We start from the raw sequence: 72,089 nt of genomic DNA, 5'->3' as shown, positions 1-72,089 counted from the left end.
AAACACAATATTTTAAACCCCTCTGACCATTGACCGAACTTATGTGGCATTAATATTGGTGAGTTGGAAATATGCGTGATTACACGCGCTTAAAAGCGAGTTAAAACAATATTTTTCTTTTAAAAAAAAACAATTTAACAAAATTTAAAAAAAAATCATCTTCTTCAACCCTCCTTCACCCACACCCACCCTTTCTTCTTCTCCACCAGCCCTCTCTCCTCTACCCCTCACCACATCCCTCACCTTTCTTCTTTCTCCAGCCCATTCTTCTTTCTCCACCCCCACATTCACTCTTCTCCGCCTCCTCTTCTTCTTTTTTTTTTAATACAAATCAGTAGCCTTAACTTCTTCTAAAATTTTCGTTTTTTAGGTTTGAAAAATATTAGTATCATTCTTTTATTAGTTGGTTTCAATGAGGAGATGCAGATAATGTGAAGAATGATTGTGACTATTGAAAATTTTAAAACTCCATTGATAAGTTTGAAAAAGCTTAAAAAATAATAAATGGGTCTTGTGAATTTGTAAAATTACTTAAATTTTTTTATTGGGGTTCATTGAGTTTGTGTTGGTGAACTTGTAGTTGAATTTACAAGTTAAATCAAGAAGAATTTGATCTGATGGGTATGAATCTAGTGCTCAATTTGTGACCAAATATGAAGAAGATGACTATTTGAAAAGTTAAAGAAATTAAAAAATTGATTTATTTGATTTTAAAAAAAATTTTAGCACTTAATTTCACATGTGGCACTAAAAATGATGTGGAATTTCACGTGTAATCGCGTCCATTACACGCACTCTGACCGGAGGAGAAAAGGGTTTAAAATGTTGTTTTCTGATGGGTTTAAGGGTCTAGTTGGCAAAGTGATAAGTATGAGGGTTTAACTGATAAAATGAGCCAAGTACAAGGGTCTTTCAGGTCATTCCGCCTTAAATTAATCTATACCTAATTATCAATTTGGACTTTGTAGTAGAAAAGTGATTCAGAGCCCGCTTGGATTGGCTTAAAAGTTGGTCAATCCTACTTTTAAGTCAGTTTTTGACTTCTGAAAGTGTTTGACAAATATAAAAAATAACTTACAATAAGTTACAAAGTGTTTGACAAGGTAAAAAATGACTTAAAATAAGTCAGAAATCAAAAGTAGGTCTCCCCTTACTTTTTATTTTTTGACTTAGAAGTCATTTCAGTTTGACTTTTTATTTTTGACTTAAAAGCTACTTTTTTTAAGTCTATCCAAACGGGCACTCATGCTTTTGCTTTTTTTAATATACTGAGATTCTTTTCTCCAGTAACCCCAATCAACAAAAGAGTCTTTTTTAAAGCATTACTCTTTGTTTGGTATGGATATCCATATTATCAACACTTATTTTTCAAATCTGCTTATTATATTTTTCATGAGTTGTTTTTTCAAAGTATAATTTATTTATTTTTTACTTTTAGCTTGTGTTTTTACCGGATCATGGAAAATATGAATATCCATCGTATCCGTCTGTTAACCCATTTTTTTTATCAACGATAAATATGGAATGATCGGATATTTATCTGTTTTTATTTACCCATTTTGACTTGCCCATATTCAATTCTATCCGCCCATTTGTTACTCCAACACCCAACCAAACATCTCCCACAAAAAAAGGCATTAAACCCAATTTGTGTCATTACTCATTAGTTATATATTCTTCCGATCCATACATACTTTGTGTTTAGTTGGTTCCATAATTGATGATATAACAAATTAAAGCAAGGAGAGCATATTTTGTTTTATCAAGTAAAAAGGTTAGTTAACTCATCGATCTCTATTGAAAACAATGAAGAAAATATTCTCTCATCTTTGGTAGTAATTAAGTTCAATCTAGATCTTAAGTTGGATTTTGTTTTTCAGAAAGTAGAGAAATGAAGAGCTTTTAGGAGTTGAATAAATAATCTGACCTTGTGAAATTCGATATATATGCTGCCCAATCAGCATCATAGTGAGCTGAAACTTGTTCCTACGTAGAAATGCTAGTGGAAGAATTCAAGATAACAAATTTGTATTTTGGTAGTGGTATATATTGATTTAGCCTCGGTCAAAATCCTAATTGCTTCTCTGAACTCAGCATTAGAAATTTCCCCTTGATGTTGCACTCCAGGTGCATAAGGTAACTCTTGCTCCTCAACATAACGTCTAGGAAGATGCCCTCTGTCAACTTTTCGTGGAGGCATGATTATCTGAAAACACGCACAAGCACGAATTAGAAAGAAACTTTTTAGAGATAAACTCTAACGCACGAGATGAGTGTGAAAGAAATGAAAAGTCTTCCTAAGTGTCGTAGCCTCCCAATTATAGATGTGGCGCGCTTCACACCGATAACTAAGACTCTATAGACACGGCTTCATAGACTCCCTAGGACTCTTGAACTCTGTGCTCTGATACCAAGTTTGTCACGCCCCGAGCCTACACCCGGGGCGGGACCGGCACTTGGAAACCATTGTTGGCCCCAAGCGAACCCTTGGCCTGGCTTTCTTAACTCAGCGGAAACCTAACTCAGCAAAATAACTCAATGCAATGAAAGATCATAAAGCAACCTAACTGATAAAATCTGGCCAACAGGCAACTCGCGTCTCAAAATAGAATATTTATATATATACATTGCTAAGAGACTGAATACTAACTGACTGACTGTCTATGAAGCCTCTATAACACTGAGATGGATGTTGGGACAGACCTCGCAACATCCTAATAAAACAAAACTAGGAACACAAAATAATAGAGTCCTCCGGAAAGCAAGGAGGCTCACCACTGACTCTGGAGTGCTCAATTGGATCAACGACGTGCTGGATGTTGATTCTGGGTACGTGCGTCTGCATCATCATAAGATGCAGGTCAACTGGCATCAGTACATTGAATGTACGAGTATGCGAGTTGGATAGCTAAACCATAACTTAAGCTTGAAAAGAGTACAAGAGAACACTTACCTTGGCTCTGTTCGACTCATGAATACTGAACTCAACATAAAGCAATAAGACACATGCAATACATAAAGCTTGTAAAACATTGTAAACAACTTAGTTCTTTAAGGATAAAGCAATAACAAACTCAACTTTACTTATATAAAAGTAATATAACTTTAGTGGGAGATTCTTTAACCGACAACCACCACTATGAGCCCTAGTGATGATACAACGTTTTACCTCACGTTGCCCAAGGACCACCCTATACCTTGCCGTGATATAGGACCTTACTTTACTTAGTGGATCCACTAGCTTAACTTACGTGATTATCTAAAAAGAATGACCCGTCAAGTCCCATGTTGACTATGGTTCTTATGGAGAGTTGAATTAATATGAACTCGCGTCCCCAATTCGGTGCTCAATACTACTCCCAAAAATACTTTAGCTCATAAGTGTTTTAAACACATCTTTCTTTAGTTTGAGATAATTGCTCAAAGCTTAGCCCAAAGGCTCTCTTGGAAAAACATAATTTCTTGCTTACTCAAATGTAAAAACATTTATAAACTTCTTTGGGAATACTTAGTTCCCTAATAACCTTTGAGAAAAGAACTCAACTCTATACTCTTGGCTTAACTTGAAACTTGAGCCTTAAAATGAAGTTAAAACGTTCAATAAAGACTTTTGAATAACTTTAAAGCTTGCTTTGACTTGCTTCTTAACTTCTAAGCTTGACTCTAACTTCACTTGACTTTGATCCTATCTTTCCTCGAATTGGATTATGAATTCAAGGGTAATGATCTCATGTTTATGGATGAGTTCTTGATATTTAGATGTACCTTAGGGTGTTGAAAACAACTATAAAACATAGGTACATTACCAAGGAACATGCATGAAAAAGTGGGGAATGAATGGGAAGGGTTGGCGTCCTTGGCGCTCTGAGAGGCGCGGGGCGCCAGCCCTTAAAGTTCAGAGGGCCGGCTGGGGCGCGCTGGCTGGCGCGTCGCCCCAAGGAGGAAACTTCAGAACCCCTTTTGGTGCGCGCTGGCAGGCGCAACGCCCCACCCCTGTCCCCAGAAAACTGGACTTTTCTCCATCATTTTTCCAACTCTAAACCACCTTAACTTCAAAGGTTCCAGCCCCAAACACTTAAAATCATAAAACCCCTCAACATACAATAGATTCAACTTGAAAACACAACCGGAAACATGTCCCAAATCAACAAGAACTTCAACACAACCATAAGATTTCAACAAACACAACCAATCTTTTTCTTTGAAATTAAAACGAGTTTGGCGTGTGGGGGATTGAACCAACCCAACACTATGATCTCACATACCTTAATAGGGATCACCCCCGACAAAAACCACGACGATCTTTACGAACTTTGTTTCTTCTTCTCCTTTCTCCTCTTCTCTCCTTTTCTCTCAAGAACCCTAACTCTCACTTTTAAAAGGGAAAGCTGATTTAAAATCAGTCTAAACCCTTAATAAACAACCAAAAGAAAAGGTGAGGGAAAAGACCAAACTACCCTTAAAATTTCGGATGAACTTCCCTTACCAACAGCCCAACTTCAAAAGAGTATAACTCATTCATACGAACTCGGAATCGAGTAAACTCGGCGGCGTTGGAAAGATCATTCCAAGGGATTTCCAAACATAACTGGAAATACACCTAATTCATTCTGATCTAGGAGTTATGACTGTTCAAAGTTGACAAAAAAACTCACTTTTTCCCATACTTAACCAAATTTCCTGATTTTGAATTCTTTCCAAAAATGACTATTTCCAATTTCAAGCTTCTTCATAGTTATTTCAAATTGCAAGATGTCACACTTCAATTGACGTTATTACAAGTTATATGAACTTTTCTTCGTCTAAAATACATAAATATAAAGAAATAGTAAATATGAAAAACAAAAGGCAATGTTTATATAGTAATAACTATTTTGAATAAACTTCCTAACAATCTAAATCACATAAGTAGCACTGATAAATAAATTCATTCTTTTGTCTTGAGCATAAAAATAAATCATGACAATTTTCTAAATTTTAGAAAAAGATATTCAGAAGCATATATTGCAACATTACATACTAATGTATATATTAAGCAAAAAAAATAATTATTATATCAACAAAATTATTTTCCTCAAGTACTCGAGGTTATAGAATATACCCTCTTACGATAGAATGATTTACTTCATCAGAATAGTGGTACCTCATATTCTGCTAAACTTCAAACTCACTAAACGACAATAAATCACACAAATTTTTAAAATGCAAGAAGAAGAAGAAGAGTAGAAGATTAAAGTAATATATATATATATAATATATATATATATATAATTAATGTAATGAAAGAGAGAGCTGAGACAGAGAAAAATATTCTAAATCTTCAACTATATTCACTATATAAAAGAGAGTAATTATATGTTGAAGGAAGATGTTCTTTTTGTGGAGCTTTGGACTTTTCAACTAATCCGAAATTGTTTGAGTTGTACGACGTTGTTGGATTGTTGTATCTTGGAGGGCAGAGACGTATGCAGAGAGGGGTCACCGGGTTCACGTGAACCCATGCTCCCCTCTCAAGATCATACATAGTAGTGTCAAATACAACAAAACGGAGGAACTGATATAAAGTGAGCAGAGTATTGAAAGTTTGATTAATTTTCTTATATTTTTCCTTTGTGGCAGACAAGTGAGGAGGCCCCATTGTAATTGATTCGTGCTTTTGCTTTCTTATTTTTTGAAATAATACTATGCATCATTTTTGTCTTAATTATTCCTCTACACTCTCTGTTTATTTCCAGAATAACAAAGCAAGCAGAAGATATATAGTTTCATCAAGTAAAAAGGTTAATCAACTCATCTAATAGTTTGTTTAATATTTGCTACTCTCATCTCTATTGAAGTAAAATTATGGAATTGGGCTAAATTCTTACTCACACCAGCATGTTTACAACAAATCAATAGCTGCATGATCTTATCCTGTGCGGGTGAATTCTTACCTGATAAAGTTTTTATATACTTTTTATGCATCAGGTCTTGAGAACTTGAAAGGAAAATTACAATCATGGAAAACGAAAAGATAATGAAGAAGCAAACAACTCATTGGTATGTTATTTGATAGAGTAATTAAACTGTGAAGTATTGAATTGTAGATATGTGGCTTAGAATATTGATAAGACATTTCATCTTTTGGCAGGTGTTATTTTCTGCTCTTCGCAAGGACATTGCCGATCTTCGGGATTTCCTAGAGATATTAAAGAATGAGGAAAATAAAAAAGCCCTTGATGTGGATCTGCCATTTATTTGTACATATGTCCAGCTTTCTTATTTCGGTTTGGAGCAGTTTGAAGATGTAATGACTGCCAAAGGAAAAGAGGTTGAGAATCTGCTTCAATCAATTTTATATGATGTTGGCAACAACGGCCCGTGTAAATACGACATGCATCATGTCCTTGCTACCCTCAGGGATAATATCGATCATTGTAGCTCACATCATCGTTCTACATCAAGCGCCACCATGACTGAGGAGCACTTGAACTTCCTCCTCCTGAATCTCCATCATCTGTCCAAGCATCGTGCTGAAAAGATGTTTCCTGGAGTGACTCAATATGAGGTTCTTCAGAATGTATGTGACAACGTAAGAGATTTCGATGGGTTGATAGTGAATGATTGCATTATGCATGAGATGGTTGAGAATGTCTTACCTCAGTTTCGTCTCATGGCTGAGAGAGTAGGACACTTCCTTTGGGAGGATCAGACTGATGAAGACTCTCAACTCTCCGAGCTAGATGAGGATGATCAAACTGATGAAGACTCTCAACTCTCCGAGCTAGATGAGGATGATCAAATTGATGAAAACTCTCAAATCTCCGAGCTAGATGAGGATGATCAGACTGATGAAAATGCTCAACTCTCCGACCTAGATGAGGATGATCAGACTGATGAAAATGCTCAACTCTCCGAGCTAGATGAGGATGATCAAACTGATGAAGACTCTCGACTCTTCAAGCTAGCACGTCTACTCTTGAAGATTGTTCTAACTGAACTGGAGGTTATGCACATATGTTATACAAATTTGAAAGCTTCAGCTTCAGCAGAAGTTGGACGCTTCATTAAGAAGCTCCTGGAAACCTCTCCGGACATTCTCAGAGAATATTTGATTCATCTACAAGAGCATATGGTAACTGTTATTACCCCTAGCACTTCAGGGGCTCGAAACATTCATGTCATGATGGAATTCGTATTGATTAATCTTTCTGATATGCCCAAGGATTTTATTCATCATTACAAATTATTTGATCTTTTGGCACTTGTTGGAGCACTTATCAAGGAGGTATCAACTCTTGTTCGCGACATAGAAGAGAAATTAAGGAATAAAGAGAGTACCGACGAGACAAATTTGCTAGAAAATATTGATCTCCTCAAGGAAGATCTCAAACATGTTTATCTGAAAGTCCCGGATTCATCTCAATGTTGCTTCCCCATGAGTGATGGACCTCTCTTCATGTATCTGCTACAGAGACACTTAGAAGATTTGCTAGATTCCAATGCTTATTCAATTGCTTTGATAAAGGAAGAAATTGGGCTGGTGAAAGAAGACCTAGAATCAATAAGATCTTTTTTCGTGAATATTGAGCAAGGATTGAATAGAGATCTCTGGGCTCGTGTTTTAAATGTGGTATATGAGGTAAAAGATGTCATTGATTCAATTATTATTAGAGATAATGGTCTCTTACATATTATTTTCTCACTTCCCATTACCATAAAGAAGATGAAGCTTATCAAAGAAGAGGTCTCTGATTTACATGAGAAGATTCCCAAGAATAGAGGTCTCATCGTTGTGAACTCTCCCAAGAAACCAGTTGAGAGAAAGTCATTGACAACTGATAAAATAATTGTAGGTTTTGAGGAGGAGACAAACTTGATACGTAGAGAGCTCATCAATGGACCGGCAGATCTAGATGTCATTTCGATCATTGGTATGCCGGGTTCAGGTAAAACTACTCTGGCATACAAAGTATACAATCATAAATCAGTGTCTAGTCATTTTGACCTTCGTGCATGGTGCACAGTCGACCAAGAATATGACGAGAAGAAGTTGTTGAATAAATTTTTTAATCAAGTTAATGGCTCAGATTCAAAATTGAGTGAGAATATTGATGTTGTTGATAAGCTACGGAAACAACTGTATGGAAATAGGTATCTTATTGTCTTAGATTATGTGTGGGATACTACTACGTGGGATGAGTTAACAAGAACTTTTCCAGAGGTTGAGAAAGGAAGTAGAATTATTTTGACAACTCGAAAAAAGGAAGTGGCTTTGCATGGAAAGCTCTACACTGATCCTCTTAATCTTCGATTGCTAAGTCCAGAAGAAAGTTGGGAGTTATTAGAGAAAAGGGCATTTGGAAATGAGAGTTGCCCTAATGAACTATTGGATGTTGGAAAAAAAATAGCCGAAAATTGTGAAGGGCTTCCTTTGGTTGTGGATCTGATTGCTGGAGTCATTGCTGGGATGGAAAAGAAAAAGAGTGTATGGCGTGAAGTTGTAAATAATTTGCATTCCGTTATTTTGAAGAATGAAGTGGAAGTGATGAAAGTTATAGAAATAAGTTATGACCACTTACCTGATCACCTGAAGCCATGCTTGCTTTACTTTGCAAGTAAGCTGGAGGACTGTGCAGTCTCAATCTATGTGTTGAAAACTGTATGCGTTTCTGATGGGTTTGTGGAAAAGACAGAAATGAAGAGTATGGAAGAAGTGGTGAACATTTATTTGGATGATTTAATTTCCAGTAGCTTGGTAATTTGTTTCAATGAGATAGGTGATAACCCGACTTGCCAAATTCATGATCTTGTGCATGACTTTTGTTTGATAAAAGCAAGAGAGGAAAAGTTGTTTGATTTGATAAGTTCAAGTGCTCCATCATATTTGTTGCCACGTCAAATTACCATTGATGATGTTGATGATGATGATGAGGAGGAGGAGGAGCACTTTGGGGTTAATTTTGTCCTGTTCGGTTCAAATAAGAAAAGGCATTCTGGTAAACACCTCTATTCTTTGAGGATAAATGGAGCCGAGCTGGACGAATGTCTTTTTGATACATTTCACCTAAGACACTTGAGGCTTCTTAGAGCATTGAACCTGGATCCCTCTTTTATCATGGTGAATGATTCTTTGCTGAATGAAATATGCATGTTGACTCATTTGAGGTTCTTATTCATTGGGACACGAGTTAAATCTCTGCCTTTGTCTCTCTCAAACCTCTGGAATCTAGAAATCTTGTTGGTGGATAACAAAGAATCAACCGTGATACTATTACCGAGAATTTGGGATCTTGTAAAGTTGCGAGTGCTGGTCATGACTGCTTGTTCTTTCTTTGATATGGATGCAGATGAATCAGTACTGATAGCAGAGGACACAAAGTTATAGAACTTGACATTATTAGGGCAACTCGTGCTTTCCTATTCGAAAGATACAGAGGATATTTTCAAAAGGCTTCCCAATCTTCAAGTGCTTCAGTTTGAACTCAAGGAGTCATGGGATTATTCAACAGAGCAATATTGGTTCCCGAAATTGGATTTCCTATCTGAACTAGAAGACCTCACTGTAGCTTTTGTTAGATCAAATACAAATGACAGTGGGCGCTCTGTAGCGACAAATCGGCCATGGAATTTTCACTTCCCTTCGAGTTTGAAACGTTTGTGGCTGTTTAACTTTCCTCTGACATCCGATTCACTATCAACAATAGTGAGACTGCCCAACCTTGAAGAGTTGCTCCTTTTTCGTACAATCATCCAGGGAGAAGAATGGAACATGGGGGAGGAAGACACCTTTGAGAATCTCAAATGTTTGAAGTTACGTCAAGTGACTCTTTCCAAGTAGGTGGTTGGAGAGGAATCCTTTCCCGCACTTGAGAAATTAGAACTGGAGGGATGTTGTGATCTTGAGGAGATTCCGCCTAGTTTTGGGGATATTTGGTTACTCAAAATTATCAAACTTATAGAGAGCCCTCAACTTGAAGATTCCGCAATGAAGATTAAGGAATATGCTGAAGATATGAGGGGAGGAGACGAGCTTCAAGTCATTGGCCGGAAGAATATCCCGTTATTTAAGTAGCATTATGTGTGAACAGGTTCTTCTCCATTCTTTTGCTGTTCTGATTCTTGTTAAAATATGTCTACAATTTGTTTGATGAAAGTCTCGACTGAACTGTCTGTTTTTAAATACTAAGTAGAAATATTATTGCACCTCATGATTGTTATAAACAAGTTTGACTATATTTGAAACATTCAGGGGATTATATTATGTCTCGACAATATACATCTGCCCCTGACCTATATGGTTATAGGTTTTGTTTTCTTAATATTTCTGTTTTCTTCTTATCTTATAAACTACTATTCTTTTTTTTATGTGTGTAAATTAACATTGTGGGATAATGTTTTAAAAGCACCATTTGGTCAATGTCTCGAAAATAACTTTTTATATGTCTGACTATCTGCAGAATTGTTTCCTTCTATGACGTTGATAAAGTCTTAACCACATTTTATACATCAGACCCTTTGGTATTACTATTGAAAAGAACAATTACGGTAAGAGGGAAAGAAAATGAAGGAGAGAGATGAGGAGGAAGAAAACGGTACGTCAATATTCATATTAAAACTTAAGATACAAAATGTGATACATATGTTTAATGAACTGTCATTCAAAAGTTCATAATCTGAAGCATAACGTAATCAATAGGTTTGGGAACCTCTGTACCATATGCAAGTTATCCTGTATCTCAGTTTTTGTAAAATATTTCATGAAATACCATCATCACAAACATGTGAAAACTCATGATCTGCAGGTGATAAATTCCAATGCAGCAAGAAGTGGGATATTCGTGTGCAAAGAGTTTGAATTGTGATGCAGGGTAGTGGAATTCATGCGCGCCTAGAATCAACCATCGATAAGCTGTTGCTGTATATATCAACATTTGGCCTCACGGTGCAACAGTAAGTGTTGTGCCTATTAATACACTAGTTTCTGGGTACGTGTGTTGCGCGTGTAGCCAAGTGTATCCATTACTATAAACTTATAGTATATGACAATCGTGCTCCACATAAGTCCTTAAACATCTTATTATAATGTTTGACTTGTAAATGTTAAGTATTTATTGTTAGAGTAAGAGTGTTTGTTTGAAAATTAAAATAGTTATCTAATTTTATGTGGATCATTGATAATGAATTTTATACTTTTAGATCTATTTATTATTAATTAAAGAGGTAATACACTAATTCATGAGATAATGAACTAATTATAAATGCATGTATAGTCATTTAACATATCTTACCAACTATTTCATATTATTCATGTAAAACACAAATGATTTGCCCTACCACCAAGACCAGCAAGAGCACCGGATGACTGAACACTATCTCAATCTCTAGAAATAGTACCAGCGCTGACTCTTGCACTGCTGGAGCAACTTCTTCTCTCATCCTTCCTAAATGTTGCTCTTATACTTACTTAAGAATAAAAAGAATAGCGTATAATAGAATATTTAATCTTTCATTGAGATAATTTTTAATTTCATTTGGAAATAAGAAATATAATATTGTACATGTTCCACGCCAATAATTATATAAAGTCTAAATAAGTAATATCTATTTAATTAAAAGAACATTTATAACTAATACAAAAATCACTTACAAATGGTCATCACTATCAGCACTTGACATAAAATAGTACAAATAATTCATTATTTTGTTATAATTCATACAACATGATAAAAAAAGTATTATTTTGTTCCAAACATTCTTTACAATTAATCAATCAATCATAACGTCTTCGATCCAAAAACAACAATAATGTTATTGTCCTTAACAATTCTACAAAGATTGATGACAATTTTTCTTCTGCGGTCAATAACTATGACCAGAAAGGAAATAAAAAAAAAAGAAAAAAAGAAATGATATACCAAAGATGAGAAAATGAATCTTAATTTATAAGAGAGAATTGACATTAACATACTTTAGTAAGAAGATCAGATATGAGATTTGTAAGTTCATTTCCCTTGTTAGGTGGCTTTAAATAGGAAAACCTTAGGTGAGGGGAGATGAAAGGAAGAAAAAAAAAAAGAGGCCCAATAGTTTCCTACTTAATTATGTAACCTTTGGTCTTCACCTTTAATTCATTGAACAATATAATTAAGAGTCTTTTTGTCTTCTTGATAATAATTACTTATAAATATTAATTCACCATACAACATGAATAAATTGTAACCGAAAGAATTTGATAAATTTGATATTGGCTTAATGTGTAACTCTCCAATTTACTATTTAGTATTTAATTAACAATTTATTGGATGATTAATAGTAGTTGTATATGATATAGGGACAAAATGGTAATCTAATTTTTGTTTAACATTCTTCCAACTGTTAGTATAATATGAGATGATATATGATATATGATATATGATTATTAATTTCTTATTATATACATATAGATTATAGATGATAAGTATTATTAAATTAGATATTTTAATTAGGAATTAATCTAAGCAAGTGCAAAAGTCATTAACATGTTAATTAAAATGAAACAATTTAATATTTAAATTAAATAGTTAAAGGTTTTATAACATTTTAATTTATAGTAGGGGGGTAAAACCGTAATTCAACTTTTATTTATTTTTGTTCCCACTTATAGTAATGTATGTTATATGTATATGTATGTATACATGTATATGGTCAATGCAGGATATGCCATCCTATTTCCCTCGTGTTTCATTGATAGAATCTCTTGTACAAACTAAAAATGGCTATTTTAATTTCCAACTGGTAGCATTAACAATATCAACTTTCTTGAAGGTGAAAACATCCTAGTTACTCTAATTCTTTTCCAATTTTGGATAGACTCTCAATTTAATTGCTAGTATCTTCTAACCATGGCTTCTTTACTGTAGGTGGTATAGGATTGATGAGCTTAACAAAGAGACATTTGTTTAAAATTACACTTTGATCCAAGGTGATGACTTGGTAGAAAAACACGAATAGAACTTTACTTATGAGGTGAAGTTCTAGCAGTCACCACATAGTAGGTGACAAACACGATGACGATTGCAAACTCAAACTTGTGTTCAAAATGAAGAAATCACAATGGAGGATTTTTATTTTTGATCAAGACTCTGGTAATTCAAATCTCAACTGAAATAATATGAGTTTTTTTTCAGCCAAAATTATCACTTATGTATAGGGAAATTGTCCATTTTGACCCTTCAAATATAATATTTAGTCCCTTAAGTTTGCTAGTGTGGTCACTTTGGTCTAAATAATAAAATGAGAACAAAAATATCCTCAATTCCATTTTTGTTTAGAAATTAGATAAATATGCCTCTTTATAACTAATTTTGATTTCATTGTTAAGTGCTAACAGAAATTCAAAGCAAATGACCTTACTGTATTGATGTCTACTAATTTTTTTAAAATCATATCTTATTATGTTAGTAACAATATAATCATCTTATTTCACATGTTTATATATTTGCAGTGTTATATATGTTCATGTTAATTAGAAATCACCTTAGTACTCAACACTCAATTGATAGAATGAAAAATTGGGTGTGTCATCCCAATTAGAGAGGATAAATTAGCAAAGATAATATGTTGATTATTCATGTTTTAAAATTAATGATGTGGCCGAATAATAATGGTCATGCGTAAAAAATGATTTTGCTAAACTGGAATTAAAAAATAATAGCATGAATATGTCTTTTCTCAAACAACAATGATATAAATGAGTCAAGCTTTCATCGATGACATAAATGAACTTTTTCTCAAACATATTTAAGCCTTTTCCATTTATTTTATCTAAAATTAGTCTAAATTTTATCATACATAGCATGAAAAATAAGAAATTAATACTCCTTCCCTGAGCTCTCCAGTTCAGCAAGAAAAGGGTGATTTTTTTTTCTAATATCTATCCCTGTCTTTGATGGATAGAGTTATGTGTGGAATTAGTTGAGGCGTGCGAATTGAAAGTGGAAGGTATCTTGTGAAATTAATTGAAATGCGTGCAAGTTAATACCATCACCGTGATTATCAAATATCAAAAAGGAAAATTGTGGTGCGTAATTTAAGTGACAGCAGCAGCATTATAACAGGTTCTTCTCTATTCTTAAATGTAATGACCCTTCTGATCATTTCTGTGTTTTGCCTTCTGTGTGTCATTTAGAGAGTTCTTGTAGCGATCCCAAGTCATTTATGACTTGTTGGGACTGACAGTTCGGTCACCTGGTCGTTCATTTGGTTATTGTGCGAGTTATAGTGTTTTTGGAGCTTATGAACCTTGAACGATCATTTTCGATCAAAAGCTCAAGAAGATGACATCGGAATCCAATTATGATGATTCCATCAGCTCTGGAAGGGTCAATTTAGGCTAGTGGCATGGTCGGCATGACTCCCGAGATTTTCAGTGTGAGTCGGTGCGATTAGGCGTTTTAACTTTAAGTTTAAGCCTAAGTTTGACTTTAGTCAACATTCTAAGTAAACACGCTCGGATGAGCATTCCTTCAGCACGGTCAGCTCTGGAATGTCGAGTTTGGTCTAGATTGACCCTTCTTTTGTGTCCTGAGGTTTCCGATATTTTTCCGAGCCCTTTTGTGATTTTTGACTTAAAATGACATATGGGTGTGGGACCCACTTTTTGTCAAGATGACCTCGTATGAAAATTTTGACTGTGTCATTGAGTCCGGAATATCAAATTTGGTATGGCTGCATATCTTGTTTGCGTGCACGGGGTTCCGAATTCGGAGCATCCAGTCGAAGTTTTTAAGTTTTGGGGAAAATGCAGAAAAATCTGCACTTTTGGAAAACCTTAAAAACCTCATCTCTCAACCGAATTAGGCGATTCGAAGTGCAAGAGCTTCGTATTTTCGGTGGCTTCACTGTAGAGTGTTTGGAAGTTGTCGGGTGCATGTCGTTCGAGGTAAATTTGGTTATAAACCTGACTATTAGGCCCTTTTTCGTGCTTTTATTTTTGGCATTCTTGTTTTGGTCATATCTCACTCATTTTAGCTCAGTTTTGGGTGATTCAAAGACCCACGTGTTGGGAATTGTCGTGGCTACGTCGTAGAGTGTTCAAGGAGTGCTAGGCACCTTTTGATTCTAGTAAATTCCGAATTTAGGCTACTGCATGTTTTCTTTTAAGTTGATTAAAGTGTGGTTTTCTTGCATGTTGGATTTTGCTGCGTTTTGAGTCCCAAATTGTGTTCCATTTTGGAATACGATTTCGGGGTACTGCTTAGGGTCTCTTGACGGAGTCAAATTTGGACAGTCAGGTGCGGGTCCTACGATTCCCATTTTGACTCCAAAATTGACCCGTCTTCGTTTGTTGCAATTTTGGTGTCTAAATGACCGTACTAACGTTGTGATCCTATATTTGATAGAGTGACAGCGTTAAAGGGTCGTTCGGGAAGGAAAGGCTCCAGCAAAGTGATTTGGAGGCGCGTGGTCGGCCTTAAGGTAGGCTACGACTTCCTTTCTATTAGATTGAGCTTAATTGTGTAAAAGCATGTCGATTGGAGTGAATTGGGGGTGGGTACCAGTTTCCTACATTACTTTAATTAGATACCTCATGTAAGGATCGATTGGCCATATTTCGGGTATAGTATCATGTTAACTGGTTTAGTAGAGTTGCATACTTATGTGCTAAATACTATTGTATGCTATGTGTTGTATACTTGTTCATCCTTAACCGTAAGCATGATGTCCTTAGTCTAGGTTAGGCTAGCATTGCCTTAGACTTATGACTCGTGTGGGCTGGACAACCTTGACTTTCTACCGACGTCGTTTGGTTGACTTAGCTCCTTGTAGACTAGAGTAGCAGACTTGAGTTTGATAGTTTGAGCCTTAGACTAGACGCTATCATTGCCTGCTAACTTCTATATCTTCTCCCTCTCATTCTGCGGTTCCGACGCATTCTCGAAGGTTCGGTGCATCACTAGAGGCGTGGGATTGAAATAGTATAGGCTTGGAGCCTTTTCTAAGATTTCTTAGAGTGGACAGCGTTCCACGGTGGCTGTTGTTGGATTGGATCCTATTGGAGATATCATCACCCCCGAGGTCGTTCTTTCTAGCTGGGCTAGGAGCGTATCACTGGCTGGGTAGACTCGGTGATTTCGGCGATCCCCCCGAACCTCTCTTTCTAGCTAGGCTGGGAGTGTGTTGCTGGCTGGGTGTCCCCGGGTTGCTCTTTCTAGCTGGGCTGAGAGCTGACTGTATGGTAGGACGACTCGCGATATCTACCTCACTCACGGGTCCCTCTTTCTAGGGGTTGGGAGTGGACTGTTTGGTTGGGTTCCCCCTAGGGTCACTCTTTCTAGCTGGGCTGGGAGTGCACTGCTGGCTGGGTGGAGTCTGATAGATTATCTTGGTTACTTTGGGCTGGGAGCCCGGTCTTCTTCTTTCTCAATAGACTTAGCTATTATGTGTACTTGCCGGGCTTATGGGGATTCGTTCAGATTTTATTTGAACTTGCGCACGAGTGTACCTTCTGGGCTTATGGGGGTCCAGTTAGGTTTAGTTTAGTTGTACTTAGTTTATTTCTGGTACGCTCGTGTGCTTTCTTTTCATATCCTCTTTGACCTCTGTGTGTATAGATTCTATCTTTTCTTATTGTTTTTACCCTTTTTGCTCAGTCGGCCTTTGATGCCTACTGAGTACCTGTTGTTTGGTACTCATGCTACACTTTGCATCTATTTCGTGATACAGGTCCCAGTACTAGTTACCAGCGGTGATTAGTTCCAGCCTTCTTTTGCAGCTGTGACTCGGAGACGAGGGCGAGCACTTGGCGTTTTGGGTTTGTTTTGTCTCCTTCTTTTGTTTTAGCTAGTCTTGTTACTTTTGAGACACGCTTTGTTGTGGTCCACTTTTGGGACTTGTACTCTTTATTAGATAGCTCTGTACTAGTGACTTCCAGGTTCTGGGAGGGATTTCTGTATATATTTATTTTGGTTTGCTTCCCCCTTGTTTTCCTTGTTTAGATTATTGTTTTCGCTAGTTTCTGCTCTTTCGTTCATTGCTTGATGTTTTGGGTTACGGATTGGCTTACCTACTGGTAGGGTATAGTAGGTGCATCATGACTCAAGAAATCGGGACGTGACATTATAGTACCATTTTTGCTGCTTAAAAACCAAAAGTCTTGTAGTGGAAATCGCTAATGTAAAAGATGCCTATAATGTGTTTGATAAAAAGTCTCCACTGAATTTTTTGTGAATATTAAGTAGAAATGAGTAAAATCCCCTTTCACCTCATCAACCTTTAAGGTAATTACAGGAAAAATCTATCGTCATTGGGTTCAGGTGGATCCTAAAGTTATGATATATGCTCAAGTGTAGCTGTGACCATCTCATCCAAAAGCGTAATCATGTGTCAACAATATACATCTGTCCCTGACGTTGGTAACTCAAAAATAGAAGCATAGATAATTCAAAAGTCAATGAATTGTATTTTAGTATTATCAATGAACTAACTGTCAATATATTTGATTCTTCTTAATTTGTCCTTTCAAGTTCATTGTTAACCAATTACAACAAGTTGAATTAATAATCTCTTTTAGACATCTTCCCATGTGAAGACGTATATATATAATACCAACTTATAATAAGATGATAAATAATAGTAATAAAGTCAATGAGTTGTATCTTAAATAATCTTGGAATTATTGTACATCCAGATCTACCTATTTCAACTATACTTCATTTAGCAAACAACTCTCTTTGCCATTATTTCTCAAACAAGGGCTTCTAGTATTGCTAAACTTCAGAGGTAAGTTCATCTTCAAAACTCTCTTGTTTTCTTTATCTTTGATCTACCATGGATTTCATTTTTCATTACGACTCTAAAGATATGATTAACAGAAAGATTTTTCTTTTGAAATTATCTCTTGAAGATTCTTCTTCTAAGTTGTTTTGATCCGTTAAAATTAAGCACTTTAAGTCTTGGTCAAATATTTAACAAACTCGAACGGTAAGATCTAAGGGGAACTATGAAAAACAAGAAAAATCAGATATGTCCCGTAAACAAAGCAGCCTCCTGCACAAAACATCCAATGTTAGTAGAGTACTGTAGAAACATTAGTGGCTTCTTTCACGGCTCAAACTCATGATCTATAGGTTACATGGAGACAACTTTACTGCTGCTCGTAGGCTCCCGTCAAATCTCATAAACCACAACATCAAAGTTGCATCATCTTCGTTCACGAGCTAATTAACTATCTCCAGTACAAGTCTAAGTCAACTTGTAATATGAATATTAGGTAGACGTACATATTTTTAAAATTGATTAAGAAGATGATGGTTATTAAAAAGACTTGAAAAGTCAATGAATTGTATTTTAATCTTGGGATTAGTTGTCAATCTCTACTTGTCGGGCAATTCAGTTTTGTATATCATATGGTTTGAAGGAATGAAAGAATATGATGGTTGTTGAAGTGCATGACCATCTCATCTAAAAGGTTAAGTTGTTCGTCAAAATAATTTCATCTGACCTTGATCAATATCTCGACAAAATTAATAAGAATAATAAAATACTATACATTTTTTGTTCTGAAAATACAAATGCTATCAACTACTAAAGATGAAAATCTGTTTGTGTGAAAAAAAATTGACAACTTACAATTTTTGACTTTTTAATTAAAGGAAAGGAATGGAAATTGCAATCATGGAAAGAGGAAAACAAAATCAAGAAGAAAGAGAGAAAGAGAAAGCAAACAACTCATCGGTATATTTAAGAAAACTCTCTATAGCTATGTTAGGTGCCTACATAAAAAATGAAATATATTGTACGTAATACTTTCTTATAGATGATATTTTTAATTGTATATGTTATACTTTGTTGTTTCAATTTCTTTAGCATGATCAAAACTTTTATTGTAGATATCAATATGCTTCTAGTTCTTGGTGTTTTTTTTTTGTATCAACTTATTATGTTCATAATTTGCGACACGATTTTTCACATTAATACCATTTTTTACTTTAAGCATTTTCAAAAATGTCATAAAGAAAAAGAATTTGGTGCTAAGTTATATTTCTCTCTCTCTCTCTTTATATATATATATATATATATATATATATTAAGTGGTATGCGCATTATAACAAGTTAATTATAAATTGTAGACGAAGATCAAAGTCTAACACAAGAAGATCTCATTCTTTACAAAGATAAATTGTTAAGGTACCTAGCATCCGGTCAATCAAAGTTACATATGGAGAACAAAAAAATGATAAATTGATATTTTTATTTGAATTCCATTTGATTTTTTTAATAATTAAAAAAAGATGTACCCTTTCAGGTTGGGACAATTAAAAATCGATTTAATCTAAAAACCTCTAGCACCAAATTTCAATATGCAAGTAGATGATAAATTAAATTACTATAACGGTATAAAATTTACAAAATAATAGAAGAAATACTTCCAGACAATATAACCTTCCGTGGAATGTGTATTTTGCAATACTAAACCTTCCATTGGGACAAACAATTCCGACTTAGGGTGTGTTTGGTATGATGGAAAATATTTTCTGAAAAATATTTTTCAATTTTCTCATGTTTGGTTGGCTTATATATTTTGGAAAGTGTTTTTCAAATCAACTTGTTATCCTCAAATTTAAGGAAAATGACTTCCCTTAAAAAATTAAGGAAAAGATTTTCAAAACTTTCCTCCAACCTCAAATTACAATTTTTTTTCTTACCCCTACCCTCCCCATCCAAAAAAATATGAAGAATTTAAAATTACTTTTTTGGAAAAAATCAGTTTTTTACACCCTACCCCCAAACCAGTCCCTCCCCCAACCAAAAAAATTAAAACTTCAAATTGTTTTTTTTTTAAAAAATAGTTTAAATTTTAAATTTCATTTTTTTATTTACCCCACTCAACCCCTAACCACCCCTTGTCACGACCCAAAAATGGACATGATGACACTTGTCTATTCCCACCAAGACAAGTCAGCCTCAACCCAACAAAACGAAAGAAATACGGAAAGTAAAACAAGAACAAGATAAAAGCAGAAAACTTATTCATTCTATTATAACCCCAAAACATGATTGTCATGTGTACAAGCCACTAATACATAAGTGTAAAAATGAGATATAATTACAAGTCCCAATGTCTTTGTTTCTCAGATAGAACAAAACATAAAATAAGGAACAAGAGGGCATGTCAGGATGACAATTAAGCAGCTACTTGTCAAAAGTCCTTGACAAGCCTCGAAAAATAGGAGAAGAAGAAGAGCAATCACACGGTACCGGGCTCGGAACCTACACAAGTGTAGAAGAAAGGAGTGAGTATCAACCAACACGGTACTCACCAAGTAACCAAATAAGCAAGGCAAATTAGCTAGAGATCTAATACTCCTTTCATCCCAACCGAATCTCCTCAAACTACAACATGCATAGAAATCAACCCAACCTAATAGTTTCACAATACACAGTTCCCAAGGTTTAACCACATAGTTCAATAGTCACAGTTCAACAACTAATGCATATCAAATATGTCAATCGCAAGTAACAAGTAGATCAATCACAAGTATCAAAATGCATCAAAGCGCAATAGTCAACTCTTGCCGGAACCATTTTCCTTCGGCAAGTAGATCAATCACAAGTATCAAGTGCTTTGCCAGGTGGAATTCAAGTGTTTTTTTTTGTTTAATAGTTATATAGTTAAAGTGCATGTTTGTGCACTTTGAAAATGTAAGGTCAAAGATATAATTTGAAGCCAAGTTAAGGGTCCTATTTATGTGTTATGCCAAAAATAAATGATCGATGGCTATAAGAGACGTGTCACCTTATTATTTTAGAAATTGCAATCATATATCATATATATATATATAAGAGAACCCTAGACCCGCCTACATGGCGCCACCACAAACCAGGATTCCCTTTTAATTTATATATTAGCAAAACTAGCCTTCCTCTTTCATGAAAAAATTGTGACTTTTACGAAAAGTTACGACTTTAATGAAAAGTTATGACTTTTATGAAAAGTTGTAAGTTGCGATTTTAATGAAGAGTTATGACTTTTATGAAAAGTTGTGACTTTTATGAAAAGTTGCGACTTAATGAAGAGTTATGAAAAATTGTGACTTTTATGAAAAGTTGCGACTTAATGAAGAGTTGCGACTTTTATGAAAAGTTGTGACTTTTATGAAAGATTGTGACCTTCCTGAAATGTTGCAACTTTTCCAAATAGTTGTAACCTTTCCGATAAGGCACAATAAACATTTGTTCACACTACCCTTTGTTGTCTATAAATAGAGGAATTTCCTCTATGTATATTTTTATATATATAAAAAAGAGAATCCAAGGCCCGCTGCGTGGTGCTACCACAAACCAGATTCCCTTTTAATTTATTTATTTCCAAAACTTGCCTTCCTCTTTCATGAAAAATTGTGACTTTTACGAAGAGTTACGACTTTAATGAAGAGTTATGACTTTTATGAAAAGTTGTGACTTTTATGAAAAGTTGTGACTTTTATGAAAAGTTGCGACTTAATGAAAAGTTGTGACTTTTATGAAAAGTTGCGACTTAATGAATAGTTAATGAAAAGTTGTGACTTTTATGAAAAGTTGCGACTTAATGAAGAGCTGTGACTTTTATTCCCTTTTAATTTGTTTATTTCCAAAACTAACCTTCCTCTTTCATGATAGTTACGACTTTAATGAAGAGTTATGACTTTTATGAAAAGTTGTAAGTTGTCAGTTGTGACTTTTATGAAAAGTTGCGACTTAATGAAGAGTTATGAAAAGTTGTGACTTTTATGAAAAGTTGCGACTTAATGATGAATTGCGACTTTTATGAAAAGTTGTGACTTTTATGTAAGGTTGTGACCTTCCCGAAAGGTTGCAACTTTTTCAAATAGTTATAACCTTTCTGATAAGGCACAATAAACATTTGTTCACACTATCCTTTGTTGTCTATAAATAGAGGAATCTCCTCTCATTTTAAAGCAACGAAAATTCTCCTTCTCCTTCTTCTTCACAATTAAATATTCGTGTACTTTGCTCCTATTAGGTGACTCAGTGACACATTGCTTATGTTATAGATCGTGGTATGTATTTTTACAATAATTAATTTATAATTTATGCTTATGTTATTAAGGATAAATGATCAGATGTTATAATTTTAATTTTCCTTCACATTATTAATGTTTGTTACTACGTAATCTTGTATGTAAGATAATATAGTGTTTTAGTTTTAATGACGGATAGATTTTAAGTATTATTTTATAAATTTCGTGATATTAATGTTTGTTACTACGTAATCTTGTATGTAAGATAATATAGTGTTTTAGTTTTAATGACTTCCTTTGCATTATTAATATTTATAGTGTTTTAGTTTTAATGACTGATAGATTTTAAGTATTATTTTATAAATTTCATGATATTAATGTTTGTAAGATAATATAGTGTTTTAGTTGTAATGACCGATAGATTTTAAGTAATATTTTATAAATTCCGTGATATTAAATTCCTGCGCGAAGCGCGGGTTATTTTACTAGTTATATAATATATAGATGATAGACTTTTTCATTTATGATATTAAGACATATAAAAAATACATAAATAACTTACATTGTTACATTGACAAAAATAATTTAAAATGAAAATAAAAAAATTATAAATACATGTCAAATGAAAAGGAATAGTGCTGAACACAGATTGTGACATACCAAAACAAAAAAATGATATCATAGAATTAATATTTTGTTTTTAATTATTTTTTGCGAGCATAATAAAAATGAAACTCCTGATCATTATATATATTTTTTCTATCGAAATAGAATACTTATATTAATTGTGCTTCATATAACAAAAAAAGTAGGATAGTAAAAGAACAAATGAGTAGTATTGTCAATCATCCAACTAAGTTATTAATACAAACCAAAGTTAAAAATAATTCTACTCCCTAATTTCTTTGCAAGTAGATCCGTGATATTCTACTCCCTATGTTAAACTCGTCATCATGAAACTAAATTTGAATTTATATAGACAAAATAGAGGAAATAAAAAGAAAGACTTGAAACTAAAATATTTCTTACCTTCATGTACCTCTTTTTTGTTACTTCATTCACAAACCAATATGATAAAGAGGAAAAAAGGTAATCTTGAATGTGAATGTTCATAAAATTAAATATGAATTTATATAGGCAAATAGTAGAGGAATACCATAAACTTACAAATTAAAATTTGGAGGCTATGAACATAAAAACTATGGAGTGTGTTACTTCTGCTATCGACCTGATCTAAGAAAGAATGCATATCTCTTAGGATAGAGACAAAATAGATTTGATAATGTTTTGTAGTTATCCAATGGTTGAAATGTGTGGGCTATTTGGGTACAATCTTCTTGGGAGGTATGATGTGTTCTAGTGATCAATCTAATGGACTTTCACGGTGTGATACTAGTTGTATATGGAAATGGATACATCGATTGTCAAGTGAGAATACTAACTACTTAAGGAGTTGTCAGTTGTATCTCATGCTCATATAGTTAGATTTGATGTTGCATTCACGTTTGAGAAACCAACTAGTTTGTTACTACAAACGCTTGAGTTAAGTATTATTTATAAGGAAGCTTTTAGTGGTGGATCTTTGGTACGGTATTAATGTGTTTAGGTTGTGAAGTGTATCTCGAGGATTTTAAATGAGTGGTGATTTCGTTGTAAGTTCCATGGAAGTGGATCGCTATTAGGATGACAAGCTTATGGGTAAGGGAAGTCCCAACAAGTATACTTGTGTGAAGGTAATTGAGAATTTTAGTAAGAAAGTGTGTATAAAATTGAGTTAGTCTTTTGAATCTGATTGGTATAGTTTGGTTTGAGATGTCATGCCGATGACAAGGTTGATTTTGTGGTGATGGCAAGGGCTAACCGAACATGATGGTTGTAAAAGTTTGTGATGGATTGTGATTGAGATGCAACTATATAATAAGAATGGTTGGTTAAAAGAATTTTGTACGGTAATAACAACTTGTGAATATCTAATGTTGTGATTTTTCACTATTTGGTGAGTAATGGGGTTGTATGGAAGTCTTAGGAGATGCTGGGACATCGCTTGAATAAAATTTAAAGGAGCTAGAGTCATAATGAAAAAAAATAGTGGGATGTAGTGTAGCCTTCGGAAGGAGGCGATAGCAAGGATGTTTACTCTATTTGCAAGGGACACAGATGTATATTTAGAGGGTTGAAAATTGGGTCCAGAGACACGTGGTTCCATTTGTTTTGCTCTAATTATGGTAATAGTGTCTCATGTTCATTCGATTGGTTAAAAATTGTTGGGTCAGATTTCAAAAAGAAGTCTGCATACGTTTGACTAAAGGGTGATGATGAATTCTCTAATGGTTTTGGGTTGGTTATCTGGTATGGTTTAAATTATAACAATGAATACAATAAGATCGATGGAGAGACGATCAATGATAAGCTAAGATACGTGAATTCATAAAAATCTTCAATGTTTGGGCTAATATTGATAGATAATGGGATTGTGTTACACAGTTGGGATCAAAATTCAAGTTTTTTAATGTGAGTCTATGTTCGTGGTAGTATGTTTTGTCAAGATATGAATTGATAAGGTAAGAAATGACTAATCACATTGAGTATTGAGCATTTGGAAGGACATGTGCATAATTTGAGTCATAAATTTGGTTACTTTTGATTGTTAAAGGACCTAAGGGGTTTTTCACGTAATGTTTTGGTTTAGAGGATAAGGTAAAAATGTCAAGGGTTGTTGGTCAAAGAATAAGATTAGTAACTGAGTCAACAAAAGGAACAAGAATCTGGTGTGTTGAAGAGTTCAAAATATTTAGAATTTTACACCATGGGAGGAATTTAAGAAAAGTGAAGGAATAAAACCTCTCGTATAGACCCTTGGTTCAAATTTGAAGGTAGTAGGGTTTTTCGCCTTTGAGTTTAGAAATGACTATGCAATGTGAACTGGTTTGTCACAAGCTCACTAGAGGTTATCAATGACTTTTACAAAGATTGAGTTTTTGTTCGAGTAATAAACAATGATGTGTGGAAGATGTTGCATTTTTGTGTTGGTTTGAATTGTTCGAATTAAGAATTTCCGCATTATATTAAAGTATTAGACTTTTACTTATATTTTATTTCCGCACTTTATCGTAATGGTTGAGTTTTAGGTTCACATGTCTTGGTGGGATAAGATGAGTGCCATCACGTTCATTTTTGGGTTGTGACATTTTTAGACCAAAATAATTTTTAAAAAATAAAAAATACTTTAAAGTAGATTTTTGTGCTATTTATTAAATGAAATTTTTTTTTTTAATGATTTTAAGACAATAAAATAATAGTTAAGGTGTATTTTTGTAATCCAACTTTTGACTCAGATTCTTCTTAGTTTTGGTAATATATGGTATGATATGAGGATGATATATGATAGAAATGTGGCTTTGGTCTTTTGGCAGGTGTCATTTTCTGCTCTTCGCAAGGACGTTGTCAATGTTGTGGATATCATGGAGAGGTTAAAGAATGAAGAAAATCAAATAGCTCTTGACGTGGATCTAATTGGAGATCTGAAATTTGTGCTGGCATCAATTTGTGCAAACGTCCTGCTTTCTTATTCCGATTTGGAGCAGTTTGAAGATGTAATGACTTTGCTAAGAGAAATTGTTAAAGATCTGTGTCAATCAATTTTGGTTGATGTTGACAATAAATACAACATGCCTCATGTCCTTGGTAGCCTCATGGATAATATCGATGATTGTATCAGCTCATGTCCTCATTCTACATCCATGACTGAGGAGGAGTTGGACTTCCTCCTCCTGAATCTCCATCATATATCCAAGTATCTTGCTGAGAAGAATTTTCCATTAGTGACGCAGTATGAGATTCTTCAGAATGTGTGTGGCAATGTAAGAGATTTCCATGGGTTGATAGTGAATGGTTGCATTGAGCACGAGAGTGTTGAATATGTCTTACCTCAGTTTCAACTCATGGCTGAGAGAGTAGGACTCTTTCTTTGGGAGTGTCATACACAGTCTGGACTCTCTGAGCTAGATGAAGATGATCAGACTGATAAACACTCTCACCTCATCATGTTAGAACATCTACTCTTGAAGATTATTCCAATTGAACTAGAAGTTATGAACATAGGTTATACAAATTTGAAAGCTTCAACTTCAGCAGAAATTGGACACTTCATTAAGCAGCTCCTGGAAACCTCTCCGGACATTCTTCGGGAATATTTTATTCGTCTTCAAGAGCACATGGTAACTGTTATTACCCCTAGCACCTTAGGGGCTCGAAACATTCATGTCATGATTGAGTTCCTACTAATTATTCTTTTTGATATGCCCAAGGACTTTATTCATCATGACAAATTATTTGATCTTTTGGCATTTGTTGGAGCACTTATCAGGGAGGTATCAACTCTTGTTCACGACTTAGAAGAGAAATTAAGGAATAAAGAGAGTACCGATGAGACAAATCGTGCAACCCTAAAGTTGCTGGAAAATATTGAACTCCTCAAGGAAGATCTCAAACATGTTTATCTGAAAGTCCCGGATTCATCTCAATGTTGCTTCCCCATGAGTGATGGACCTCTCTTCATGCATATGCTGCACATACACTTAAATGATTTGTTAGATTCCAATGCTTATTCAATTGCTTTGATAAGGGAAGAAATTGAGTTGGTGAAACAAGACCTAGAATTCATAAGATCGTTCTTGGTGAATGTTGAACAAGAAATGTATAAAGATCTCTGGGCACATGTTTTAAATGTGGCATATGAGGCAAAAGATGTCATTGATTCAATTATTTTTCGAGATAATGGTCTCTTACATCTTATTTTCTCACTTCCCATTACCATAAAAAAGATCAAGCTTATCAAAGAAGATATCTCCAATTTACATGAGAAGATTCCTGAGAACAGAGGTCTCGTTGTTGTAAAATCTCCCAAGAAGCTAGTTGAAAGCGAGTCATCACCGGCTGGTAAAATAATTGTAGGTTTTGAGGAGGAGACAAACTTGATACTTAGAAAGCTCACCAGTGGACCGGCAGATCTAGATGTCATTTCGATCACTGGTATGCCAGGTTCAGGTAAAACTACTTTGGCGCACAAAGTATACAATGATAAATCAGTTTCTAGCCATTTCGACCTTCGCGCATGGTGCACAGTCGACCAAGAATACGACGAAAAGAATTTGTTGAATAAAATTTTTAATCAAGTTAATGGCTCGGATTCAAATTTGATTGAAAATATTGATGTTGCTGATAAGCTACGGAAACAACTGTTAGGAAAGAGGTATCTTATTGTCTTAGATGATGTGTGGGATACTACTACGTGGGATGAGTTAACAAGACCTTTTCGTAATGGTATGAAAGGAAGTAGAATTATTTTGACTACTCGAGAAAAGGAAGTGGCTTTGCATGGAAAGCACTACACTGATCCTCTTGAGCTTCGATTGCTAAGATCAGAAGAAAGTTGGGAGTTATTAGAGAAAAGGGCATTTGGAAACGAGAGTTGCCCTGATGAACTATTGCATGTTGGTAAGGAAATAGCCGAAAATTGCAAAGGGCTTCCTTTGGTGGCTGATCTGATTGCTGGAGTCATTGCTGGGAGGGAAAAGAAAAGGAGTGTGTGGCTTGAAATTCTAAATAATTTGCATTCCTTTATTTTGAAGAATGAAGTGGAAGTGATGAAAGTTATAGAAATAAGTTATGACCACATACCTGATCATCTCAAGCCATGCTTGCTTTACTTTGCAGGTTGGCCAAAGGACACTGCAGTGACAATCTATGAGTTGAAAGTTTTATTGGATGCTGGAGGATTTGTGGAAAAGACGGAAATGAAGAGTATGGAAGAAATGGTGAAGATTTATGTGGATGATTTAATTTCCAGTAGCTTGGTAATTTGTTTCAATGAGATAGGTGATTATCCAACTTGCCAAGTTCATGATCTTGTGCATGACTTTTGTTTAATAAAAGCAAGAAAGGAAAAGTTGTTTGACCGGATAAGTTCAAGTGCTCCATCAGATTTGTTGTCAAGTAAAGTTACCATTGATGATGATGAGGAGCACTCTGGGCTTAATTTTGTCCTGTTCGGTTCAAATAAGAAAAGGCATTCTGGTAAACACCTCTATTCTTTGAGGATAAATGGAGACAAGCTGGACGACCATCTTTCGGATACATTTCACCTAAGACACTTGAGGCTTCTTAGAGCATTGTACCTGGATCCCTCTTTTATCAAGGTGAATGATTCTTTGCTGAATGAAATATGCATGTTGAATCATTTGAGGTACTTAAGAATTGGGACTGAAGTTAAATATCTGCCTTTGTCTTTCTCAAGCCTCTGGAATCTAGAAACCCTGTGGGTGGATAACGAAGAATCAACCTTGATACTATTACCAAGAATTTGGGATCTTGTAAAGTTACGAGTGCTGGTCATGACTGCTTGTTCTTTCTTTGATATGGATACAGATGAACCAATTCTGGTAGCAGAGGACACAAAGTTAGAGAACTTGACATTATTAGAGAAACTCGTGCTTTCGTATTGGAAAGATGCAGAGGATATTTTCGAAAGGTTTCCCAATCTTCAAGATCTTTCATTTGAACTCAAGGAATCATGGGATTATTCAACAGAGCAATATTGGTTCCCGAAATTGGATTTCCTAACTGAACTAGAAGACCTCACTGTAGAGTTTGAAAGATCAAACACAAATGATAGTGGGTCCTCTGCAGCCATAAATCGTCCATGGGATTTTCACTTCCCTTCGAGTTTGAAAAAATTGTCGTTGTATGACTTTCCTCTTATATCCGATTCACTATCAACAATAGCGAGACTGCCCAACCTTGAAGAGTTGTACCTTTATGATACAATCATCCATGGGGAAGAATGGAACATGGGGGAGGAAGACACCTTTGAGAATCTCAAATGTTTGAAGTTGCATAGAGTGACTCTTGCCAAGTGGGAGGTTGGAGAGGAATCCTTTCCCGCTCTTGAGAAATTAAAATTGGAGGGATGCTGTGATCTTGAGGAGATTCCGCCTAGTTTTGGGGACATTTGGTCACTCAAAATTATCAAACTTGTAGAGAGCCCTCAACTTGAAGATTCCGCTATAAAGATTAAGGTATATGCTGAAGATATGAGGGGAGGAGACGAGCTTCAAGTCGTTGGCCGGAAGAATATCCCGTTATATAAGTGAACAGGTTCTTCTCAATTCTTTTGATGTTCTGATTCCTTTAGTGGCAAATGTTAAAAGATTTCTACAATTTGTTTGATGAAAGTCTCAACTGAACTATCTGTTTTTGAATATCATTGTTATAAACAAGTTTGAGAAATATACATGGCATTATATTATGTCTCGACAATATACATCTGCCCCTGACCTATATGGTTAAAGGTTTTATTTTCTTGAATATTTCTTCAAGTCCGGCTACATCACGACTCTCTGTACTATATGAAAGTTATTCTATATCTCAGTTTTTTTAAGATTTTGTATATCTTTCAAGATATACATTTGTGGCTAATTCTTTGGTGCTTCTGATATACAAATTTGACATTTTAGATTCACTTTGAACATAACAGATGGGAAAAAAACTATGTTACAATTATAGTTGTTGTTGCAGTTAACTCTACATGAGGATATAATTGTTAAACAGCAGAAGACAAACTTGAGTAACGCCAAGGCCTAAGCCAGTGTCTGCTTAGAAACCAAAATATGTGTGTTGTTCTGATTAATTCAGCTGTTGTCTTCTGTGAGTCCCTACTTATGGTACCATTGCGATTATCATTCCTAATCAGAAAGGATTTTTGTTTGCACAGATTTACCTAGTTGAACATAGCTCTAACCCATTCTGCTGTCATGTTTTTATTTGATTTTGCTTTCAGCAACCATCCTCCCTGACGTGGCTCTTCCTGGAAGTGAGAACTCTGCTGCCCGACCAAGGATATAAGGAGAAGATTGAAAGGGTTATGAATTTCATTGAGTTAGCCTTACTTGATCGAATCAGTCAGGCGGAAATTGAAACCAATCTTGGAATATGTGTATACGTGTGTTTGATGAAAGTCTCAACTGAACTATTTGTGAATATTATGTAAAATTTGAGTAGATGAGCATGTGTTGTTTTGTGCTCTTTTTCTTCTCTCTCATATTTTCAACATTTTACTTGTATAAAAATATTTCTAGATTAAAAGAAATATTTTTTAATCTACTTGAAAATCCCATTTATGGATCAAAGTACAATTTAGTGCACTCAGTCAGCTATATTTATAATCCAAAACTTTCCTCTTTGGTCATCTTTAAAGAATTCATTGGGTGTTTATAATCTGGGTGGCTTTATAATTTATTTTTTTTTAAAAATATCTTTTAAAAAAAAAATAATGACGTAGTCAAATCATCGTTTGTCACGTGGACAAAATAGTTTTGCAAAATCGGATGGGTTTCTGTTAACCCATAATGGCACATATGAGCCTTTTCTCAAACAAAAATATCAAAAATGAGTTAAACTTTAAACGGAGGACATGAACGATTCTTTTTAGTGAAAGTTTAATGATGTAAATTTTAGAGTTTAATGATTAAAAAACTAATAATTGAGATAATTCCCCTCACCCACCCACCTCCCACTTTTATCTTTTCTCATTCTCATTCTCTTCTCTTCCACACAATTTTTTTTTTTTTTTGGAGGAGGAAAAGAGATTAGCCATTCATCAAAGTAAAAAGGTGAGTCTTTTAACTAAAAATAAAGTGTGTTTAATTTTGGTACTTCACATCTCTAATTGGAGTAGAAATTTTTCAGAATGACTTATTTATACCTCTCTTTATATGCAAAAGCAGGTCCTTGTGATTCTATCTATCATGTATAGNAACTAAAAATAAAGTGTGTTTAATTTTGGTACTTCACATCTCTAATTGGAGTAGAAATTTTTCAAAATGACTTATTTATACCTCTCTCTTTATCTGCAAAAAGCAGGTCGTTGTTCATTTTTGCACAAATTGGTTTTGCTGTTGTGATTCTTGTAAAAAAAAATGCCTACAATGTGTTTGATCAAAGTCTGAACTGAACTGTTTATTAGTTGTTATTTCACTTTTGGTGTAAAGAGGAATTGTAAAATCACTGAAAAGGGAAGAAGAAGCAGAATAAATTTTGGTGGAATTGTATTTTTGCGTATGGTTAATTACAAATTTAATATTGGTCCTTAAAATGTCTCTTCATGATTATTTCGAATGTTTGGGTCCATCCAACTATGTATATTACAACTGACTATAAATACAATATTGTTTCCTGATATGCATCAGGTTTTGAGAACTTGAAAGGAAAAATACAATCATGGAAAAAGCAAAATATAATGAAATAGAAAGAGTGAAAGAGGAAGCAAACAACTCATTGGTATGTCATACAATATATACATATTAAAGCTTTTCATTTTGCTGAATGGAACCATTCCCTTTGTCATGATTCCATGATTCTTTCTAGCATGTATAGACTTTAAGGGCGTGGTATCCTAACTTTAATTCGCAGTAGAGTAATTTAACATCATGATGATATTTAATTAGCCAACTGTCTGTTACTTTGAAATTTTGATATGACATTTGGTCTTATGTCAGGTGTCATTTTCTGTTCTTCGCAAGGACGTTGTTAATGTTTTGGATTTCATGGAGAGGTTAAAGAATGAAGAAGATCAAATAGCTGCTGACATGGCCTATCAAATTGAAAATCTGAAATTTGTGCTAGCGTTTATTTGTACGTATGTCTAGCTTTCTTATTTCAATTTGGAGAAGTTTGAAGATACAATGAATGCTGCAAGAAGAGAGGTTAAAGATCTGCTTCGATCAATTTTGGATGATGTTGACAACAACATCGGGCGTAAATACAACTACATGAATCATACCCTTCCTAGCCTCGCCAATAATATGGATGATTGTATCGGCTAATGTCAGCATTCTAAATCAAGTGCCATCATTACTGAGGAGCAGTTGAACTCCCTCCTTCTGAATCTCCATCATCTATCCAAGTTTCTTGCTGAAAAGGTTTATCCATATGAGATTCTTCAGAATGTGTGTGGCAACATGAGAGATTTCCATGGGTTGACAGTGAATGGTTGCGTTGAGCAAGAAATTGTTGAATATGTCTTACCTTAGTTTCAACCTATGGCTGAGAGAGTTGGACTCTTCCTTTGGGATGAAAACAATTAGTGAAGATTCTCAAGTCTTCAAGCTAGCTCATCTATTCTTGAAGATTTTTCCAATCGAACTGGAGGTGATGCACATATGTTTTACAAATTTGAAAACATCAACTTCAGCAGAAGTTGAACGCTTCATTAAGAAGCTCCTGGAAACCTCTCCGGACATTCTTAGGGAATAGCTGATTCATCTACAGGATCACATGGTAAATGTTACTACCACCAGTATTTCAGGGGCTCGAAACATTCACATCATGACAGAGTTCCTATTAATTATTCTATCTGATATGCCCAAGGACTTGATTCATCATGACAAATTATTTGTTGGCTCGTGTTGGAGCACTTACCAGGGAGGTATCAACTCTTGTTTGGGACTTAAAAGAGAAATCAAGGAATGAAGAGAGTGTCAATGAAACAAATCGTGCAACTCTAGACTTGTTGGAAAATATTATTTGGGCAAGGAAATAAGAAAATAGTGTCAAATAAAATAAAACAAAGGTAGTATTTTTTTTTAATGACCATGGTGTTTGGGTCAACTTTTGCTCACCTCAACTATTTCCACGGGATATATGTCACCTCCCACCAACAACATATATCAGGTAACTCTGTCTACCAATGATATAACCAATGGGAAGAATCATCTAGTGTTTTTGTCTCCGTTAGGATTTGAACCTGAAACCTTAGAGCTCTCAACTTCATTGTCCGCTGAAACCAAGTTAAGATTCATGTTAATGTATTATTCCTAAAAAGAATGAATATAACTTAGAAACTGTTGAATTTTTTTATTTTTTTTGTAAGTGATACAAAGTGAAAACAAGTATTTGGAGTTTTTTGAATTTTGGAATATTCTGGTAAAACTTGGGCGGAGAATTGTAACAGTTCATGCCAAATATCCAGAGTGTTCATACATTGAGATAAACATATTTCATCATTATTTGTTCCAAAAAATGCCAACTTCATCATTCATCATTATTTGTTCGACGACACTATACAAATTCAATTGTTACTCTGGGTAAACAAGCCATATAGTACAACTTAAATAAAATCTCACTAAATTAATATAGTTGGGATTATGAAATATTATTATTCTATAGAGATATTATTTAATCGATAAATTAATATTTATTAATTTAAAGAGTGTTTTGAGATTCAACCTTGTGATACTGGGATAATAAGAACTTTCAAGATGTATTATCGCAACAGATTTTATTGTAGGATATTAAAAGGCTATAAAGTGGGACAAACTAATCCAGAAAAGATTAATGTTTTGGATGCTATCAAGTTTGCAATCTCAGCTTGGATGACAATTGTTCAACAAGAGACAAAAGCAAATTATTTTCGACACTGCAAAATTTGTTCGGAAGATGAAATCTCAAAGAATTTGAATGAACCCACTCGTGAAAATGTAATTCATAAACTTGAGGTCATAATTAATGTTCTCGGTTACCCCATTAAAATGGACGTCAATAACCTATTGAAATACTCAGGTGAAAATGATACACTTATCGCATCTAGAAATCTTCACAATTTTATGGTGCAGTTCGAAAAGACAACACTGAAACTTTTAGATGCAATAAGAATATGTAGAGATGAACTTCAACTAGATTTAGAGTTTAAGAAAAACCAATACACATAAAATCATATTTCACTAATAACTTGTCTAGAAATATTTATACTTTTAAATAATTATTAATTTATAATATTAATGGGATCATATATTTATATAGGGGTCTTCTGAAAATATGTTATCTTATTATTTATCAAAATAAGTAATTTTTTCCATTGACCCAAGTTGGGATAGGAGAAAAATATTATTTTAGAGAGATTATTAATTTATCGAGTATTAATTTAGTGAGATTTTACTTAGCTCATCCTTTCAGCTATTAATATTTCCAGTTGAGAATGAATGCCTGTGTCCCAATGTCAGTTGACTGACTGACTTGTTGAAACATATTTTTTTGTCATTTTCTTACTATCTTCTCTTCCACACAAATCTTATCAACCTAATAGTTGTTGGAAGGACTATAGTCATACACACAAATAGAGAACACCCTTATCAGATTTTTTCATCAACTGAAAAGGTTTAAACTTGTTATCTACATCAGATCCGGAGAATTTGAAAGGCACTGTCATGGAAAGAAGCAACTTAGAGGTATGTCATACAATACTTATATTTACTCGGATCATTAGTATCTTATTATAATACATAATCAAAATTCAAAGGTAATAAAATACTACACGTAGATTCTCAAGTTAATTTCACCCATGATCAAAGGTATGTAATATGGCAGAATGAAACATGAAAAATAACTAAAAGAGAAACAGGACGTCCAATAGAATCATAATCATAACATAGGAGGGAACGTGAGTGACATATGAGTATAAAAAGGGAACCATAAAAGTGATCATAATATGCTGGAAGAAAGAGAGGAAGAGGAAGCAAACGACTCATCAGTATATAGGATAACATATTGCATGGTAGATATGTGGCTTTGTAAATTTGATAGGACTAGGAGAATAACATTTGGTCTTTTCGCAGGTGTCATTTTCTTCTCTTCGCAAGGACGTTGCCAATGTTCTGGAGAGATTAAAGAATGAAGAAGATCAAAAGGCTGTTGATGTGGATCTTATTGAAAAGCTGAAATTGAAGCTAACATTTATTTGTACATATGTCCAGCTTTCTTATTCCGATTTGGAAAAGTTTGAAGATATAATGACTAGAAAAACACAAGAGGTTGAGAATCTGCTTCAACCAATTTTGGATGATGATGATGGCACAAACGTCGGGTGTAAATATGTCCTTACTAGCCTCGCCAGTAATATGGATGACTGTATCAGCTCTCATCATCATTCTAAATCAGATGCCACCATGATGGATGAGCAATTGGACTTCCTCCTCTTGAATCTCTATCATCTATCAAGGCATCGTGCTGAAAAGATGTTTCCTGGAGTGACTCAATATGAGGTTCTTCAGAATGTATGTGGCAACATAAGAGATTTCCATGGGTTGACAGTGAATGGTTGCATTAAACATGAGATGGTTGAGAATGTCTTACCTCTGTTTCAACTGATGGCTGAGAGAGTAGGACACTTCCTTTGGGAGGATCATACTGATGAAGACTCTCAACTCTCCGAGCTAGATGAGAATGATCAAACTGATGAAGACAAAGATGATCAGACTGATGAAAACAAGGATGATCAGACTTATGAAGACTCTCAACTCTCCGAGCTAAACAAGGATGATCAGACTGATGAAAATGCTCAAATCTCTGAGCAAGATGAGGATGATCAGAATGATGGAGACTCTCGACTCTTCAAGCTAGCACATCTACTCTTGAAGATTGTTCCAACTGAACTGGAGGTTATGCACATATGTTATACAAATTTGAAAGCTTCAACTTCAGCAGAAATTGGACACTTCATTAAGCAGCTCCTGGAAACCTCTCCGGACATTCTTCGGGAATATCTTATTCATCTACAAGAGCACATGATAACTGTTATTACCCCTAGCACTTTAGGGGCTCAAAACATTCATGTCATGATTGAGTTCCTATTAATTATTCTTTTTGATATGCCCAAGGACTTTATTCATCATCACAAATTATTTGATCTTTTGGCATTTGTTGGAGCACTTATCAGGGAGGTATCAACTTTTGTTCACGACTTAGAAGAGAAATTAAGGAATAAAGAGTGTACCGATGAGACAAATCGTGCAACTCTAAAGTTGCTGGGAAATATTGAACTCCTCAAGGAAGATCTCAAACATGTTTATTTGAAAGTACCGGATTCATCTCATTGTTGCTTCCCAATGAGTGATGGACCTCTCTTCATGCATCTGCTACAGAGTCACTTAGATTATTTGCTGGATTCCAATACTTATTCAATTGCTTTGATAAAGGAAGAAATTGGGCTGGTGAAACGAGACCTAGAATCAATAAGATATTTTTTCGTGAATATTGAGCAAGAATGGTATAAAGATCTCTGGGCACGTGTTTTAAATGTGGCATATGAGGCAAAAGATGTCATTGATTCAATTATTGTTCGAGATAATGGTCTCTTACATCTTATTTTCTCACTTCCCATTACCATAAATAAAATCAAGCTTATCAAAGAAGAGGTTTCCGATTTACATGAGAAGATTCCCAAGAACAGAGGTCTCGTTGTTGTAAAATCTCCCAAGAAGCTAGTTGAAAGTGAGTCATCACCGGCTGGTAAAATAATTGTAGGTTTTGAGGAGGAGACAAATTGGTTAATGAGGAAGCTCACCAGTGGACCGGCAGATCTAGATGTCATTTCAATCACTGGTATGCCAGGTTCCGGTAAAACTACTTTGGCGTACAAAGTATACAATGATAAATCAGTTTCTAGCCATTTCGATCTTCGTGCATGGTGCACGGTTGACCAAGGATATGACAAGAGGAAGTTGTTGGATAAAATTTTCAATCAAGTTAGTGACTCAGATTCAAAATTGAGTGAGAATATTGATGTTGCTGATAAGCTACGGAAACAACTGTATGGAAAGAGGTATCTTATTGTCTTAGATGACATGTGGGATACCACTACATGGGATGAGTTAACAAGACCTTTTCCAGAAGTTGTGAAAGGAAGTAGAATTATTTTGACAACTCGGAAAAAGGAAGTGGCTTTGCATGGAAAGCTCTACACTGCTCCTCTTAACCTTCGATTGCTAAGATCAGAAGAAAGTTGGGAGTTGTTAGAGAAAAGGGCGTTTGGAAACGAGAGTTGCCCTGATGAACTATTGGATGTTGGTAAAGAAATAGCTGAAAATTGTAAAGGGCTTCCTTTGGTGGTGGATCTGATTGCTGGAGTCATTGCTGGGAGGGAAAAGAAAAGGAGTGTGTGGCTTGAATTTCTAAATAATTTGCATTCCTTTATTTTGAAGAATGAAGTGGAAGTGATGAAAGTTATAGAAATAAGTTATGACAACTTACCAGATCACCTGAAGCCATGCTTGCTGTACTTTGCAAGTTGGCCGAAGGACAGTGCAGTGACAATCTATGAGTTGAAAGTTTTATTGGAAATGAAGAGTATGGGAGGATTTGTGGAAAAGACGGAAATGAAGAGTATGGAAGAAATGGTGAAGATTTATGTGGATGATTTAATTTCCAGTAGCTTGGTAATTTGTTTCAATGAGATAGGTGATCAACCAACTTGCCAAGTTCATGATCTTGTGCATGACTTTTGTTTAATAAAAGTAAGAAAGGAAAAGTTGTTTGATTTGATAAGTTCAAGTGCTCAATCAGATTTGTTGCCACGTCAAATTACCATTGATGATGTTGCTGATGATGAGGAGGAGGAGCATTTTGGGCTTAATTTTGTCGTGTTCGGTTCAAATAAGAAAAGGCATTCTGGTAAACACCTCTATTCTTTGAGGATAAATGGAGACAAGCTGGACGACCATCTTTCTGATGCATTTCACCTAAGACACTTGAGGCTTCTTAGATACTTGGACCTGGATCCCTTTTTTATTATGGTGAAAGATTCTTTGCTGAATGAAATATGCATGTTGAATCATTTGAGGTACTTAAGAATTGGGACACAAGTTAAATCTCTGCCTTTGTGTTTCATAAACCTTTGGAATCTAGAAATCCTGTGGGTGGATAATGAAGAATCAACCTTGATACTATTACCGAGAATTTGGGATCTTGTAAAGTTGCGAATGCTGCTCATGACTGCTTGTTCTTTCTTTGATATGGATGCAGATGTATCAATACTGATAGCAGAGGACACAAAGTTAGAGAACTTGACATCATTACATAAACTCGTGCTTTCCTATTCGAAAGATACAGAGGATATTTTCAAAAGGCTTCCCAATCTTCAAGCGCTTGGATTTGTTCTCAAGGAATCATGGGATTATTCAACAGAGCAATATTGGTTCCCGAAATTGGATTTCCTAACTGAACTAGAAGACCTCACTGTAGATTTTGAAAGTTCAAACACAAATGATAGTGGGTCCTCTGCAGCCACAAATCGGCCATGGGAATTTCACTTCCCTTCGAGTTTGAAACGTTTGCAGCTGTATTACTTTCCTCTGACATCCGATTCACTATCAACAATAGCGAGACTGCCCAACCTTGAAAAGTTGTTACTTTATCGTACAATCATCCATGGGGAAGAATGGAACATGGGGGGAGGAAGACACCTTTGAGAATCTCAAATTTTTGAAGTTGCATAGAGTGACTCTTTCCAAGTGGGAGGTTGGAGAGGAATCCTTTCCTGCACTTGAGAAATTAGAACTGGAGAGTTGTCGTAAGCTTGGAGGAGATTCCACCTAGTTTTGAGGATATTTGGTCACTCAAAATTATCAAACTTGTAGAGAGCCCTCAACTTAAAGATTCCGCAATGAAGATTAAGGAATGTGCTGAAGATATGAGGGGAGGAGACGAGCTTCAAGTCATTGTTATTTAAGTGAACAGGTTCTTCTCCATTCTTTTGGAGTTCTGATTCTTCTACAATGTGTTTGATGGAAGTGTCAACTGAAACTAAGTCAAAATATCATTGTTTGAGAAATATATTTGAAATATACATGGCCTTATATTATTGTCTCGACAATAAACATCTGCCCGTTACCTATATGGTTATAGGTTGTGCTTTCTTCTTATCTTATAAACTACTCTTCTCTTTTTTTGGGGATAATGTTTTGTAAGTGCCATTTGATCAATATATCGAAAATGACTTTTTATATGTCTGACTATATCTACAGAATTGTGAGATTTACCGCCTAGTTTTGGAGATATTTATTCATTAAGAATTAACAGAGTTGAATGAAGATATGACAGGAGAAGACAAGTTTCAGGTCCATGCATGTACGCTAAGAAAATATGTGAGTAGAGATGAATTTATTACTTCTTCCCTTTTTCTTCATTTTGTGTTCCAAGATTTGTTCTTTCAAGTTATTTGCATATCATATGTTTACTCTTCAAGTTATTTGTTCTATATCTCAGTTTTTTCAAGATTTTGTATATCTTTCAAGATATACATTTGTGGCTAATTCTTTAGTGCTTCTGATATACAAATTTGACATTGTGGATTCACTTTAAGCATAACAGATGGAAAAAAAAACTATGTTAGAATAGTTATTGTTGCAGTTAACTGTACATGAGAAAATAACTCTTAAACAACAGAAGACACACTGGAGTAACGCCGACGCCTAAGCCAGTGTCTGCTTAGAAACCAAAATACATGTGTTGTTCTGATTAATTCGGTCGTTTACAATCTTCTTTGAGTCCCTACTTATGGTACCATTGCGATTATCATCCCTAATCAGAAACGGTTTTTGTTTGCGCGGATTTACCTAGTTGAACATAGCTCTAACCCATTCCGCTATCATGTTTTTATTTAATTTTGATTTCAGCAACCATCCTCCCTGATGTGGCTCTTCCTGGAAGTGAGAACTCTGCTGTCCGACCAAGGAAATAAGGAGAAGATCGAAAGGATTATGAATTTCATTGAGTTAGCCCTACTTGATCGAATCAGTCAGGCGGAAATTGACACCAATCTTGGAATATGTGTACGAGTGTGTTTGATGAAAGTCTCAACTGAACTATTTGTGAATATTATGTAAAATTTGAGTAGATGAGCATGTGTTGCTTTGTGCTCTTTTTCTTCTCTCTCATTTTCAACATTTTTTAATCTACTTGAAAATCCCATTTCATTCGTTGTCTATCTCTTATAGTCCAACTATTATTACCAAGCTAGTATTAGTACATTTATGAATCAAATTACACTAGCAACTTATAATTTACTATTACCCAAAACTTTCCTCTTTGGCATTTATAATTTGGGTGAGTTTATAATTTTATTTTTATTTTTAAAAAAAAAAAAATAAATAAATAATAATAATAATAATAATAATAATAATAATAAAAATAATAATGACGTGACTGAATCATCATTCACCATGTGGACAAAATGATTTTACGAAATTGAATGGATTTTTTGTTAATCCATAATGGCGGATGAGTCTTTTGTCAAACGAAAATAACATAGATGAGACTTTTTTAAAAATTTGTATATTTGAGTTTCTTTTCCCTTTAATATATGATGTAAATTTTAAAAATGATCAAAAAACACAACTAAATTGTCATTTTTTTATATTTCTTTTTTCTACTTGAACTACCATCATTTATATATTAAAACATATTTCAAAACTGATTAGAGCAATGATCAATTGTTCTCTTTTCTTATCTGAACTAGTAATAATGATATAATTCCCCCAGCAACCATCTCATCAACTAAAAAGGTTATTAGTCTTTTAACTAAAAATTAAGTGTCTTTAATTTTGGAGTTAAAATCTTTTCAAAAAGTAAACCCAAATGACTTATCTATACCTCTCTATGAGCACAAAAACAGGTCCTTGTTCATTTTTGCACAATTGCTTTTGTTGTTGTGATTCTTGTAGAAAAGATGCCTACAATGTGTTTGATAAAAGTCTCAACTGAACTGTTTGTTTGTGAATATTATTAAGTAGAAATTGAGCAGATGATAGATATGATCACATTTGTTATTTTCTTTCCGATTAATTGTTTTCCTTCATATCAAATAATGAATACTTAATCCACACCTGCTACAAATCTCGATTTAAATTACTACTTACCCTTGATAAGTTGTATTAGTTTGGTATTAACATCCGGTGTGGGTGAATTTTTACCTGGAGAGAGCGGAATGAATTGGAGTTAGAAATGGTGGAGTGTTGTTCCGGTTTGGTAAAAATTGAAACTTGCGATGTTTTGAAGACATAAACAGCAGTATCCAGATGGATTGTTTGTTGTTATATCACTTTTGGTGTAAAGAGGAATTGTTATTTCACTGAAAAGGGAAGAAGAAGCAGAATAAATTTTGGTGGAATTGTATTTTTGCATAATGGTTAATTACAAATTTAATATTCGTCCTTAAAGTGTCTCTTCATGATTATTTCGAATGTTTGGAGTCCATCCAACTATGTTTATTACAACTGACTATAAATACAATATTGTTTCCTGATATGCATCAGGTCTTGAGAACTTGAAAGGAAAAATACAATCATGGAAAAAGCAAAATATAATGAAATAGAAAGAGACGAAGAGGAAGCACACAACTCATCGGTATGTCATACAATAGATACATATTAAAGCTTTTATTTTGCTGAATGGAACCATTCCCTTTGTCTTGATTCCATGATTCTATATATCATGCAGACTTTAAGGGCGTGGTATCCTAACTTTAATTCACAGTAGACTAATTTAACATCATGATGATATTTAATTAGCCAACTGTCTGTTGCTTTGAAATTTTGATATGACATTTGGTCTTATGGCAGATGTCATTTTCTGCTCTTCGCAAGTATGTTGTCAATGTTCTAAATTTCATGGAGAGGTTAAAGAATGAAAAAGATCAAATAGCTGCTGACGTAGCCGATAAAATTGAAAATCTGAAATTTGTGCTAGCATTTATTTGTACGTACGTCCAGCTTTCTTATTTCAATTTGGAGAAGTTTGAAGATACAATGAATGCTGCAAAAAGAGAGGTTAAAGATCTGCTTCGATCAATTTTGGATGATGTTGACAACAACATCGGGTGTAAATACAACTACATGAATCATACCCTTCCTAGCCTCGCCAATAATATGGATGATTGTATCGGCTCATGTCAGCGTTCTAAATCAAGTGCCATCATTACTGAGGAGCAGTTGAACTTCCTCCTTCTGAATCTCCATCATCTATCCAAGTTTCTTGCTGAAAAGGTTTATCCATATGAGATTCTTCAGAATGTGAGTGGCAACATGAGAGATTTCCATGGGTTGATAGTGAATGGTTGCGTTGAGCAAGAAATTGTTGAATATGTCTTACCTTAGTTTCAACCTATGGCTGAGAGAGTTGGACTCTTCCTTTGGGATGAAAACAATTAGTGAAATTTCTCAAGTCTTCAAGCTAGCTCATCTATTCTTGAAGATTTTTCCAATCGAACTGGAGGTGATGCACATATGTTTTACAAATTTGAAAACATCAACTTCAGCAGAAGTTGAACGCTTCATTAAGAAGCTCCTGGAAACCTCTCCGGACATTCTTAGGGAATATATGATTCATCTACAAGAGCACATGGTAAATGTTACTACCACCAGTATTTTCAGGGGCTCGAAACATTCACATCATGATAGAGTTCCTATTAATTATTCTATCTGATATGCCCAAGGACTTTATTCATCATGACAAATTATTTGATTTGTTGGCTCATGTTGGAGCACTTACCAGGGAGGTATCAACTCTTGTTTGGGACTTAAAAGAGAAATCAAGGAATGAAGAGAGTGACAATGAAACAAATCGTGCAACTCTAGACTTGTTGGAAAATATTATTTGGGCAAGGAAATAAGAAAATAGTGTCAAATAAAATAAAACAAAGGTAGTATTTTTTTTTTAATGACCATGGTGTTTGGGTCAACTTTCGCGCACCTCAACTAATTTCACGGGATATATGTCACCTTCCACCAACAACATATATCAGGTAACTCTGTCTACCAATGATATAACCGATAGAAAAAATCATCTAGTGTTTTTGTCTCTGTTTTTTTTTTTAAAAAAAAATAAAAATAAAAATCAAAGACCACATAGGTCAAGAATTTTATTAAACTAAGAGAAAATATATACAAAATCATGTGGGTTGCCTAAGTGAACAGCCCACCAAATAAATAAACAAAACAATAAAAGACAACACCTACCAACTAAGAAATATCAAAAAACAAAATTAGGAAAGTGGAAGTTGAAGAGTACTTGCAGGTGCAGCGCCTCTTCCTCGATACATCATCAAATCGGAGCTGAAACTCGACTTCAATTCGGCGTAATTGTATACCCTTGAAAACCTTTGGTATTTTATCTACTCACTTCTATTCAGATTCATCTCAATCTATCCATGCCAAATGATTTCAATCTTTTTGCTCAGTTTTCTCCTAGTAGATTTCATGTGGATCCAAGCTCATGTAGATTATGTGGAAAGAGTATTGTTGCTATTTGAACTTAAGACCTTAGAGCTCTCAACTTCATTGTCCGCTGAAACCAAGTTAAGATTCATATTAATGTATTATGCCTAAAAAGAATGAATATAACTTAGAAACTGTTGAATTTTTTTATTTTTTTTGTAAGTGATACAAAGTGTATACAAGTATTTGGAGTTTTTAATATTCTGGTAAAATTTGGGAGGAGAATTGGAGTTTTTTGCATATGGTTACAAATTTAATATTCGTCCTTAAAATGCCTCTTCATGATTATTTCGAATGTTTATTACGACTGACTATAAATACAATATTGTTTCCTGATGCATCAGGTCTTGAGAACTTGAAAGGAAAAATACTATCATGGGAAAAGCAAAATATAATGAAATACTAAGAGAGGAAGAGGAAACAAATAACTCATCGGTATGTCATACAAAATATAATGAACCGTTCCCTTTGTCATGATTCCATGATTCTATCTATCATGTATAGACTTTAAGGGCGTGGTATCCTAACTTTAATTCGTAGTAGAGTAATTTAACATCATGATGATATTTAATTAGCCAACTGTTGCTTTGAAATTTTGATATGACATTTGGTCTTATGGCAGATGTCATTTTCTGCTCTTCACAAGGATGTTGTCAATGTTCTAAATTTCATGGATAGGTTAAAGAATGAAAAAGATCAAATAGCTGCTGATGTGGCCGATCAAATTGAAAATCTGAAATTTGTGCTTGCATTTATTTGTACGTACATCCAGCTTTCTTATTTCAATTTGGAGAAGTTTGAAGATACAATGAATGCTGCAAAAATAGAGGTTAAAGATCTGCTTCGATCAATTTTGGATGACGTTCACAACAACATCGGGTGTAAATACAACTACATGAATCATACCCTTCCTAGCCTCGCCAATAATATGGATGATTGTATCGGCTCATGTCAGCGTTCTAAATCAAGTGCCATCATTACTGAGGAGCAGTTGAACTTCCTCCTTCTGAATCTCCATCATCTATCCAAGTTTCTTGCTGAAAAGATTTATCCATATGAGATTCTTCAGAATGTGTGTGGCAACATGAGAGATTTCCATGGGTTGATAGTGAATGGTTACGTTGAGCAAGAAATTGTTGAATATGTCTTACCTCAGTTTCAACCTATGGCTGAGAGAGTTGGACTCTTCCTTTGGGATGAAACAATTAGTGAAGAGTCTCAAGTCTTCAAGCTAGCTCATCTATTCTTGAAGATTTTTCCAATCGAACTGGAGGTGATGCACATATGTTTTACAAATTTGGAAACATCAACTTCAGCAGAAGTTGAACGCTTCATTAAGAAGCTCCTGGAAACCTCTCCGGACATGCTTAGGGAATATCTGATTCATCTACAAGAGCACTTGGTAAATGTTACTACCACCAGTATTTCAGGGGCTCGAAACATTCATATCATGATAGAGTTCCTATTAATTATTCTATCTGATATGCCCAAGGACTTGATTCATCATGACAAATTATTTGATCTGTTGGCTCGTGTTGGAGCACTTACCAGGGAGGTATCAACTCTTGTTTGGGACTTAAAAGAGAAATCAAGGAATGAAGAGAGTGTCAATGAAACAAATCGTGCAACTCTAGACTTGTTGGAAAATATTGAACCCGTCAAGGAAGAACTCAAACATGTTTATCTAAAAGCCCTGGACTCATTTCAACGTTGCTTCCCCATGAGTGATGGACCGCTCTTCATGCATCTGCTACATAGACACTTAAATGATTTGCTAAATTCCAATGCTCATTCAATTGCTTTGATAAAGGAAGAAATAGGGCTGGTGAAACAAGACCTAGAATTCATAAGATCATTTTTCGTGAATGATGAGCAAGAATTGTATAACGATCTATGGGCACGTGTTTTAGATGTGGCATATGAGGCAAAAGATGTCATTGATTCAATTATTGTTCGAGACAATGGTCTCTTACATCTTATTTTCTCACTTCCCATTACAATAAAAAAGATCAAGCTTATCAAAGAAGACATCTCCAATTTACTTGAGAAGATTCCCAAGAATAGGAGCCTCATTGTTGTAAACTCTCCCAAGAAGTCAGTTGAAAGCAAGTCATGGACAACTGGTAAAATAATTGTAGGTTTTGAGGAGGAGACAAACTGGATAATTAGGAAGCTCACCAGTGGACTGGCAGATCTAGATGTCATTTCGATCACTGGAATGCCGGGTTCGGGTAAAACTACTTTAGCATACAAAGTATACAATGCTAAATCAGTTTCTAGTCATTTCAACCTTCGTGCATGGTGCACAGTCGGCCAAGAATATGACGAGAAGAAGTTGTTGCATAAAATTTTTAATCAAGTTAGTGACTTGGATTCAAAATTGAGTGAGAATATTGATGTTGCTGATATGCTACGGAAACAACTATTTGGAAAGAGGTACCTAATTGTGATAGATGACGTGTGGGATACTACTACATGGGATGATTTAACAAGACCTTTTCCTACAGTTGAGAAAGGAAGTAGAATCATTTTAACAACTCGAGACCTGGAAGTGGCTTTGCATGGGAAGCGCACCACTGATCCTCTTAACCTTCGATTGCTAAGACCAGAGGAAAGTTGGGAATTATTTGAGAAAAGAGCATTTGGAAAGGAGAGTTGCCCTGATGAACTATTGAATGTTGGAAAAGAATTAGCCCAAAATTGTAAAGGGCTTCCGTTGGTGGCTGATATGATTGCTGGAGTTGTAGCAAGGAAGGAAAAGAAAAAAACTGTGTGGCTTGAAGTTCGAAATAATTTGAGTTCCTTTATTTTGAACAGTGAAGTGGAAGTGATGAAGGTTATAGAATTAAGTTATGACCATTTACCAAATCACCTGAAGCCATGCTTTCTTTACCTTGCAAGGTTTCCAAAGGACAGTCCAATGCTAATCCTTGCGTTGAAAGATTTTTGGCGTGCTGAAGGACTTGTGGAACAGACAGAGATGAAGAGTGTGGAAGAAGTGATGGATGTTTATTTGAACAACTTAATTTCCAGTAGCTTGGTATTTCTTTTCAATGAGATAGGTGATCACCCGACTTGCCGACTTCATGATCTTGTGCATGACTTTTGTTTGATGAAAGCAAAAAAGGAAAAGTTGTTTGATCGGATAAGTTCAAGTGCTCCACCTTCTTCTTCAGATTTAATGCTGCGTATAGTGACCATTGATTGTAACAGCGAGTTCTTTCTTCTTAACAATTTTGTCCTGTTCGGTTCAAATAAGATAAGGCATTCTAGTAAACACCTGTATTCTTTGAGGATAGTTGGAGACAAGCTGGACGACCGTCTTTCTGATATTTGTCACCTGAGACACTTGAGGCTTCTTAGAGTGTTGTACCTGGATCCCTCTTTTATCAAGGTGAAAGATTCTTTGCTGAATGAAATATGCATGTTGAATCATTTGAGGTTCTTATGCATTGGGATAGAAGTTAAATCTCTGCCTACGTCTTTATCAAACCTCTGGAATCTAGAAACGCTCTTGGTGTCTAACATAGGATCAACCTTGGTACTATTACCGAGAATTTGGGATCTTGTGAAGTTGCGAGTGCTGTTCATGAGTGCATGTTCTTTCTTTGATTTGAATTCAGATGAACCAATACTGATAGCGGAGGACACAAAGTTGGAGAACTTGAGACAGTTGGAGAATCTCGAGCTTTCCTATTCGAAAGACGCAGAAGATATTTTCAAAAGGTTTCCCAATCTTCAAGGGCTTGCATTTCGTCTCAAGGAATCATGGGATTATTCAACTGAAGGATATTGGTTCCCGAAATTGGATTTCCTAACTGAACTAGAAGACCTCAGAATAGTTTTTGAAAGTTCAAACACAAATGACAGTGGGCCCTCTGTAGCAACAAATCGGCCATGGGATTTTCACTTCCCTGTGAGTTTGAAAAGTTTGTGGTTGGGTGTGTTTCCTCTGTCATCCAATTCGCTATCAATAATAGCGAGACTGCCCAACCTTGAAAATTTGACCCTTAAGAACACAATCATCCAGGGGGAAGAATGGAACATGGGAGAGGAAGACACCTTTGAGAATCTCAAATTTTTGGAGTTGGATGAAGTGGCTCTTGCTAAGTGGGAGGTTGGAGAGGAATCCTTTCCCGTACTTGAGAAATTAGTACTGTGGAGATGTCGGAAGCTTGAGGAGATTCCACCTAGTTTTGGAGACATTTATTCATTAAAAATTATCAAAGTTGATTATAACCGTCAACTTAAAGATTCCGCTATGATGATTAAGCAATATGTTGAAGATATGACGGGAGAAGACAAGCTTCAGGTCCATTGCCTGCTCAAGTCTTGAGCGCTCTTACCTTGGGAAAATATGTGAGTACAGATGAATTTATTACTTCCTCGGTTTAATTTTATGTGGCAGAGTTACTTTTGGAATTTCTAGTCTTAAACATGTGAAGTTTAAAAGTAAATTGTTTCCAAATATTTGAGCTATCATTCTTTTTAAAGATAAAATGGATTAACTTTCATTTCTTTCTTTTTCTCCTGTGTTATTTTCTTTGCAGAGGGCATGTAAGGAATGCAGGATAGAATTCCCTTTACACATACATCAGCTTTCGAGGCTAAAGATAAATCCTCAGACATCTGTTGCATTCTCTCAGCTATTTCCCTCCTATCTCTTTTATTCTGTTGTGGTAAGTTGCATTGCTATTGTTATCGCACGGCTTTTGTTCAATCTAGCCTATAGCTTCAAGATTTGTTCATTCACGTTGTTTCTTTAGTATACACTCTTCTCTTCTTTGGCACGGACTTGATTTATTTGCATATCATGTGTTGCTCTTCGAGTTCAGATACTAGTAATTCTATATCTCAGTTTTTGTAAATCTTTCAAGATATACATTTGTAGTTGAGGGTTGCTATACAACATTTGTCGTCGTTTGCAGCAGTAAGTATGATGCTGAATACATACATATATACAACTGTTAATTCTTTTGAAGTACAAATTTGATAATATATGTGGATTCAGTTTTAACATAACAGAGGGAAAAACTGTTGGAATATGGTTGTTGCAAGTTTAGCATTACATGAGGCCTAAGACAGTGTCCGTTTAGAAACCAAAATATATGTGTGTTGTTCTGATTAATTCAGTCGTTTACAGTCTTCTGTGAGCCCCTACTTATAGTAGGTAATAGACACTCACCATTGCGATTATCATCCCTAATTAGAAAGGGTTTTTTGTTTGCGTGGGTTTTTCCAGTTGAACATAGCTCTAACTCATTCCGCTATCATGTTTTTATTGAATTCTGATTCAGCAACCATCCTCCCTGATGTGGTTCTTCCTCGAAGTGACAACGCTGCTGCCCAACTAAGGAAATAAGGAGAAGATTGAAAGGGTTATGAATTCCATTGAGTTTATCCTACTTGATCGAATCAGCCCGAAGGAAATTGACACCAATGTTGAAAAATATCTACACATTGTTTGATGGTCTCAACTGAACTATTTGTGAATATTATGTAGAATTTGAGTGGATAAGCATGTGTTGTTTTGTGTTTTTTTTTCCTCTCATTTTTAACATTTTACTCGTATAAAAATTGACTAGATTAAAAAAAAAAAAAGTTGGATATATCTTTCTATCTTGTTTTTGAAGAATAAAGTTACTTGACAATGTGAAGTTACTTCACGATTTTTAAAGTCGAGGATTTTCTCTCGTCATAAGTTTCATTGTTACTGATATTGACATGTAAAATATGACTTTATCTTTATTCTCAACTGGTTAAACAGAAAGATGTCCGCCAGAGAAAATGCAAAACGATATAAGAGTTCGCTCTGCCGCGTAAGAATCTATTAAATTATGAAGCGAATGATTTTATCAATGAATATTCAATCCTTTTTCAACATAGAATTGATTCACATCAATTCTTCTAATAGAAAAAGAACCTATCTTCATGCATGAACGTATATATAAATTAGGAAAAGGGTAAAAAATGCCCTTAAACTATACGAAAGGAATAAAAATCCCCCGTTTGTAGTTTGGTCCAAAATTGTCCTTACCGTCAATATTTTGGTTCAAAAAGGCCCTTATTGTTATTAATGGGTCAAAAATACTCATTTTTCAAATAAATATATTGTTTATTTTCTTTTTAACATTTTTTATCTAATAATATTTTTATAAATTAGCAAATGTTTATCTTACTTCAATTCAGAAAAATAAAATAAAAAGTGAAAATATTTCTTATTTTATTATAATTATTTTTATCGTTATATAAATATAAATTAATGATGGATATACTATATTCTTATATATATATATATATATATGCCATATATTATATGACAAAAGGGTACAAAAAGTTGTTCTATTTTAATTGCTAATTAAAATGAGATTAAGAAGAAAAAATAATTTCTTACATTTTTATTTGTTAATGTGATTTTAAAAGAAAGGAAACAAGAACATGGTTCTTTAATAATATTTTAATTAGAAAGAAGATGTTTTTAAAAGAAAAAAATAATAATATATGTATTCGGAAAATGGCATTTTTGACCCATTTAGTAACTATAGGAGCATTTCTGGACCAAAGTATTGTCTGCAAGGGCTTTTTTGAATCAAAGTATTGACAGCAAGAGCATTTTTGAGCCAAACTATAAACGGGAGGCATTTTTGTTTTTTTCACATAGTTTAAGGGCATTTTTTACCCTTTTCCCTATAAATTATAACAAGTTAAATATAAGAAACTCACGAAACTTTAATAACAAGAATATAATCTCTTTTGATTGTGGAACTTTACTAACTTCAATGTTTTAAGTGCTCCAAATTAATTATTTGATTTATTGTTCACCTGTTGATGGTGAATAAATATTTACTAAATAAAAATAGACAGAAAAAACAAACAAATATCACCCAATCAATCATATAACTTTTACCTTATCAAACTCACAAACAAACACTAAAATATACACATATGCATTCACATGTTCTACTAATAATATTTAATGTATTTTTTTTCTCTACAAACAATAATAATCCAACAAATTAATAATTACTATGACTAATAGTTTTATATAAAAACCAAACTATTTTCATCCTCAAATTTCATATCCCCATCAAGGCAAGAATGAACCCCTCCATCTTGTAAACTTGATTCTTCAAAATAATTCATGTCAAACAAGAACCCAAACTCATCCTCCTTGCCACATTTTGAGTGAATTATTTCATTTGCTAGAACTTTGTTTATCTCTTGTGACAATTGAAGATTATTGCTCGGGTTCTGGCTTTGATAGATAGAGTTATTTGAATAATTAGGCAAGGTTGATGGGCGATATTCGCCGCCACCATAAGACAATAACTTAGGCATAGTTGCTTCATGATTGTCCATATTGAAAGATGTGATACTAGTACTCTCATTGTTAGTACAATTGATGTTTTCATCTTTAGTACCTTTGAAAAATACTCTACATAATACCCAATCTTCCTGTTCAAATATGATAAAACCATATAGTTAGGTCTAATATATAATGATGTAATAATATTATTGAACTGATCAATTTAACTTTTATAAACGGACCGTTCAAGAAAAATCTTTATAATATAAGTAACCATCCATAAAAAAGTATGATTAGGTATCTAAATAAATACACAAGTTAATTACTTGTTACTACAAGTGAAAAAATAAATTGGTTATTAGTGTATATAAATTAAATCTTTTAAAACTTAATTTTAATTGTAGGTACCTATAATGTAGATAGCTTTTAAGCTCTATGTACTAATGAAAAATATAGTCACACAATTAAATTACTTGTAAGATAATTATAAGTCGATTTATAAGATAAGCATTATTGGATAATCCAACAAAAATTAATTTGATATTATAGGTTAAACTACATTATTACATAAAAATCTTTATATATATATCGGGCATATACATAGTTTATTGGCGGCCATCAGCAAAACGTAATAATTTTAGCTCAGACTTTGTATATGTGTTAAAAAATCATTAAATGTATTAGATATGTTGGGGATTTGGTGTGATAGATATAGTCCTAAGCGGTCAAAATCTATAAACTTTAAATTCCGAATCCTCTATGTTATACTCCATCCGTTCCAACTTATATGACATCGTTTGACCAAGCATGAAGTTTAAGAAATAATTAAGGAAAGACTTTGTTATGTTTATCAAATTTTCCTTATTAAAGTCACATTAATACTTATTTTAGTTGATCTTTTTTCATAATAAAATGTTAAGTGGAACCAAGTAAGAATAAAATAGAAATGGTGTCATTAAATAGAAGAAGAAAAAAAATATTGTCGCATAAATTGAGACAAAAAAAATTTAACTTATAATAGAATCTTGCTAGACACCATTCATAATTTTCAAACTAGCTAGGAGGTTTCTAAGAAGTTTCTTATAAAGACATATTTTTCACTTTGTTTTGAGACAATATTTTTTCAACATACCACACAAGACACTTGACTTTAACTCTCTCTATTTCTATATGTGACTTAAAAAGTCTCCTCATGTTTCTTGGGTATCAATCCTAAAAGACCTTTTTAGACTTTGTAGTGTGTATGTTAGACAATATGATACTTTAGTATCGATGTATAAAACTTAAATTCAGGAAATAAAAGCAAAGTTTATGTTTTATGCATTGATAATTTAATCAAGAATATTTTTACATTATTATTTGGACATTATAAAGAGATAATATCTCAAATGGTCTTTAAATAATAGATTGTTTTTTTTCAAAAAATCACTCAACTTTAGTTTTTAACTCAAAAGTCACTCAATTATAGGTTTTTTTTCTTAGAAATCATTCAACGTTGATTTTCAACTCAAAAAATATTCATTTAAATCATTCAATGACCCACTCAACTTGACCTGACCTGCTAAAAATTAAAATTGAGTGACTTTTGAGATTAAAACTAATGTTGAACGACTTTCTAAGAAAATAGTCTATAATGAGTGTCCATCTGAGATATTATATACTTATAAAATAATCATAGATAAATCTTTAGATATAATAAGCATCAATTCACTACTAGAAAAAAATCAGAAATTTCAACGGACTTTCCATCGAAATGATACTCAATGCAACTATTTTCGATGGAAATGTTAGTCAGAAATTAATTCCGATTGTTCTAATAGTGATGATTGATAAATCATGTAAACATAGTAACTAACATGCTATCACATGTTAAAATTTAACGACGATACAAAAAAAATAATTACGTACCTTAGGAGGTATATGAGGATTTTCGAGTCGAAATTCATGCATAATCCATCCAGTTTTAATCCCATGAGGAGCTCTATTTTTGTAAAAAACCAAAGTTTTTCTCATGCCAATGAGTGCACCTGTTTGAGGATCAAACACTGTTCTATCTTTGCCAGTAGCTTTCCAATATCCAGAAATTGTAGCCCTATTTGTTCGAAAACCGGTTGCGTATTTTCGATCTCGAAAACTAAAGAAATACCACTCATTTGAGTTCAATTTTGCCATCTCTACATAAAGTGTAACGTAAAATTAGTTAAAAGAAGAAATAAGGACAAGCAAAGAGAAAAAAATAAATTTGACGGAATATTTATGACGATAGACTAGCTAGGTCATCACAAAATGTGATGGTTTTGTGAAGGAATTCATCGATAGGGCAAGCATGCTTTTTCCGATAGGATAAGCTTTTATATAAGATGTGTCATATAATTTAGGGAAAACTAGATATACATATTTGTCAAATAATTATATATCTTACCACTAGTTAAGAGTTTTCTATCAAACATTGAGGAAATGCACTTAGATACATATACTTTTGCTACCAAATATGTTAAAATAAGGAGAGAGGCGAGCAAGATGAGGAGGGAAGCGAGTGAGATAGTCATGTATCTCAGATACATACGAATTGCTCTAGATACATGTATATGTATGTATCTGGTGTCATTCGCATGTATCTGAGATAATATACCAGATACATAAGAGAGTGGTGAGCGAGATTTGTTATGTATATAAATTCACTTGGATACAGTGTATCTACAAAAAATTACACATAATTTTGATCTCATGTATCTCGAGATACATGTATCTGAACGTATCCGGACGGACCAAAATTCGGTAAGATTCACAATATTATAAACTACCATGTATACAAGTAATCAGATCCTAAACTACTGAAATTTTTGTAAGTTTCTCCATAATTTAACATGACATCAGAGAAGATAGATATCCTAATTTCAAGTCTAGCCACCTTCTATTATCGAAAAGAACTAACATGTATGTGCTTAAGTAATCATGAAAAAAAAAAACAAGCATGGGGGCGTTGAGGACATAGTAAACAAAACTTGATTATTTTTTACAATTTAAATTTTTAGATGAAATGATCTCACGATTTAAGATCAAGAGAGAAGAATAACTATGGATGACAAAGCAAATATTCAAGGCTAAACAATAGTACTAGACTTGTTTCCTCTTTTACCTAAAGCTTCTGAAAAGTAAATATGTAAAGTAAAACAATGGAATTTATTATTTTCTTATTATTTTAAAAAAAAAAGTTAAAAGTTTGTTTGGTTGTTAATAGTAGAGTTATTTAGATGGTGGGAAGTCCAAATCACTTTCATGTCTTCACCTAATAAAAATGTTAAACCATCAAAAAGAATATTAAGTTAGTTAAGACTTGTACATTTTGTTTTAATTAATTCTTAATTTTTTTTAATTAACTAAATTATCATACTCGTGAAACCTTAATTAATCAATCTATTTTAGTGAAGATTATTTTAGTTGGTTTATTATTTTATATAGAATTTCCCAAGTAATTTAGTATATAAATTATATCCGTTTTTTAATTAGTGCCTTTCTTTGTCTAGTTAATTTCTTTTCATATATTGATATGGACATAAAAATTGACACTGTTATCAACTAGTCCTTCGGTTTCAATATATTTCTCATATTTTAAGTTGGCACCGAAATTAAAAAAGTAAAAAAAATTTAAAATTTCATCTTAGATGTTAAATTAAAGATATGTTAAATATATCAAAATGTTATTTAATGTTATGGTCTTAAACATATGATGTGATAAATTAATATTAAAAAGTTATAAAAATATATATATTTAAAAAAAATAAAAAAGAAAATAGAGCAAGCAATTAAAACGGAGAGAGTATATATTTTAGAGCATTCATCTCCTATATTATTCTGCTCAAAGTGTCCGATAAAAAGAATAAATTACATTTTAAATCTCTTGAATTTTATTTTGGAAAAGAAAACAAAATATATTCTTATACATTCATTAATATTCCTTATTAAACAATATTTAGTGTAAAACATTTTGAACCAAAAAAAATTCATAAAAAAAACGTATAAAATATATGCGATGTAAATATGAAAATCTTATAAGTAAAATGATTGTATAAATATAACAAGTCAGTTACCTTTTTTTATTCGATTATCCATTAACACTTATTATACAAATTTACTTATAATTACTTTATAAATAACAAAATTATTGAATAAATAATTACTGATTTATATATTAAGTACTCTCACGTAGTTCTGAAAATGATTATACACGGGGACACCCACATAGATTATTTTTTATTTAAATAAATTTTACGTTTATAAATTTAATTAATCAGGACTTCAATACAAATCGAAAACAGATTAAAAAAAAGTTAGCTGACATAAAAATTAAGAAAGCTTTAAGCAGAATATAATAAAAGCATCCTTTTCTTTAAAGTTAGTGTGTCCACTTAACTTAAGGAAGGTTCCTTCAAATTAATTTCACTTTTAAGGAAAAAAATAATTATAATAAAAGAAGCAGAAAACAGGCAGAAAAGGTATTAAAATATAATAAAATTTAAACAATTTTTAAATAAATAGAGAAACGGATACATAATCATGATTTTCAATGTCTAATAGAAAAAAGATTACATAATAATTAAGAGTAATTAAAGAGAAAGAAGAAGAAGAACCTTTCATGTAATCGAAATAATTAGTCAAATCAGTAAATTTTAAATAATAAAAAAATAAAAAAGAAGAAGAGTATCCATAATTAAGGAGAAATTCCCATTTGTATAAAAAAGAATTAGAAAAACATTTATCATGAACAAGAAGATGAAGAATTAACATTTAACATGAAGAAGATTAACCTCTCCTCATGTCATCAGTATAATTAGTCGAATTAATAAATTTTGAATATGAAAAAAAATATTTAAAAAAAATGGAAGAAAAGAAAATACATAATTAAAGAGGAAAAAAACATTTTTCAAGAACATGAAACAACAACAAACTAATATGACGATCAAAGAACCTTTCATCATGTAAAAAAGATAACTAGTTGGATCGGTAAATTTTGAATACATATATAACTAAAGACAAAGAAATATGAAGAAGAACATGTCAAAAATTATAAATTATAAGTCGAATCAATAAATTCTAAATACTAAAACAAACATGAAGAGGAAGAAAAAGAATATATAATCAAGGAGAACCTCTCCTGTGTATGTATAAAAATGATTATATTTTTTTAAAAAAATTCAAGAACATAAACAACAACAAGAATTAGCATAAAGAAGAACCTCTCATCATGTAACTACCATAATTAATCGAATCAGTAAATTTTGAATACATAAATAACTAAAAGGAAAAAACAAAAAGAACATAAGGAAGAAGAACATGTCATGAAATTTGAATTACTAGTCATCAAATTAATAAATTCTAAATACACAAATAACTAAAAAATATATATATATATCATGAAGGAGAAGAACAAGTAATGATTTTAAATTACTAGTAGATCAGTAAATTTTGAATACATAAATAATTAAAGGAGAAAAAAACCTAAAAGAATATGAAGAAGAACATGTCATGAAATTTGAATTACTAAACACTAAATTCTGAATACACAAATACTAAAAGAAAAAAACATGTCACGAAATTTGAATTACTAATCGGAACAGTAAATTCTGAATACACAAATGACTAAAGAAAAAAAAACATATCATGAAATTTGAATTACTAGTCGGAATAGTAAATTCTTAATATATACACAAATGATCACTTAAAGAATTTTTTTAAAAAAAGCATGTCATGAAATTTATATTACCAGTACAAATGACTAAAAGAAAAAACCAAAAAAAATAAAAAATCATGAAATTTAAATTATCAGCCGAATCAGTAAATTCAGAATACACAAATGACAAAACGAGAAAAAAAAAATAACATAAAGGAGAAGAACATGTCATGAAATTTTTTATATTAGTCAGGTCAGTAAATTCTGAATACGCGTAAAAAAAAATATGAAGAAGAATAGAGAAATTTACCAGGAAGTTGCCATGGCTCACAAGTATGAAGATCAATTTCCACTAAAGTTCCTTTAATAACTTCTTGATTAGTAATTTTCTTGTAAAGATAATGACTAATTAATTCTTCATCACTAGGATAGAATCTAAATCCTGGTGGCAAACTTGATCCAATATCTCTTAAACCCATATTTAATATAATAATTTTTGGTAATTAAGAGAAAAAAAAAGTAGATCTCTTTTTTTCTTTTTGGGATTTGGAAAGAGAGAAATGGAATATTTTTTTGTTGATTTATAAAAATGGTGTATATTTATATAGTGGGAGAGGTTGAAAAGAACACTTTGCCACTTGGAATTAGTTACATAATTTAAGCAGCTTATGTTTGTGTAAAGTTAGTTATTGTATATTCTTGGAACTTTCATGATAAACCAAAGTCACAAGAAATCTACTTTTGTTGGCATAGTTTTATGAAAAATAAATAATAGGACTTATAAATTACAGTGTTGTGTTATATACTGACTGTGTAAATAATTTTTTATATAATAAAAGTAATTAATTTAATCGGTATCTATTCATATATTGATTACAAATTTATGTGAACTCAATTATTTTAAATTTTAAATATTAGACTGTGAATTTAATTATGTTAACTCAAAATTATATTAAAATCAATAAATTTAAATTCTCAATTATTCTATTAAATCTGAAATATGAAAATTTCCAAAAAGGTGGAAATGTATACCAAAATTTCATTACCAATGATTTGAGGTAAGTTAAAGATAAGATAATATTATTATTTATTATTATTATGTTTTATATTATAAGAGGAAGTTGAGGGTTGAAGCAGGAGCTTTTTGTTGATATGTCGATATCTTTTTAAAAAGTTTTAAAAAATTATTTTTCCCATATATCTTTTTAATTATACTTTAATTTAGTCAGTGTATAATTTTTTTAAAATCATGAGATTCACTTTAGTTATATTCTTTAGTTTTGAATTCATATTATATCTTTATTACTTTGAATGTCACTAATGTTTTTATAAATTTTATAACTACATTGAGTAAAAAATCAATTGTAGAAAAGAAAATTTGTACTATTGTACTTGAAATCATCGTGATGAACCTCTCGACTTTATCTACAATACGATTTCTACTAAACAAAATAAGGTGTTTTTCTTCTCACAATCTCTCACATGGAGTTATTATTTCTACTAAATATATAAAATGATGATTAATGTCACAATTCTTTTCAAGTACTGTAAATTAAAGGATTTTAAATCATTTCATTAAGTGTTAAAAATAAATACATGATAATATTACTAATGTTGATTAATTTTAAGTGGTATTGATATCAAAGACTGTGATAGGAATATGATAGCATTCATTCGCCCTTGATCAATAATTTCGAAATCACAGTCTTCGATTCAAGCTTTGGAAATATAGAAATTTTCATCAATAAGGAGTCCTTCCCTATTAAGTGGAGTACTACACAACACAATCCTAAACTAGTTTAGCCAATAGCAGATGCAGAATTTCAGCGAAAGAATTTAGTATCTAAGATATATATATATATATTAAAAAAATAATAAATCAAACTCTAAATACACACACAAAAAAGAGCATGAATTCTTGTGTTGCAAGCTATATCATTCCTTTTTAAACGTTGAAATTGTTGATTTGAAAAGTTTTCAAGTTTCTTATCCCAATTTTTTTAAGTGTATTTTCGAGTATTCCTTGATTGTTTCGTTCAAGCAGAGAAGTTCCCTTAATTTTAACTTTTCTAAAACACTTTTTTCTTGATAATAATAATAATAATAATAATAATAATAATTCCTATTCAAATGAATAGTATGATAATTAGGTTAAACGTTGAAATTGTTGGTTTGAAAAGTTTTCAAGTTTCTTATCCCAATTTTTTTAAGTATATTTTCGAGTATTCCTTGATTGTTTCGTTCAAGCAGAGAAGTTCCCTTAATTTTAACTTTTCTAAAACACTTTTTTTTTAATAATAATAATAATAATTCCTATTCAAATGAATAGTATGATAATTAGGTTAAACGTTGAAATTGTTGGTTTGAAAAGTTTTCAAGTTTCTTATCCCAATTTTTTTAAGTATATTTTCGAGTATTCCTTGATTGTTTCGTTCAAGCAGAGAAGTTCCCTTAATTTTAACTTTTCTAAAACACTTTTTTTTTTATAATAATAATAATAATTCCTATTCAAATGAATAGTATGATAATTATGTTAAACGTTGAAATTGTTGATTTGAAAAGTTTTCAAGTTTCTTATCCCAATTTTTTTAAGTGTATTTTTGAGTATTCCTTGATTGTTTCGTTCAAGAATAGAAGTTCCCTTAATTTTAACTTTTCTAAAACACTTTTTTCTTGATAATATTAATAATTCCTTTTCAAATGAATAGTATGATAATTATGTTAAACGTTGAAATTGTTGATTTGAAAAGTTTTCAAGTTTCTTATCCCAATTTTTTAAAGTGTATTTTCGAGTATCCTTGATTGTTTCATTCAAGAAGAGAAGTTCCCTTAATTTTAACTTTTCTAAAACACTCTTTTCTTGATAATAATAAAAATAATAAAAATAACAACAACAACAACAACAACAATAAAATAATAATAATAATAATAATATACCTATATATATAGGTATATATGTATAAAGTTGAATTGCCTTAGATATTTATTAATTGAGAAATAGTTCATGGTATTTAAAGATAATTAACCTTAACATATTTATATTTCTTAATGTTATATTTTTATAAGCACGTTAATCACATCAAATTTAAAATCTTAATTTCTTTAAAAAATTTATATCAACCTAAATTACATCGTATAAATGAAAGCAAAGGAAGTAATTGAAAACATTGATTGCTAAGAAAAGAGCAATAATTATGAAAATAAAAACAAAATGTCTAATATTTTGTGACAGCCCAATCATATCAATATGACAACAATATTTAAAATAATTTAATCTTAAGTACTTAATATAAATATATTTTTGTAGCAAACAAAAATTTAAAATTTTAATTTTTTAAATTTTATGTCTATCAAATTCACATAAACAGAAAGGGAAGGAGTGATTGAAAATTTTGTCAGCTAGGCAAAGAGCATTAATTATTTTGAAAATCATGAGGACAAAAGAGTATTACTAATATTTTGTCACAACCTAATCATATGATATGACTATAATTAGTAGCAATATTATATGTATTAAAAAAAGAGTAGAACGTAACATGGATAAGACCTTGATAATAATTAGAGCTGGTGTGATCGAGTTATGATGAAATTGTTGGAATTCTTTTAAGGTAAGGTTCAAATGAAGAAAGGCAAGCGGTGGTTATCTAGGCACTTAAAGACAAGGAAGGGCGTATTAATCGTCATTTTCTTAGCACACGTGATGATTATCATCTCTATCATGTTCGTTTTGATGTCCCTTGTTATTTTTGTTCTACCATTTTAACGTAAATTTTATTTTGGGATTAGCTAATACGCTAAATCAAACTTGAGATAGAATTTATGATAATAATTTTCTTTCGATATTATTATCTTTATTCCACGATGATGATTATCACTTCTATCACGTTCTTCTTAATGTTTCTTGTTATTTCGTGTTCCATCATTTTAATGTAAATTTACTAATACGCTCAATCAAACCTGAGATAGAATTCATCTCAGATTTTATCTCAAGATTATTATCTTTATCCAACGTACGAAATCTTGAGTGAGACACAAGTTAGTGTAAAAGATTCTTTGAGTACTGAAAAGTCAAGATTGCCCTTGTGTCTGTTTCCCAAAAGCCACGTATTTGATGGGCTGTTATGGACTTTTACCTTATTTTTCGCCGTCATCTAAGAGATCCCCTACCACCTTATGTGTCATTTGCAAACTTTAAGCAATAAAATTGGCATTTTATTTCGATACAAAAATGAATATCAAATCTAACTCAATTTAAAAATTATCTTGAAAGATTGATTTATCTTAATTCAAAAATTAGCTAGTTCGGAAGGATCGTTATAATCATATAAGGAAATCAAATAGCTCGTATTTAATCAATGTGAGACTCTGATATTACTTTCCTCACATGTTAAGAATTCGACAATTAGAGCGTGGATAATATAAAATAGAGTATCTAACATTTAAAAAAATAATGAATTGAAATCAATCTAACTTTACTACTAGAACAAGGAAGAAATTTGGTTGAAAACATAGCTGAAGATGAACGTTAGCCAATAATAAGACATTAGAAAACACCTTAACGATTACTAGTAATGCCCCTATCGATCTCAATCTTGTTTTTTTGTTAGTATAGATACTGAGGAACGTTATGCGATGAATTTTATAATTTTTATTAAAGATTTTGATTTTAATTCCTATAATTAGTAGGAATTTTGTTGAACTGTTATTTAAAATAAAACATAACTAGTATTTGTAATGTATTTAAGAAAAAAAGCCTCAACTTTAAAGAACTCTTGAAATTTGAATTACACAATTCGATTCGAATTCTACTGTTCAAACTTAATAATTAAGGACGGAAAATTTTGCAAATTGAAACTTCAAGACATTGAAGTTCGAATTTGAAGACGGAAATTTCAAGAATTAATATACGTGTGACGGACGCCCCAGCTTAAGATCCAAGAAGTTTCATATTTGAAAAAATATAGAAGAAATATTTCGATATATAAGTAAGCAGATCTTACCAACTAGTGACGCATTTTAAAATTATGCGAGCCTAGACCCAGAGTGGACAATGAATCGTTACAATAGGAATCTTTTTAATCACCAAATCGTAAATAAACTATAGCAAATCAGCTTATTTATTATAATTGTTATTGTTACGTCTGTCTTATTTTTTATTTTATTTTTCTAATGTATGAAGTTGGAACTACGGCAATTGAACTTTAGTAAATTAAACATGTAAATTATTTTAGATAATTTCCAAATAATGAATATTATATTTTTAATATACTAAATATATTAAATTGTGCCTTTGATTTCGAGGCATTGTCTCTAAAGTTGGATACAAATAAAATGATGCTACACAACAGATAAGATTATAGAATCTAGATGATAAATTGCATTACAATTTTGTGTCACATGTGTTGAATTTTTATTGTTATTCTATATTTGATGATAATATTATGATATCTATTTTATTTGAAAAAGAGTTATATATGGCAATTGTTATTATATATTATAGTAAGATATTTTTATATACAGTATGTTATTATAATATTATTATTTAAAAATGATTTTTATGTTATGTCATATTAGATTTATATAACAATATTTTGATATAGTAATAATTAAAATAAATAATATTGTTATGAAAAAAAAATGATTGTATTTTGCAATATCTTATATAAAAAAATAGGTGTGTATATTGCAAATTGATTCATTCAAATAATTAGTTTGATGCTTCATAAAATTGTGATGGAACATACCACCTAAACCTATCTATATTTTTTCTACAAAATCATTAAGGAAACAATTATTCATTTGAAAAGTCCTAAGATGGACTTAATGAAAGAAAAAAAAAGTCGTTCTTGCCATTTAATTTGTTTATGTTTAGGTGTGAAATTTAATTGTTGGGTTGGATTTTGATGATTACCAAATAATGAAATAATAACGTGAGGTGATTATATAGTTAATGACTAAATAGCTGCCTAAAAAAAAGAGAATCGCGTACACAACTTTATGCTTCCTTTATTTAGGGTAAGTAAATACATTTATGTGCATATTGACTAACTATTGCTACTTAGAACAACAAAAGTGAAGCATACAAAGATGTCGGCCGTTTTCGTTTCGTGAAAGTCCTCGACAGAGAAAAATATTGTATAATGGCGTGTTTTCGCATACTATCTTAGAAGTGTAATTGTTACACCTGAATAATTATTAACATTGAAGGGCTAGTAAACCTAATATAATAACCTGAAAAATAAAATAGTAATAATAAATCGCAGTATAATTAATTAAATAAAACATCTAATGTGTAATATTTGTATATATTATCGACGTATATAATTTGAATCCTGAAGTAACTGTGGTAAGTCTATATATTATGAAGAATACCAAGTTACAACTTAGACATTCTACCTCTAGGCTCTAATACTTCCCACTATTAAAAATAGAGGTTTTTCTCATCATGGTTAATGAGAAATTTTTGTTTTTGTCACGATTCAAAAATAGGTGTGATGACACTATCTTAGTTCATCAAGACAAGTCAGCCTAAGACCTAAAACATAACAATAAAATGTAGAAAAAAAGGAAAGAAATATCAATAACATAAATGCAGATAACTTAGTCAAGCTCAATGATACCTCAAAAATCTAATTGTCACGTGTGTATAGGCCTCTAATGTATTACAAATGATTAAAAGGAAATACAAATCTCAATGTCATTGTTTTTAGAGTAGAACAAGAACATAGAAAAGGAGCAAGAGGGACTGCTGAGCTACCTCTCTCTCCATAGAAAAGCCTCATACGAAGTATAGGAGAAAGATAAATCACGAAGATTCGAGTTCGAAACTCACACAAGTGTAGAAGCAAGGAGTAACTACCAAATAACATGTTACTCAGCAAGCAAACAACTAAACACCATGTAAAGTGGTATAGAATACGAGCACTCCTAACACTCCAATCGAACCTCCACAAACTTCAACCAACACAGAAATAATCAGTCCAACCTAATAGTTTACAATTCATGTATCAAGTAGCACAATAACAACATTTCAACAAATATAGGTCACATAATTCATGAGAATATGATGTACTCCATATCAACACACAATCTATATCAACATAGTCATGTTACAACACCAATAACGAATCAATACAATAATTCAAGTTATCCACACATATCTCACGTCAATATATCATCAAGCTGCCTTTATTTTATTACCCTTTTATAATAATATAAGTCATTAAATATGAGCGAGTTAAATCTCATCTCTGAATTACATTACTCCCTAGCACACAATAAGGAAATACAAGATTCCATAAACTTAACAAAGGTTAAGAAATTCACTTGCCTCAATCAATCAACAATTCACTCTAGGAATTGAGTTTTACCCTTTATTTCAGTCTCTAAATCAATGCAATCTAATCAAATAATTAAGAAATCACATAAGATTTCGAAACTAACAACACTTATAGCAAGCATTTTGAAAAATAGGGTCAAATCGATCCAAAGACATAATTTTGAAAACGAAGGGTAAATCTCAAAATTAATATGAAAATGTTACCCAAAGAATTTGAAAACGAGCGGTGAAAACCATTTCGAAAATGAAGTTAAACTCAACCCAAAATCAACATTTTTCATTAAGAGATGTGTTCTTGAAAAATTCCTCAATTTGTAATTCAAAAGAAAGATTTAGAGGTTTAAATTCATAATAAATAACTAGGAAACAAAGATTTAGGATAAAAAATAGTTACCCAAATGTATTATCATGAAAATCACCTTGAAATTACCTTAGGCCGAGCTTCTAGAGTTAAAAAATAGAGAAAAGGGGAAGTAATCCCGACATATTGAAAATATACATGTCAGGGGTCCTCGCAAATGCGAACTCAGATTCACGAACGGGGCCATCGTGAACGCGACCCCTGAATAATTTAACCCATCGCGAATGTGATGGGTCTACCGCGAACTCAAAGGTCATGAATACAGTAAAACCTTTGCAAACACGAGGGTTGGAAAATTCGACCCCTCACGAACGTAAGGCACAACACCAGACACCAGAAATCAATAAAATTTGCAGCCAACACACAAGTCTCTGAATGAAATCTCGAGATTCGTTTGGAACCCAATACACACAAATCAAATATGTTATCTAACTTAACTCGACGTTTCAGATTCAATCGAACCATCGAAACACGAATCCGGACTTCTTGACCCGAAATCCATGAAAGTAGCAACAAACTAACTTAACGCTCAAAAAGATCAAGACATTTCGTTGCACTTTAATCACCCTACTGGCCTCGGAAACTCCAAAAAATCAATCCAGATCTCTCATAGGCTTAGAATCATCCTCTAAATCCAATGGAACCGTCGAAAAACCGATCTGAGCATTCAAACTCAAAATATTGACCAAAGTCAACCCAAAGACTAAAATCACATCAACCTCCAACTTAAGACCTCAAATCCAAGATTTTTTTTTAAATATGAAACCAACGACTCTCCTTGATCAAATTTCACATTCCGGGGCTGGTGAAACTGTCAGAATTTCATTTCGAGACTCAAAACAACGATTGTTACCAAAAATCACTTTTAAACAACTTAAGCCTTTAAAAACTCAGAATTTCCAAAAATTACAATCTTTTACTCAAATTTCAATACCAACTTCCCACACTTATCATAAATGAATTGAAGCAACTATCGAGAGAGGTAAAATGATATTTTTTTCAAAAATTTTAAAAGTGACCTTCTGAATCATTATAGTTATAATCCACTCATTTTCCATTGAATTATCTCACTAAAACACATGGTGAAAAATAAATTTGCACTAAAATAATTGAAAACTTTATAATTTTCTGTATAAAAACATTACTTTATATTTGTTCTTTTCTCACTGATTCAATTGTAATATTTGTGGGCATTGCCACCGAATATTTTTCAGTGAGAAATTTTAATGAGAAAATAGTACATATTTTTTAGTAGTACGTGTCTCCCCCACCCCTCCACCCCCCACCCCACAACCACCCACCAAAGAAATACCCCACACAATATACTACGTTTCCTCTTGTTGTCTTTATGTGTTTGTTTTTCTCTTGTACGTTGCATGGCAATTAATTGTTACGTACAACCTACTAATAATTTTTTTATATATATCCCACATGCATATTGTTGTTAAACAATTATTAGATTCTTTGATTAATCTAATCCCACTTTACTTAATTATATTATGTTCTATAGTGTTTTATATTATAGACGTATCTTCTTATTCAAGACAACCTAATCACAGAATTGATTAGACATAACGTATATGCAAATTAATTAAGCGTAAATTATAATGTAGAAATCGACTCCTTATACCGTGATTAATAATGAAGAGATTATTATGTGTGATTAGTCGCCATATATATTGCTACACATATTATTACTTCACAATCAAACTCTCATAAAATAGTATGCAAAACTTTTGAATAATTCTCATACAATAATGACAATCACACATTACATTATTAGTTATGCGGCGATTATTTTTTCTTATGCAATCAACCATACCAAACATAGGATTATCTCATGCGATATTTTATGTCGGGATTATTTGCTCTAGTAATACCATGATCAACAATCGTAAATTCGTAATGTTTTAATTATTTTCTCGCCTTAGTTTTATCATTTAACAATGATAAATTATTGTAATTTGGTGTAAACACGTATAAGTATTTTTTTTTTAAATTGTTATTATTGTGTTATTTCTTCAATTAAAACTAAATGTCTTGATATATTCAAAAGTCTAAATATGAAAAATACTTTAATATATATGGGTTTATTTTGTGTCTATCCAAACATCGATATTTTAAATAAAGTAATGGAGGTGTTAAATAACTTGACATTATTTCTTTACATGATTGTGACTATATATAAACGAATAAAAATATATGCAAAATCAAGTTTTGTGTCTAACGTATTAATTAGTTAATTAATTAATTAGTCGATAAGAATGTAATGATGTAAACATGCACAAATAAATAATTTAAATAATTTAATAATATGAGTGAATGACGTATAGATTATATTTCTCCCCCATCACATGTGATTACCACAATTTTGATTATCTTAAAATCCAAACCAATTGGAAGGAATAAAACCAATTATTGTGAATTTTGGAAGGAATAATAAAACCTTAATACTCATGATAATAAAAATTATGTTTTCCTTCGCCATTCTTCATTAAAGGTCTCAGATCTGAATTTTTAAGAAGAAAAAAAAATTATGCTAAAAGCGATGTCTATAAAAATGAATTATGTAATGCATGTATGTTAGCGGAAACGTGAAATTAAAGAACTAGGAAGAACAACAATATTTAACGTGGTTCGAATCAAAATGATCATACGTCCACCAAAGAACAACTGCACCAATATTTATTTCACTCTGCAAAGAGTACAAGTGAAATACTACAAGAGAGAGAACATCAAATGCCTTAGAATGTGAGAAGGCAAGTGAGAGGATGATTTGAAAATGAATTAAGAGCTACCTATTTATAGAAATGAATTCTTCCTATTGATGTCATCCATGACATCACTATGTGTCAAAAAATGTCAAGGTTAAACATGTGAAACCATTTTATGGTTTACCTAAATTTCACCTGACTTTTATTTTGTACTAATTATCTTCCTACCAAATCTTCATATTAATTCATCTTCCATTGAGTTTGATTCCACAAGAACCAAACCAACTCTTTCAATCTCCACCTTGGTTTGCGTTTCGAGCATGCGTTTAAACGACTCCGGCCAAAACTTCTAAGCTTACTGGGCAATCCCGTTATAAGAAACAAGAAGAATCAAACCTTTGTTGAACATACTAGCTCCACCTAGCAGTTGTTCTCTCAGAGTTGCATCAATTGATACATTCTCCCACCAAGTCCTTGCAGTGTGCAAACTTAGCAAGCGGGACTCTTGGTCAACATGTCTGCAGCGTTATCATCTGTGATAACCTTCTCAACCTTGATAGCTCCATTTTCAACGACATCTCGAATAAAATAAAATCTGACATCAATGTGTTTGGTGCGCTCATGAAATCTTTGATTTTTAATCAAATGAATAGCACTTTGACTATCACATCTTAGAACTGATTACAGCTGAACCGAACTCAATTCTGCCACCAAACCTTTCAACCAGATAACTTCTTTCACTACCTCCGTTGCTTCCATATATTCTGCCTCTGTTGTAGACAAAGCGACAATTGACTGTAAAGTCAATTTCCAACTAACGGCACTACTAACGAAAGTAAAGATGTATCTAGTTGTGGACCTCTTTCTATCAAGATTCCCTGCATGGTCAGAATCTACATAACCGAGAACTAAACTACCTTCACTTTTTCAGAAGGTTAGGCCAACATTAGGAGCTCTTTTGAGATATCTTAATATCCACTTGACAGCTTCCCAGTGCCTTTTTCCTGGATTTGCCATGTACCTGCTTACCACACTTACAGATTGGGCAATATCTGGACGTGTGCACACCATATCATACATAATGCTGCCTACTACGCTCGCATACAAAACTGTTGACATATGCTCCACCTCTTTCATAGACTGAGGCATTTGTAACTCTGAAAGCTTGAAATGAAAAGCTAACGGGCTTACAGGCTTGCTCATATGCATATTGAATCTCTCAAGAACCTTTTTGATGTACATCTTTTGAGAAAGATGTACAACACCGTCTTCTCTTGAAATCTCCATTCCAAGGATTTTCTTTGCAACTCCCAAATCCTTCATGTCAAATTCCTTGCTCAACAGTTTCTTCAAAATATTTATCTCTGTGATGTTGTTACCAGCAATAAGCATATCATCAACATACAACAATAGATAAATCATAGAGCTACCAAACATCTTCTTGTGATACACACAATTATCAAATGCACTCCTCGAAAATCCATGTGTAGTCATGAATGCATCAAACCTCTTATACCACTGTCTAAGGGATTGCTTCAAACCATACAAAGACTTCTTCAGTTGGCATACATGATCTTCTTTTCCTTCAGTTAGGAAACCTTCAGGCTGATCCATATAGATTGTCTCTTCTAGATTACTATGTAATAAAGAAGTTTTGATATCAAGTTGCTGAAGCTCTAAATCAAATTATGCAACCAATGCTAGTAACACACGAATTGAGCTATGTTTCACGACTGAAGAGAAGATCTCATTGTAGTCAATTCCCTCCTTCTGGCTGAAACCTTTTGCAACCAATCTCGCCTTGAACCTAACATCTTCTACTTCTGGAATACCCTCTTTCTTTCTGTAGACCCATTTGCATCCAATTGTCCTCTTCCCCTTTGGCCTTTTAACTAAGACCCATGTCTTATTTTTGTGAAGAGACTTCATATCTTCCATTATGTCTAACTGCCATTGTGCAGCATCTTTGCAAGAAGTTGCTTCAACATGCGATGAGGGCTCGAGATCCTTAATCAGATTTTCTTACTTTATAAGACGTTTTGGTTTCCGTATCTGCCTTTTTTCCCTTCCCTTCGTAGTTATGTATAGTTCATTGACATCAAGTTCTTCAAGATCGGCATTTTTTTACTTATCGACTTGAGTATTCTGATCCTTTTCGTTGTTCTCATTTCTTGATAACTCCACAGAAACTTTACGAGGATCAAGCATAGAGGACTTATCAAAGATAACATCTCTACTAACTACAAATTTGAGTAAAGACAAACACCAAAGTTTGTACCCTTTACTCCATCTATATACCCTACAAATATGACCTTTTTAGCCATTGATACAAGCTTTCCTTCACTAACATGATAATAAGCTGGACACTCAAAAATTCGCAAGTATGAATAGTTAGAGGGTTCACCTGATCATACCTCATTCGGAGTCTTAAAGTCAATCGATGATGTCGGAGATCGATTGACAATATGAGAAGCAGTATGAATTACTTCAGCCCAAAATACTTTGGACATTCTGGCTTGTAAGAGCATACAACGAGCTTTCTCAAGAAAAGTTCTGTTCATTCTCTCGGCAACTCCATTCTGTTGTGGTGTGTGCCTGACCGTCTTATGTCTTGTGATCCTATGAACCTTGCATAAATCATTGAACTCTTCACTGCAAAACTCCAAGCCATTATCTATGCGAAGATACTTGATTTTTCTCTATATTTGATTTTCAACCAAAATTTTCCACTCTTTAAATGCTTCAAAAGCATCACCTTTTGCCTTCAAGAAACGCATCCAAACCTTTCGTGAAAAATCATCAATGTAAGAAGATACATCTTTCCTCCCTTCGATGGAAGCTTAGAGGGACCCCATAAATTTGAATGGGTGTAGTCTAGCATCCCTCCCGTCTTGTGCTTGCCAGTGCTAAAGCTGACCTTTTTCTGCTTCCCTAAGACGCAGTGCTCACAAAATTCAAATATGATGATCTTCTCACCATTCATTCTTGCCTCGTGCGCTCATATGGCCTAGTTTCATGTGCCATAATTTTGTCTTGTCATCATTAGATAACTACACTGTATATGTATTTACAGAGCCAATAATGGTGCTTCTCGCAAGTATGTAGAGGCCGTCCTCCAGCTTGGCCTTCAACATGACTAAAGTCCTTTTAGTCACTTTCATAGTTCCTTCTTCATTTATGTACTTGTAGCCTTGTTTATCCAAAGTACCCCAAGGAGATCAAGTTTTCTTCAGATTAGGAACATGACGAACTTATGTAATAGTCCTCACGATTCCATTATGGCAGCGAACACGAACTGAACCAATGCCAACTATTTTACAAGTTGCATTATTTCCCATTAATACGGTTCCTCCACTTGTTTCATAACTGCTGAACCAATCTCTTCGGAATGTCNTTCCACTCTTTAAATGTTTCAAAAGCATCACCTTTTGCCTTCAAGAAATGCATCCAAACCTTTCGTGAAAAATCATCAATGTAAGAAGATACATCTTTCCTCCCTTCGATGGAAGCTTAGAGGGACCCCATAAATTTGAATGGATGTAGTCTAGCATCCCTCCCGTCTTGTGTTTGCCAGTGCTAAAGCTGACCTTTTTCTGCTTCCCTAAGACGCAGTGCTCACAAAATTCAAATGTGATGATCTTCTCACCATTTATTCTTGCCTCGTGCGCTCATATGGCCTAGACTCATGTGCCATAATTTTTTCTTGTCATCATTAGATAACTGCACTGTAGATGCATTTACAGAGCCAATAATGGTGTTTCTCGCAAGTGTGTAGAGGTCATCCTCCAGCTTGGCCTTCAACATGACTAAAGACCTTTTAGTCACTTTCATAGTTCCTCCTTCATTTATGTACTTGTAGCCTTGTTTATCCAAAGTACCCCAGGGAGATCAAGTTTTCTTCAGATTAGGAACATGACGAACTTATGTAATAGTCCTCACGATTCCATTATGGCAGCGAACACGAACTGAACCAATGTCAACTATTTTACAAGTTGCATTATTTCCCATTAATATGGTTCCTCCACTTGTTTCATAACGGTTGAACCAATATCTTCGGAATGTCATATGCAAAGTACAACCAGAGTTTAACACCCATTTGTTGTCATAGACTCCACTATTGCATGATGTTGTTAGTACATAATTATCATCAGAATCATGTACTTGCTCAACAATAGATGCACTCGCCTTTTCTTTGGACTTTGACATAGGGCAATCTCGTTCAAAGTGCCCCTTCTTCTGACAGCCCCAACACTCTGCATTCTTCTTATTCACACGAGACTTTGATCTGTACTTCGATTTGCTCCTTTTATGTTGGCTAGTACGACCTCTCACAAAGAGCTCACTAGCTTCGTCACCTTTGTCTCCTTCAAAATGCATTTGCACCTCACAAGAGTTAAGTGTTTGTCGCACTTGCTCAAGATCAGTAATAAGCTCTTTGTTATACATCATTGAATTCTCAATATCACGATATTTTAAAGTCAATAAAAATAGCAAAGCACATGTTAGCTAGTGTCTCCTCATCCTTTTTAATTCCAACAGTCTGTAAGTCCATCACAAGTTTGTTGAACGCATCTAGATGGTCCTACAACAAAGTACCTGAATCCATCTTAAATGCGTGAAGACGCCGTTGTAACAACATCACTGTTGTCACTGACCGGTCCTGGTAAACCCCTTCCAGCCTTTTCCATAACTCTTTGGTCGTCTCATCGGTACTTGTACTCACTTCACAAAGTACGTTAGGTGCAAGGGACAGTTGAATTACACTTAATGCATCTCCTTCAATCTTCTCCTTGTCGGAATTCGATGTGTTATAGAGATACTTTCCGTCAATAACATGAATTGAACCTTCCCTCTGCAGTAATGCCATTATCTGGATCTTCCAGATATTGAAGTTGTTGCGCTAACTAAATCTATCAATTTCAAACTTCATGGAACTCATATTTACTTGTTCTTCCTTTTCTACTACAATGTATTTGAAAATACAGAAAACCAAAGTAATTATTTTCTGATGTGGAAGTTCAGACTGTGCTGCAATCACAGAGCATACTAAGACAAAACCTTGGCTCTGATACTAATTGTTAGCAAAAATGTGAAATTAAAAAACAAGGAAGAACAACAATATTTAACGTGGTTCAGATCAAAATGATCCTACGTCCACCAAAGAACAATTGCACCAATATTTATTTCACTCTGCAAAGAATACTAGTGAAATACTACAAGAGAGAGAACATCAAATGCCTTAGAATGTGAGAAGGCAAGTGAGAGGATGATTTGAAAATGAATTAATAGCTACCTATTTATAGGAATGAATTCTTNAGAGAGAACATCAAATGCCTTAGAATGTGAGAAGGCAAGTGAGAGGATGATTTGAAAATGAATTAATAGCTACCTATTTATAAGAATGAATTCTTCCTATTGATGTCATCCATGACATCACTATGTGTCAAAAAATATCAAGGTTAAACATGTGAAACCATTTTATGGTTTACCTAAATTTCACCTAACTTTTATTTTGTACTAATTATCTTCCTACCAAATCTTCATATTACTTCATCTTCCATTGAGTTTGATTCCACAAGAACCCAACCAACTCTTTCAATGTATCTGACACTAA

The 72,089-nt window shown here is 33.1% G+C and overlaps 4 protein-coding genes and 2 pseudogenes across 4 annotated transcripts; 5 read left to right on the top strand and 1 right to left on the bottom strand.

Moving 5' to 3' along the window:
* The first annotated feature begins 6,088 nt into the window (after positions 1-6,088).
* On the top strand, positions 6,089-11,088 carry LOC125873977 (putative late blight resistance protein homolog R1A-3; annotated as a pseudogene).
* Positions 11,089-18,628: 7,540 nt separating this feature from the next.
* Positions 18,629-30,057, top strand: LOC125872842 (putative late blight resistance protein homolog R1A-3). The gene is made up of 3 exons (XM_049553642.1): positions 18,629-18,696; positions 25,397-29,138; positions 29,821-30,057. Exons 1-2 carry the CDS (start codon positions 18,637-18,639, stop codon positions 29,132-29,134), a joined length of 3,798 nt encoding a protein of 1,265 aa, XP_049409599.1. The 5' UTR covers positions 18,629-18,636; the 3' UTR covers positions 29,135-29,138; positions 29,821-30,057.
* A 1,202-nt stretch (positions 30,058-31,259) lies between these two features.
* On the top strand, positions 31,260-47,443 carry LOC125873976 (putative late blight resistance protein homolog R1B-17). Its single transcript, XM_049554787.1, has 3 exons — positions 31,260-31,319; positions 31,538-31,593; positions 43,763-47,443. The coding sequence occupies exons 1-3, from the start codon at positions 31,260-31,262 to the stop codon at positions 47,418-47,420; spliced, it is 3,774 nt and encodes a 1,257-aa protein (XP_049410744.1). The 3' UTR covers positions 47,421-47,443.
* On the top strand, positions 34,071-39,754 carry LOC125872878 (putative late blight resistance protein homolog R1A-3; annotated as a pseudogene).
* LOC125872874 (uncharacterized) lies at positions 41,484-41,965 on the top strand. The gene has a single exon (XM_049553669.1). The coding sequence runs from the start codon at positions 41,618-41,620 to the stop codon at positions 41,963-41,965; it is 348 nt and encodes a 115-aa protein (XP_049409626.1). The 5' UTR covers positions 41,484-41,617.
* Positions 47,444-50,083: 2,640 nt separating the features above from the next.
* Positions 50,084-56,630, bottom strand: LOC125872864 (protein CUP-SHAPED COTYLEDON 3-like). The gene is made up of 3 exons (XM_049553659.1): positions 56,372-56,630; positions 52,299-52,564; positions 50,084-50,539 (listed from the first exon to the last, which is right to left on the bottom strand). The coding sequence occupies exons 1-3, from the start codon at positions 56,538-56,540 to the stop codon at positions 50,126-50,128; spliced, it is 849 nt and encodes a 282-aa protein (XP_049409616.1). The 5' UTR covers positions 56,541-56,630; the 3' UTR covers positions 50,084-50,125.
* Positions 56,631-72,089: the final 15,459 nt, after the last annotated feature.

This window comes from Solanum stenotomum, chromosome 8 (genome assembly GCF_019186545.1).
Source record: "Solanum stenotomum isolate F172 chromosome 8, ASM1918654v1, whole genome shotgun sequence".
In the NCBI taxonomy this organism is placed as follows: Eukaryota; Viridiplantae; Streptophyta; class Magnoliopsida; order Solanales; family Solanaceae; genus Solanum; species Solanum stenotomum.
Note: the sequence above shows the minus strand (reverse complement) of the source record. Positions and strands in the feature narration are given on the sequence as shown.

Excerpts from the sequence above, each read along its gene's own strand:
- LOC125873976 (XM_049554787.1), top strand. The coding sequence starts at position 31,260 with ATGGAAAAAGCAAAATATAATGAAATAGAAAGAGTGAAAGAGGAAGCA. Across the intron at positions 31,320-31,537 it reads AGGAAGCAAACAACTCATTG|GTGTCATTTTCTGTTCTTCG; the intron begins GTATGTCATACA and ends GTCTTATGTCAG. Across the intron at positions 31,594-43,762 it reads GTTTTGGATTTCATGGAGAG|GTTAAAGAATGAAAAAGATC; the intron begins GTTAAAGAATGA and ends TTTCATGGATAG.
- LOC125872842 (XM_049553642.1), top strand. The coding sequence starts at position 18,637 with ATGGAAAGAGGAAAACAAAATCAAGAAGAAAGAGAGAAAGAGAAAGCA. Across the intron at positions 18,697-25,396 it reads AGAAAGCAAACAACTCATCG|GTGTCATTTTCTGCTCTTCG; the intron begins GTATATTTAAGA and ends GTCTTTTGGCAG.
- LOC125872874 (XM_049553669.1), top strand. The coding sequence starts at position 41,618 with ATGAATGCTGCAAAAAGAGAGGTTAAAGATCTGCTTCGATCAATTTTG.
- LOC125872864 (XM_049553659.1), bottom strand. The coding sequence starts at position 56,540 with ATGGGTTTAAGAGATATTGGATCAAGTTTGCCACCAGGATTTAGATTC. Across the intron at positions 52,565-56,371 it reads TGAGCCATGGCAACTTCCTG|AGATGGCAAAATTGAACTCA; the intron begins GTAAATTTCTCT and ends CACTTTATGTAG. Across the intron at positions 50,540-52,298 it reads ATCCTCATATACCTCCTAAG|GAAGATTGGGTATTATGTAG; the intron begins GTACGTAATTAT and ends ATATTTGAACAG.